Genomic DNA, 72,089 nt, shown 5'->3' on the forward strand with positions numbered 1-72,089 from the left:
TAAATTAGTGCATCTTCTCACACACTAATATAACCTTTGATACACCGACTCAAAATTTCAGACGGCCATTTTGAAATTCATAGATACTCCAATACCAATAACTACATACCCACTCATTAACTCTTAGGTCTACATACACCTCCACTCACTCACCTGTACAGTCACTCATACTTACAGTCACTCCGTACAAGACTATCATATGCATTTATACACCTAGATAGACACTCACACACCGCCAATCATCCATTGAGGTACTGACACACCTAGTCAGTCGTGCAAGTAATTAAACACAGTCCAATTTACTCACCTATGCAGTTAAACACACTCAAGTTCACTTACTCATAAAAATAGTACCACATTCTTACGCTCTAATAGAATCATTGATACAAGCACACACTCATCCATACAGCCACTCTCACAATCACACACTCTCACATATACCCACTTATATACTCTTACACACATATATACTGCCTTTCACATATGTAGTTAGTCACACATGTACCACTGAGATATACATTCAATCCCTAACACACCCATACATACACTCACCCAACCATACAGTCCATCACAGATGCACTCTTAAAACCACGCACCCATAGAATCACCCACTCACATATCTATGCATAGAGTCACACACACCCTACCCACACAAACACTCAGGCACCCATACAGATACTCAGACAACCAATCAATAACCCATATAGACACTCATATAGCTATTCACAAAACCATGCAGCCACTTATACACCTACACACAGACACATACAGACATTCACACAGTTTAGTAACTAGTCTGCAGTAAGATACATTTAATGACTCGCTTAAAGAGTCAGTTACGCACCTACAAAATCATCCATTCACACTCTTGTACACCCACTCATTCTTCAACAGACCTTTCCCTATATATATTAAACATATTAAAACTGTACAGAAACACATACCTACTGGATGAAGTCATCAGTGATGTCATCAGTGATGTCATTTGAGATGTCATCAGTGATGTCACTGACCATGTCATGAGTGATGTAATATGTGACGTCATCAGCAGTGCATTGCGGGGGCGCGAGTTATAGTTAGCTGAACTAACTATAACAGGGGAATTTCTAGGGTTTTGTACGAGGGAAATGTCCAGCTAACTATAACGCCCCTGAAACCTTTGGTTTTTTCAGTGAATATATATATCTATATATATACATATATATATATATATATATATATATATATATATATATATATATATATATATATATATATATATATTACCTACTGGCGGTTGCCAGTAGGTAGTTATAGTTAGGACCACGTTTCCATAGGAAATCCGCAACATTCTATTTTGAATAACTTTGGCGCCGGTCGACGAATCCTCGCGAATTTTTCAAAATAGGTGGGGCGCTACGCTCCGCTCCTACCCTGAAAGTCTCGGGGGGATTCGTCAAGCGGGGGCTGAGATAAAAGGGGGGTCCCAAAACGCGTTTTTCCCATGCATTTTTCCATAGGACCTTTAGACACAGCTACAGCCCGAACGGCTGAACAGAATTACTTGAAATTTGGCAGAGAGGTAGTCCTCAGGTCAAGGAAGTGCCTTTTGTAGGTTTGGTGTAAATCTGTTCAGTAGATTCTGAGAAAATAGCCTTTAAATCAATATATATATCTGAGCCAGCTTACCGTGCGCTTACGGTGCGCTTACCGTACGCGTACGGTGGCGTGCGCGAGCGCGATTCTGATTGGCTCTTAGATCTTAGTAAACATTCGAATCGGTCGAAACCAGGAAGCGGCGGCCGCCATTTCGTGTGTTTCACTCAGAAAAAAAAGGGTGATATCTTGAAAAGGGGGCAAGGGAGAGAGTTACAGACCCCCTAACATTTGTAAGGGGGTCAAAGAAGGACAGAAAAGTACAAAGAAAACATTTATTGATTTTAAAAAAAATCGCGGGGTACGCGTACGTAAGCTCAACGTACGCGTACGGTAGAAAAAAAATTTAAAAAAAGAAATGAAATGCAGATTTAAGAGTTTAGATATTAGGGGGCTGTAAAAAGAGCCGTTGTGTTTATGAAGTGATTTTTTAGTGGTACCTACAAGTAAGTACCGATGCAGAGTCTAAGGTTCAAGAGGAAGACTCTGTTCCCTTCATCAGTGAAGTGTACACCATCTCCTCTATAAATGTCTTGCATGTCGTAACGCAAGTTGTTGTGGTAAATGGAACCCATACCATAGTCACGGAGGAAAGCAGAAACAGATTTGTTGACGTGCTTTCTTGCTTTGTCAATCTGCGGACAGAAATGATTGGACCAGTTCCATTTTTGCCTTTGGCATATGTTAGAAAACACAAAGGCAGTTTTAGGGAAAAGTGAAAACAGTTGTGCAAAGGTGTCCTTCATAAGCATTTCCAGACCTACCCCAGTCAAAGTGCCTAGGTCATTGCCACCACAGTGCACTATTATGAGGTCAGGGTGTTGGATTTGCATGAAGGATTTCACCAATGGCATCAATTGGTGCCACTTTAACCCTCTCTGACCAATCCATTTAATGTCTACATTTGGCAAAGCAAGGTCTCTCACCATATCTGTTTTCTCTGCATACTTTTCACTCCAGAAGACATAGCTGTGCCCTACAATCCACACTGTGAACATCTTCAAAGGAGAACTGGATGCACTCAGGAGGTGTAATTCAGTAGAATGGTAAAAAGAAATGAAAGACAGTTTGGAAATGGAGGCATACATATTTTTTTTATAAAAAAAAGAACTGATTGGCTGTTTCATACCATTCTAGAATAAAAACTAGGCTGTATGTGTAAATTAATAGAAGCATGTTTTGTATTGGTACAGAAAAATGTGTTACCAAAGAACAGTACTATGGATTTGCTGTTAGGTTTGAAAAGTCAAGCACTCTTGCTCTGTGGAATTGAAACATTGTTTGGTGAACTTCTGACCTAACTCTACACAGAAGTGTTCCATGAGCTGTTGCTATGGTAGCAGGCAGAAGTCAAGTTGGGGGAAGGGTACTAGGCAGAAGTCAAGTTGGGAGAAGGGTACTTTTGGAAAAGGGTTGGTTTTCAACCAATAGAAATGTGTGATTACATTTGAAAAAAAGGGGGAAGCACTGAGATTTGAAATTAACATGTATATGTGTGGAAAAAGAGAGGGAAAGTTTGCCATTATCTGGTTCTGCTGAGAGGAGAGAGGTGTAAAGAACAGAGATCCTGGCTCTGATAATCTGCTGTTTGAGTGCCACATTTCTTTCACAACTAACTAATTTTAAAGGTGAGTTTAGAGTTTGAGAGGGGATGTATATGGTAAATTAAGAAATGAATAATAGAAATGGAATTCCTTTTGTTGAAGTTGTGTTTATTATTTTCTGTTTTGGGAGAAATTTAAATGTGAGGAACATGTAAAATAATATGGAATATGTTTTCAAGATAAATTAAGGTGTACTGGTAAAAATAAGGAATACTTTAAGGGTTTGAGGTTGCACTCAGTAATGCAAATACATTCAATCAATCAATCAATCAATATGAACTTTATTCGGATAAAAACAACATATCCATAAAAGTACAGCATAAAATAATATACAAAATTGCTAAAAATGCCAGAATATACACAAATTTAAAAAGGTCAATTAATCAGGGTGCATAGAGTTACGTATACGCATCACTGTTTTCAAAAATGATCCAACTCTAAAGCATAATTCATCATCAGAAATAGCTAGCACCTTTTCGTAAGCCACTTTGTAATCCGTGATGTGGCGAGACTTAAAATATGGGATCAATAATTTTTTAGTGGGGGCTGAATAATAACTACAAAAGAACAAGAAATGAAGCATTGACTGCTTATGGGTATTATTACAAGGACACAATAATGAGTTAAGATTATGTGTAAAGCCAATGGGGAATGACAGCAAATATTTCAAGGTGTCTGTCCTTAACCTAAAGAACAGGCCTCTTTCCCAACAACTGATTGGTTTAAGAAGATATATAGGCATAGCAGGGGATACATCTATCTGCATATATCTAGCAACTGAGGTTTTATTACACTCAGTTAATACTCGTGCTACTTTATAGGAATCATACAGAGTCTTTTCCACTTTTTTAGTATTAGCAGAATTGTGTTCAAGTGGAGTTAAAAAGAGATGTTCCATATTTAGGCTACATAGACTTTTCCAGACCCCTGCTAGCCACGGTATGTCCATCCCTTTATCACATTTTAGGCAGTCAGTGATTATTTCCCTAGTCAACTGCGCAGCCGGATTCTTCCAGATTCTTAACCAGAATAAAATAGGGCGAGCCTTGATAAAGTCCTCCACATATGGTAAATTAAGTTCTCTGTGGACTGCATATGTTGAGGAGGAAAAAGGTGCGCCTAGAATCTTACTGCAGAATCTATTCTCTTCACGTTGTATAGGTAAACTAACCGTATTCCCCCATACCTCCGCCCCATATGTTACTGTTGGTATGCATTGCAGTCTATACATTTTGATAATGGATGATACAACCTCTATATTCTTTGGCTTAGGTAACCTAAGTATGGTGTTAATAGAGTTAATAAACTTTCGTTTGCAATACGCTATATGATCATTCCATAGACCATTTGATGCAAAAGTCAGACCAAGGTATGGAAAGGTGCGAGTACTCAATAATTGATTAGAGTTTATTGCTATTGTAAGGTTGGAATATTTCTTAGACCCACATGACATTAAAAAGGATTTTTTTAAATTAGTGCACAGATCCAGGGATGCCATAAACTTAACAAAGTCTTGAACCAGGCTGCGTAGGGCTTTAGGGGTGCGCCCCATCAAGACTGCATCGTCAGCATATAACAATGCAGGGATTTTGTTACCACCAATTGTTGGGACGTCTTTTGTTGAGATCGACAGTGATTTAGTTAAGCCATTAATATATAAGATAAATAGGAGAGGGGCCAGTACACAGCCTTGTCTAACCCCTCTACCTACTTCAATAGCTTTGGAGATCTCACCAGCCATACTAATACGCACCCTGGCTTTTAGGTCTCTGTGCAGGTAAGCTAAAAAAGAAACTAAAGATTCATCCAGCCCGAGATCCGACAAAATTTGCCACAATCGCGATCTGTTTACAAAATCAAAGGCCGAGGTAAGGTCCATAAATGCCAGATACATAGGGACTTTTTGGGCTACATTGTATTTACCAATAATTAAATTAAGGTTAAGGCACTGTTCCACAGTGCCAACCTTGCTCCTGAATCCCAGCTGGCATGGATGGAGTACCTTAGAGTCCTCAGCCCATAAACTGATCTTGTTAAACAGCACCCTTCCCAAAATTTTAAGGGTGTTGTCAATCAGCGATATTGGCCTGTAGCAACTCGGGTTTGAACGGTCGCCCTTCTTAAAAATTGGGACAATAGTGCTACAGGACCAAGTTTCGGGGATGGATGAATTGGTTAAATTGTTAAAAACATTCGTAAGTAATGGCGCCCAAAATTCAGGGTGACTCTTAATGAGGTCGATAGGAAGACCGTCTGGGCCGGGGGCTTTTCCTCCCAGACTTTGTCTAATTGCTTCTTCGACTTCAGAGAGGTCAAACAAGATGTTAGCAGTGTATGTGAGCTCCCTAGGTTCCCAGATAATGGGGGCGGCATAGATTTTACTAAAGTGAGCCTCCCAAGCCTCACTGGAAATGTTGCAGCTAATTGGTGTGGATGTGTTTCCCACAAGTTTCATATCTTTGACAGTTTTCCAGAAGTTCTTACCATTTTTTAGCTCATTTGCACGCACAAGTTGAGTCCAATGATCATTAGTGATCTCCTCCTTCCTACGTGTAGTAGCCTTCTTGTAATTATTTCTCAGTGTTGACACAAGAAGACTATCTCTAGGTTTAGTTTGGAGAGCCTTTCTTAACGCTCTGTTAGCCGCAGAACACTCTGCATCAAACCACCTAGGATCTAAGTTTATATTCTTAATTGGCTTGGACAATATTTTTCTAATACCGAGGCAGAGCTCAGAAAACGCGTGGACTACCTCAGTATTATTTTCACTATATGTCAGGCATACATTAATTAGATTATGGTGCGATTTAACCATTGTTTGGAATAATACATTATTATCAATGCCACGCCACACAAGTCGGAGGTTATCAGTTGATATCGTTAGGTCCCTTGCTCCATGCGTGTATTTATACATTGGACGGCGTGTGAAACTTAAAATAGTACTAATGGGATTATGATCACCATGTATTGTCGGAATTACTTCTGTCTTTAGCGAGGGGTGCTGTCACAAAGATGTAATCAATGGTGGAAGTTGAGCCCCGACTTCTATAGGTTGGTACAGTACATCCATCAATAGTTGCTATTTCCATAACATCTGAAAAATTCAGCGAGGTTAGGTGGTTCATTAACTGCTCACCTCTCTTACATAACGTGCTTATAGTATTAGACCGAATATCAGAGTTAATGGCTCTAGGGAGCCTGACATTAAAGTCTCCACCTAGACATATGCCTTTATTTAGGGCGCCATATTCTCTTTCTAATTTTGAGATAAAATCAAACAACTTAGAAAAGTTCATATTGGGAACATTTTTAAAACCATTGTTATAGAAGTTAATTATATATAGAGAGGCCCCCCGGGTATAAAGGGAAGCTTGGAATGTGTCGCTGTTTGTGGGCACTACCCTAGTGCGACCACCTGCCTTGATGTTTATCCAAGTAGAGAGGCCACCAACGGGCCTTCCTGCAATGGGAATGGGGGATAGAATGTTAAAACACTCAAAACCCTCCATAAACAGCTCCTGGGTTGCCCAGGTCTCTTGAAACATTACGATATCCTGACCACTTATTAGCTCCCTCCAATCTCGTAGGTTTAACTTGGATGCCAAGCCGGCGACGTTCCAACTCAGAATCTTGAGTGTCGAGTCAGCTACCGTTATGACCGGGACATCCTGTGAACTAGCCTGAGTATATGTATCAGTCGATGCTGATGATAATGCATCACTTAACACTTCCCTTGTTGACAGGGATGGCAGTCAATCTTGACAATCCAGACCTGACAACGGTGTGAATCTATTATTAGTTGGGATAGTGTTACGCGGGTTGGGAGCGAATGCTTCAAAAGTCGGTTTATAAAAATAGCCTAAAGGTAGTGCCCATATACCAGTGCTGTAACTGGCCTCTTCTCTCTGTGGCGATAGGATAGCTTTTGCCACTGATTGTCTGCGGAAATTAATAATTATACAATCCCCTTTAATAGATTTGGGGGATGTTCCAAGCCATCCTACCCGCCGGACCATAATAATGTTTTCAATTAGAGATGGCCTAAACCGCTTGTGCTTAGATAGCCAGTCAACGCATTTACAGCGTAGTTGCTCCCAAGATTCTTTCTGATCCTGTCTTAGAAAGGGGACGCCAGCCAGGACCACAACGTATGGACAGGCCTCCGGGGGTAAATCAAGTAACTCATTGTTTCCCTCAGTAGGGATACTAGGATTTAAGTCAGTGCCTACATTATACTGAGTATTGTGTTGCGTATTGACTAGACCATCACCACGGTGTAAGGGGATGGAAGCATTAATAGGAATTTGCGAGTTAATTGGTGGATTGGCAATGTTAGTCCCAATTATACTTTTCAGGGGGATTTGGCCCTCTGTAATTCCCGTAATTCCCTTTTTGTCTAGACAGGAACGAATTTTATTACATGTCATGCAATCACTAATTCTCAGATTTGTAGTGGAGGGAACAAGAGTATTTTGGCATTCTGTGGGGATATTAGCAGTGGATTCATTTTGGGCCAAGTGTCTAGTGTTTGCCAAAATAGGTGACTTATCTACAACGGGGGGAGCAATATCCGTTGATTGAACTATCGACCGTGGTTTTGGGACGGACTGAGCAACTGAAGTACATTCTTTCACTACAGCTAGGAGGTTATCAAATAGGGGTTTAACACAATCAGTAATCAAACCAACCAAAATGTTAATATCAATAGCCCTAGTATGATTTCCATTGTCCGTGATGATTGGGAGCAAAAAATCAGTCTCAGTCTGAGTTCCAATTGAGTGAGAGCAGGATTTGGACAGTGCGGCATGCATGGTTGGTGGGTCATGCATTAGAGCCTCCACAGATGTTTGATTTGCGGATGAGCGAATCCACGAGTTTAAAGTTGTGCGAGTGGAACATGGGCGTATTGGTTGTTTTCTTTTTACACAAGTGGGCTTCCCAGCTTTCCTTTTACGTTTTGCCCCTAAAGGTGGGACATTAGATGATACATGATTTAGTTCTGGCGAGTCCACTGTAGTAATTTCGCATGCCTCTTCGCAAGCCACAATAGGAACAGGAACATTAGTATTACTTGTGGTGATATCAATAGTGTCAATAGGCAAACCTGAAGATAAAATTGATTGTCCTAAACCAAGGGACAGGCGCCTCTCAGTAAGTTCGATCTCATTGCTTACGATACTAACAGCTCTTTCCAGCATGTTCTCAATGCTCGTTGTGGCAGATTTCATAACAGGTGGGATGGTTCGCTTCCCCATTTGTAAATCTATTCAGACTCTCACAATTAAGCAGCTGCACAAGTGTGATGTATTAGGGTCGGTGTATTTCGCTCACCTGATTGTAGACATGAGGATTACTGGGATGAAAGAGGGGTGGCCCAGCCCAGTCTCCTCCGGGCGATGACGGGCAGGACGGGCCCGCCCTTGGCCCGGGCTTTGCCCGTGTGCCGGCCGCGTGCGTCCCGCGCTGCGGTGTCTTGCTGGCGCTTTAGAGCGCTCGTGCAGGTGTGGCTCCGCCCTCACTTGGCAGGGTGTCAGCAAAGGTCACTGGGACAGGTAGTCCCCCTCCTGCAATGTCGGCGTTTCTCCTCTCTTTTGGTCGGCGCTTCCCGCGCTGCGGTGTCTTGCTGGCGCTTTAGAGCGCTCGTGCAGGTGTGGCTCCGCCCTCACTTGGCAGGGTATCAGCAAAGGTCACTGGGACAGGTAGTCCCCCTCCTGCAATGTCGGCGTTTCTCCTCTCTTTTGGTCGGCGCTTCAGCATCAGTAAGGCTGGTTGCCCTTGCTGGAGTGTAGGCAGTCACCCAGGTTACAAATGGTGCTGGTTTGAAAAAGCAGTTTGGACATGTGCTGTTTTCAGAATCTGAAAAGTGGATTCAAGATGTGTCAGTCTGTAAAAGTGTTTATCACTTGCCAAAAAAAAGAAAAGTAAGTGTGCTTTCAAATTGGCAAAGAAATTTCGTTTTGTGACTAATGTGAAAACATGACTCTGTGTGCAAATAGGAATTACAGGCAGAGATTTATTGCGTATTGCTCTGGAGATTTCACATTTGCATTAGATGGAAAGGGGGAACCATTTTTTTTGTGTAGAAGCAGACTCTTAGCACACACCCAGCTGCTTATCCTGTGGAATCATGCATAGTATTCACAACCGAGTGGGGTTTGAGGTTTCAGTCAGTAATGCAAATACATTCAGCATCACTAAGGCTGGTTGCCCTTGCTGGAGTGTAGTCAGTCACCCAGGTTACACATGGTGCTGGTCTGAAAAAGCAGTTTGGACATGTGCTTTTTTAAGAATCTGAAAAGTGGATTCAAAATGTGTCAGTCTGTAAAAGTACTTATCACTTGCCTAAAAAGTAGTAGAAAGTATGCTTTGCAATTGGCAAAGAAATTTCGTTTTCTGCCTAATTTCAAAGCATGACTTTGTGTGCACACAGGAATTATTTTTAGATATTTAATTTGTGAAGGTGTTATTGTGATTTTCATTTATAGGAAAGGGGTTTATAGTATTTTAAGATTTCTAAAGAACATAAAAAATGTAGTAATATATTTAAATAAAATAAAGGAATTTTTTTTAGTTTTTTTCAGGTATTGCTGAAGAGCAGTGAACAAAATTTAAGATGCCTACAAAATCCAGACTAAAGAAAGACCACAAAAAAAACCGATATTTGAAGACAACTGGAGGACCGAAGTTAGTTGGAGATGCTTATGTTGGGAAAAAGAAAAAATCTTCTGGTAAGCAGACAAAAGATTTTTTAAAGAACATATTCAAAAAAAGGAAAAATGTACAAAATGTCTGTACTGGAAAGAATGTTTTCAATAGAAAAGGACAGGAAAAAATTGAGAATTTAGTTAATGCAAATATACCTTCTGCAACTATAAAGATTAACTTAAACAGAAAAACAGCGTTTAAAGAGATACGTAGAAAAATGTTTCAGAGAAGAGTTATGTCCAATTTGATAAAGGATGTGAAGAAATATAAGCAAAAGGCAAAATTTTACAAGAGAAAAAAAGAAATTGAAGCCATTGCAGCAAAGGCATTAGAATTAAAAAGGAAACTATTCATTGTAATTTTGAATAGGATGCGTACATTAGATAAAATGGTTAATGTACTGAAATCACAAAGCAAAAGGAAAAGAGTAGTGAACAGAACAAACTTTTGTAAAGTGTTTTTAGGAAAATGGATGCATAGTTCAAGTAGTGAACCTTTTTTTAATGAAGAGAGCTATTTTCAAAGTAATAGTTTGCTGCATGCAGTTGACACCAGAGGTCGTGCTTATGAAGTGAAAAATGGTTGCATAATGGAGAAGGAGATAATGGTTCCAAGAGATGAGGTACAAGTGATGGCGGATGAGGCTATGGGGAGACGTCCTAAAGCCCCAGTGTACACTTGGAATTGTAGTAGTATTTGCACTGAGCGTCAGGAATCTATTGATAAATTTCGTGAGTTTCTAAGAGAATATATTAAAAAAAGTGTAAAACAGAAGATTAAGGTGCTTCAAAGTCTAGATCCATGCAGAGTGAGAGAGAATACTGGTTTGCAGGGTCATTCTCTGGCTTGTCTATCTAGAAAAGTGTGTAATAGTGTTTTCCATCATTTTAGGATGCTGGCTGTTCATCATACTGAAATGAGAAAGTTTGTGAGACGGTTGTATTTTGCTAAAAGTCCAGCAATAAAGTTAGATGAATTGAATAAGGCTCTGTTCCGTGGATCGGTATCAGATGTAGAGAAGGTTGTTGATGAAATTCAGTTTTGTTACTTTGGTCCTGAACAAAACAGTGCAGAAAAGGACACAGTAAATGAGGAAGAAGTGGAAGAGAATGTAGAACCCTCTGTAAGTAAGACATTTAATGATCACATAACAAAATTTGCAATAATCTCTAATGAAAGACCAAATATTACTTGTATTTGTTGCTGCAGAACTCATTATAGAAAACAAACTAGGAATGTTGATCTCTACAGAAAGAGTGAAAATGAAGATAATTATAAGTGGAAGGATTTTGCCACATATATATTTCTTGAAAATTGTTTTGAATTGGGTGAAGATCAGCGTATTTGTAAATACTGTTACAACAAGTTAGAGGAAAATAGAATGCCGACCAGAGCTGTACATAATAATTTAGAATTGGATGCTATTCCTGCTGAACTTTCTGAATTAAATACATATGAGTCTATACTCATTCAATGTGTTCATCCGTTCCAGACCATAGTACGTATGGAGCCCAAAACTGGTAAATTACCTCCTTCAGATTTACTGAGAGGTTTAAACGGTAGAGTGGTGTATTTGCCCTTGGATTTGAAAAAAAATATGGAAACTATTGATGCGGATACTTTGGAAACTGAACCATTAATTATTCTGGTTAATGGTGTACCTACAAAGAATAAGAAGATTTGGCAGGAGCTGGTAGATGTACGGAAAGTACAAAGAGCAAATTGTATTTGAAAAGGAATAACAAATGGTATGAATCAATTTATATAGAAGAAGAAGAAGAAGATTTACAAGAAGACACAGAAACACCAACTGGACAAATTGAAAAAGTGGACAAGTCAAAGGAAGAAGAAATTTATGAACATTTTAGCATACATCCTCTTCATTCAAAAGAAGTTATGGGAGACAATATTGATCTGTTTCAGATGAAGAAAGCAAAAGGAACTCCCGTGAGTGTATGGGAGGAGAGCTTGGAAGCTCGATGTTTTCCCCAGCTGTTTCCTAAAGGAAAAGGAGGACGATACGATGAACGTCCAGAACAGATTCCAGCTTCTGAGTATCGGACTACAAGACTATATGCTGAAGATCCCAGATTTCGACAAAGTATTCCTTATTTATTCCATCTTTTATTTGAAAGCGACTTGTCTGCATTATCATATGCAGTAAATCACATTTTAAAAAGTGGAGTACATTTACAAAATGTGTCTGCTAAGGATTTTATGGAGAAAGTGCAGCACCGAGATGATCATTTGGAAACACAACTGATCAATCTGATGGCTTGTCAGCGTGGGACAAATGAATATTGGTACCGACGCCATGGTGAATCATAGATTTGAGGCTATGATGTCCTTCATCTGCAATAAAAACAATCCACCTCTAGGAGAAGTAGTGGATTTCTTTTGGAGAAAAGAGTACCAGGCAAGAGGTGCTCCTCATATTCATATGCTGTTGTGGATCAAGGATGCCCCAAAGTTTGGAACAGATACTGATGAAGCAGTGTTATCTTACATTGAAGAATATGCAACATGTGCTATACCAAAAAGCACAGAAGAGAAAAAGTTAAAGGAGCAAGTTTTACGTTTCCAAAGTCATCGGTGTGGAAAATACTGTCGACGGAAATACAAGAGCAAAGATAAATACTACACTAAATGTCGATTTGGATTTCCTAGACCTGTTCTTTCAAATGGAAGAGTAAACAGTTTTATGTCATCTGTGAGACATACTATCACAAGAAAATCACCTAAGAATACCTACAACCTAAAAAGAAAAGAAGAATCAAAAAATATAAATGACTACAACCCAGTCATTTTATCCATGTGGAATGCTAACATGGATATACAGTATGTAGCTGACAATTCCATTGCTGTTGCTCGATATGTAACGTCTTACATTACTAAATCAGAAAAAACTGAATTGAAAGAAATGTGGGAAGAGATTTCTCACGAGAAGACTGTCAGTAAGAAGCTGTACAGTTTCAGTTTAAAGATGTTATCGCATCGAGAAATTGGATCCTACGAATGTTCAGATAGGTTATCTTCTGCAAGTCTCTACTCGAAATCAAGAAGAATAATTTGGGCAAGTTTAGGCCTTGCAGCAATGAGAAATCGGGTACTGAAATCTGTTGGAGAAATTGAATATTTGGCCGAGAATGACCCAGAAAGTACAGATATTTTGAAATCAAACATGTTGGACACATATTATCCCAAGAGAAGTCAACATCTGGAGAACATGTGTCTCTATGAAGTGCTGCAGAACTACAGTTATTCACGGAAAGCTGCAGAAGACATCAAAAATGGAAAATATAAAGTCATTGGTGAGGAAGGATGTTTGGTGAAGCAAACAAAAGGAAGTTTGATAAATCACCGGAAGCTGAGTTGCGACACTACTGACAAAAAGGAATTTTACTACTTGGCTCTTTTACAGCTGTTTAAACCATGGCGTTCAGAGGATGAACTACTGGGAGAATTTCAAAGCTATGAAGATTCATTTAATGCTTGCAAAGACAGCATACAATGCAGTACATTCACAACTTATCTGCAAATGTTAAATGAAGAAATTGAACAGGAAACTACAATTGCAGCAGAAGTAGCTAGAGACAGTTCTCAGGACAGCCAAAGTTCAGGAACACTCAGTCAAGATCCCCTAGGACAACCAATCGTTGAAAATGAAGCATCAATAGCCATGAATGAAGTGGAAACGGCTATGAATCAAGCTCAAGAAGAATTTATAGACTTACAAAATTTGGAAAGACAACTGAACGAAGAGCAGCAACAAATTTATGAAGAGATCAGAAACAAAATTGATCACGGATTTCTACATGAAAAAAAGAGTGCTCATGCACATCATTTCAACCAATCAGGATGTATGTAAGTGGACAAGCTGGAACTGGAAAAAGTTTCTTAATAAAAGTCATCAGAAGCTACCTACAGCAAAAAACGGATTCTACTTTGTCTTGTGTGGTTACTGCTCCAACTGGGTTAGCAGCCTATAACATAAAAGGAATCACCTTACATCGTTTGCTAATGTTACCAGTGGAGCATGAGAACAAAATACAATACAACAAGCTAACTGGAGAAGCATGCTTGGAAGTTTCAAGAGTATTGAAGAAGATGCAAGTTCTCATTATTGATGAGGTGAGCATGGTATCAAACTTAATGCTTGCCTTTGTGCATTTAAGAATGCAGCAAATTCTAAGGACAGACTATGACGTGTTATTTGGTGGAAAACATGTCATAGTTTTTGGGGATCTTCTACAGCTTACTCCAGTTAAAGGACAACCAGTGTTTAATACTGTGACACATGAAGACACAAAGAAGTCATTGGGAAGCATTGGTAATGCAAATATTTGGTCCTTCTTTGAGTACAAGGAACTTACTACTAATATGAGGCAAGCAAACGATGAAGAATATGGAAGTATTCTGAAAGATATCAGGATTGGACTACTCACTGAAGCAGGCACAAAAGCATTACAGACTCGGTTGCTACATAATTTATTTCCAAAGGAAGAAATAGTTGCAGAGAAGATATACAAGAACATTGCAGAAAAGAAAAGTGTCATCTGCTTAATGCCAACTCTACGTGAATGCTCAATATTCAATGAGGAGCTTTTGAAATTGGAAAAGGAAGATATCAGGAAATTGGAAGCAGTGGACAAAATTGAGGATGGAAGAATTACTATCACATTAACAGGCACACTGAAAAATAAATTGGATTCACTAGAGAAGAACATTTCCAAAACAGCTGGATTAGAAAGAAATCTATATGTTTGCATGAACTGTAGAGTATTTTTAAGGAGAAATTTGGATGTTGAAAAAGGTTTAGTTAATGGAGCTATGGGACGAGTTGTGGGTTTTATTAATTACCAGAAAAAAGATGGAATTGAATGTTTAAAAATAAAATTTGATCAGATAGAAGAAGTTAAAGACATTTGTCGTTGTTCAGTTCGTTTCATGCTTGTGAAAGACTTATATGTACGTAGGAAGCAGTTTCCGTTTTCGCTAGCATATGCTGTAACTATTCACAAGTCTCAAGGATTGACTGTAGATTGTGCTTTTGTGAACATTGGTTCAACTGTGTTCAAAGAAGGTATGGCTTATGTAGCTTTGTCACGAGTGAAAACATTATCTGGTTTATTCATGATAGACTTTGATGACTCAAAAGTTAGTGCTGATACAAATTGTGTAAAGGAGTATAATAGATTAAGAAGAACCTATGCTCCTCATTTAGGTCAGTATCCTGTGTTGGAGAAACGTGTAGTTTCTCGTAAAAGGAGAAATGAGAATATCTGTAATGAAGATGTAGAGAGGAGGAAAAAAAAGAGGAGTGATGTAATTGCAAGCAAAAAGAAAAAGGAAAATGAAGAAGAGGTTGTAGGATGTCATTTTGAAAATAGCTCTGGTGTCAACTGCTACGCTAATGTAGTGCTGAATGTTGCATTTTATCTGGAAAGTGTGCAAGAGCAGATAATAGTAAATCAGGGAAAAAGATTCTGTTCTGAGTTGAGTCTCCTTTTTCAAAAGCTGAGTAATGATAAAACTCAAATAGAAAGTGCTACTGAAATTAGAAAACTTTTAGATGTATGTTCAGGACGAACACAGTTTTCTCAAAATGTACAGCAAGACGCACAGGAATTCTTGATGTTTTTTCTTCAGGTACTGGAAGAAGAAGGGGTTCCCATTAAAAATTTGTTTGGTCTCTCTTATAAATGGGAACATAGTTGTGAAAACTGTTTCAATACATGTGGCTCTAATGTTGATTCTGAAAGGTTTATTTATTTAACATTGCCAGAAAGTAAAACAATCACTTTTGCTAAATTAGTTAAAGATGCTAATCATAACATGGAATGCAGTGAGTGTCAATCTGAAATGTTTTCAACGTTACTTTTAAAGGAATACGGACAATATGTAATTTTAATGATGCAACGATGTAAAGCTGATGGTTCAAAATTGGATACTTTAATAAAGAAGTTTACAGGACAGCAATTATCAATTTCAGGAAAAACTTTTGTAACAGTTGCAATAATTTTCCATGAAGGACCTACTGTTAGTTCTGGACATTACACAGTTTATCTTAAATGTGAAAAAGGCTGGACACTGTGTAATGATTCCCAATTGATTTTCAAGCAACGTTTGCCTTTTGATTTAGCAAATTCCTATCTAATCTTCCTGAAACCTAAATTTTAGAGAGACTTGGCAAGATGTGTACAAAACAATTTTACCATTGTATTGGATTACCATTGGAATTTAAAAAAAAAATGATTTTTCAAATTATCATTTGGCCTAATGGAAAGGTAACCAATTGTAATGTGGACTTTTTAAATTTTTAATGAAACTTTGGAAAACCAAAAATTTAGAAAAAATCGGTAACATCTGCACAATTTAAATTTTGGAATGTTATTGGATTGCCATTGGAAATTTATTCAAAAAAGATTTTTAAAATTACTATTTGGCCATGAGGAAAGGTAACCAGTTGTATTGTGGACTTATTTAATTATTAATTAATCGTTCGGAAACCAAAATGTTACAGAGAATCGGTAAGATCTGTACAATTTAAACTTTAGAATTTTATTGGATTACCATTGGAAATTTAATCAAAAAAGAATTTTAAAATTACTATTTGGCCTAAAGGAAATGGAACCAGATGTATTGTGGAGTTATTTGAGATATATTTTTGTGATTATACTTCTGAAACAAAAATGTCAGACGATATTTTAAAGAAATAAGTATTGATATTAGTTGATATTTTTTTAGAATATTATGCATTTCTATAATGTTATGTTTAAGTTAAAAGAGATTCTGGGCTTTTTTTATACAATCTTTGAGATTGTTATTTTTTTTTTGCCCGCTGTTAAATGATGAATGCATTGCTTTCACAATTTATAGTGAAATGCAATATATTCTGAAAACAGCAAAAAAAAGGCAAAACATTTTTTGGGAAAAACATGTAAATTCGTGTACTGTGTAATATATTGATTTATAAAATATTAATACTTTTTTCTTTTTTTTCAGATTGTGAAAGAAAATTTTCAAAAAAAAACAACCATTTTTTCAAGTAATTTCAATTACATTTTAATTAAAAATTAAAATGTTGGGTGGGACAGGTAACTGAGAAATTAGAAGGTCTCTTTCTTCCACTTTATCTCAAAAAGATTTTTAGTATTTAGTTATTAATTCCTCAAGGATCTTGAGATGTGGTAATTGAGTTTTAGTGTTTTAAAAAAAAAAAAAAAAAATACACTTACTGTACGCGTACGGTAAAAAAAAAAAAAAGTTTTAAAGAAAAAATAAAAAAAAGTTGAGAGGTGAGGTTGGCTCTTAAAAGAGCCGTTGTGTTCATGCAGGGACAGAGGAAAGGAAGTATGGGAACATTAGCTGGTTGGACATTTGTGCTGATCTATTCTGTTGTTAATGAGGGAAACACTGGTCTCCCTGTGAACAATTAGATCATGGCAAAATGAACACCGCATAGTAACCCTACCAAACCGAGGGTTCATTTCCAGAGGTTCAGAAAAAGGTGATTGTGCCCCCACAGATGAAGGGCTCTGCTGAGCTTCCGAAGAAGGACTCGGCTGAGCTGCTGTGGATGTGCTCGCTCGACTTACTGAAGGGTTGCCCCTAGTAGGTCGTGCATGTGTCCTAGGATGCACATCCTTAAGGTGTCTCAACATAGTGTGATTCCCAAAGGAATACTTCTTGTTGGGATTACCTCGCGAAAGTACACGCTGGCACAGCTTGCAAGTCACCAGTGCAGCATTGACTTTTTTCTCACCCTCTGGAAAACTGAAATACTCCCATATGAAAGAGCTCTTCTGTTTCCTCCTTCTCTGCCTGATGGTGGTGCTGCTAGCCTCACTCTCAGCAGAAGAGTGCTGGTCTGCCATCGTATCCCAAAGACAACTCAGCTCCTTCTCCTAAGGGATCACAAGCAGAAATGAGGGGAATGGGTGTGGTGTAGGAGAGTTCTAGAACTGAAAGTAGTTTCAACCAATCAAAAGTTGTGTTTCATGATCACATGACCCACCGTGCGCGTACGTTACGCTTACGTTATGCTTACGGTGCGCTTACGGTAAAAGTGCGCATGCGCGTAAAAAAGACACGCGCTTGCGCGCATGCGCAAAAGAGTCACTCTACAACATTTCCGCGTAACGTGCGCGTGTAGCGTACACGCCTACGCGCCCCATGCACAGTACGTGCGGCTACGCAAATTGCGTAACTATACGCAAACAGAGTAGATAAATTACGGACATTGCGTAAACCGTAAGCTTACCGTACGCTTACCGTGCGCGCACTAAAAAAAAATATATATATATATTTTCTATGTTATACTAATATATGTTACCTGTTTAGTAAAAAAAAAAGAGAAAACTTGATATATTGCATATTTTTTATTAAAAAAACATAGTGTTTTAAGAGAATAAAAAGTTAAAAAAAAAACTTTTTTTTAAAAAAAAACACATTTAAGATAAGAATTTATAATAAAAAAATCATACAAAATCAAAAAAAAAAAAATATGGGAATCACATATGTTTTAGGTAAGAATTAGCATTTAAAAAACCATACAAATTCACTGAAAAAACCATGGGTTTCACATACGTTATAGTTAGAAATTAGCATTTAAAAAACCTTGCAAATTCACTGAAAAAACCATAGGTTTCACACATGTTATAGTTAGGAATTAGCTTTTAAAAAACCTTGCAAATTCAGTGAAAAAACCATAGGTTTCACACACGTTATAGTTAGCTGGAAATTTCACTCGTAAAAAACCAATGAAATTTTCCCGTTATAGTTAGTTAAGCTAACTATAACTCGCGCGCCCGCAATGCACTGCTGATGACGTCACATATTACATCACTCATGACATGGTCAGTGACATCACTCATGACATCACTGATGACATCTCAAATGACATCACTGATGACATCACTGATGACATCATCCATGTGATGGAGTGGCAGATCTCCTCTCACCCTAATATAACCTTTGATACACACATTCAAAAAGAGAGACTGACATTTTAAAAAAAATGGACATACCGATACCAATTACAACAACCTCTTCAATAATTCTAAGAACCACATAAACATCCACTCATTCACCAACAGTCCTGTACAGTCAGTCATTCGTGTACTCACACATCATATGTACACATACACCAATACATCCTGTTACACAATGCCACTCATCCACAGAGTTACTGACACACATAATCACTCATGCTAATAAAGAATCAAACATACATTTACTTGCATATACAGTTATACACACACCACCACACTTACTTCTGACAGAAACTTACACATACTTAGTCTTTTAAACAATCACTTATAGAAACACATACTTATTCATACGGGAACTCTTTCAATCTCTCACTCTCACATATACTCACTTATATACACCAATAGTCACATATACTAGTTTAAAACATATGTAGTTACTCATAAAGACACTATTGAGACAGCCATTCACTCACTAACACACCCATGCACACACTCATCCACCCATACAGTCCTGCACACATGCTGTCTTCAACACATACAAACAGTGAGTCACTCATTCATGCACCTATGCACTACGTAATACCCCCCACCGAACCATATAGACACTGATACTCAAAAAACCAACTAATAACCTATATAGACACTCATGTAGCTACTCACCAACCCATGCAGCCACTTATACACAAAGTGAGAGACTGATACAGATATTTACATATTTAAACATTACTCACTAAGCCATGTATTCACTAAGATACACTTAATCAGTCAGTTACACAATCAATTTTTAAAAAACAAATCATCCATTTAGACACTTATATACCCATTTATTCTTCCATCGACCTTGAGATATACATATATAAAACATATTTAATTTTCAGAAAAACACACATTCACTGGATGATGTCATCAGTGATGTCATCAGTGATGTCATTTGAGATGTCATCAGTGATGTCATGAGTGATGTCACTGACCATGTCATGAGTGATGTAATATGTGACGTCATCAGCAGTGCATTGCGGGCGCGCGAGTTATAGTTAGCTTAACTAACTATAACGGGAAAATTTCATTGGTTTTTTACGAGTGAAATTTCCAGCTAACTATAACGTGTGTGAAACCTATGGTTTTTTCACTGAATTTGCAAGGTTTTTTAAAAGCGAATTCCTAACTATAACATGTGTGAAACCTATGGTTTTTTCAGTGAATATAGATATAGATATAGATATATACATAGATATATATATATATATATATATTTTATCCCTTTACGTTACATATTTTCTGCTTGCCCTTTGCAATTTACGGCGAGCGCTTGGCCTGAGAATATAACCTTTCACCTAGTCTATGTTCCGCAGTTAGCAGAATAAGCGCGACGATGTCTGATAAATGTGCGAACCATGCTATAAGTGACGTATGTAGGGCTGGCGTGAAATGACGTTGCTGTAGGTGCTTCTCACTGCCTTAAAGAGTATAAAAGGGAGGCCCACAGGTTTCTCGTCGGACTACCCCACCCATCTGTTAGTAGATGGCAGGCGGGCGTGGGTGTTCCCCAAGAGCGCTTGTTTTTATGTTTTTAAGATACAATTTAACTTGCCAATATATTTGCTGTATATGCTATTTATGCTATTTTGTCTCTAAATTTGTGTTTTCCTATTGACAATTTAAAGCTTATATTACACTTGCAAGACTGCTTTTTTTTAGGTTTTGGTTAGGTACGTGAGTATTCTCAATATATTAGATCAGATGGGTTGTGCATTCTGAGAACATTTTCCTTGAGTTACACTGTTTTTATAGTGCGTTTGTAAATGTGTTCTTGAGGTTTAGTATCTCTCTCTCCAAACGAGTTCAGTGCGTCCATGTAGAAATGCCTTCTCATTCATATGACTCTCTCTGAATGCGAGGTCACTATATTTGTATTTTGTATTTGTATGCCTTATTCTTGAAGTTCCTTGAAGTTGCACCTTCTAAATAAATCTGTTAAACCTTTTGGCTTAGTTTCCATGACTCACATATCTGTATCCTTCATTTGTAGTGCGTGCGTTCCCAGGCACCCCGCCTCAAGTTAAGGTGCCCCTTTTGCCCCTAAATCACTCCTTCGATCATTCGGTGAAGGTCCCCTGTGTCCCCGTGCTCCCTATAATGCTCCCTGTAACAGAACTACACCGAAACCGTACTGGCTATTGGTATCAATGGTGACTCGGATTTGCTCAGAAACTAGGCATGGACGTGTCAAAGCAATGATTTCAGCCACTTGTGCAGAGTGTACTCTCTGTTAACAAGCAGCTTCCACAACTCCAGAAATAGTACAGACAGCAAAAGCTGCTCTCATATAACCCTCACTGTCTCTTAAGCATGAACCATCAACAAAAAGGTCTGATTCGGGTAGAGGTTCATCAACAATGTCGGGTCTCGGTTTGGTACCGAGTTCAGTCAGATCAAGACAGATATGGTCCTCACAATCTTCTCCCTCAACATTAGAAATAGGCATCAAAATAGCAGGATTTAACAAAGAGCATCTCTTCAATTTAACATTTTCAGAGGCCAACAAAATCTGCTCATATCTGGTGAGCCTATTTTTGGTCTGGGGCTGCATTTTGGTTCTCGTCATCAGGAGCTCAACTGAATGTGGAACATAAACTGTAAGAGGATGACCCACCACAATACTTTCACATCTCTCAATGCTGACACCAGCTGCAGCAACGGATTTGAGACATACGGTCAATACTGAAGCTTTGGATCTAATGTAGCTGAAAAGTAGGGCACTGGTCTACGTACACTCCCATGAACCTGGGTAAATACAGATAGAGCACAATCCTCCGACTCGCAACAAAATAATGAAAATGCTTTGTTGTGATCAGGCATTCCTAGAGCTGGAGCGTGACACAGGCAACCAAGCAGTCATTATCCCATGGTACCAGATCGCTCACATCCTTGTGTGTCAACCTCCGTAAGGGCTTCATCTTCAGTGAAAAGTTTGGGATCCATTGTCGGCAGTAGCCAACCATTCCCAGAAACATCTTGACTTCTTTTTGCGTGGTAGGTAGATTCATTTTCATAATCGCCTCAATGCGATCTTGCGTCACCTTTCTCTTACCTTTCTCAATGCGATGATCCAAATTCTGGACTTCAGGCAAACAGTACTGGAGTTTGCTCGGGGACACCTTGTGTCCATTTTCTGCCAAGTGAGTCAATAGAGCAATGATATCCTCCCTACAAGCGTCCTCTGTCTCTTTTTCAAGATCTGGTTAAAGATGGATGGACTCTCAGTATTCCCTTGTGGAATACAACACCATGTTCTTCAGCCGTAAAGCAAGTACAAATTGGCTTTCCTCATGTAAGGGTATCGAATAGAACGCTTGGCATAAATCAATCACAGTGAACCATTCAGCCTCACAAGGAATGTGGAATAGGATCACAGATGGATTAGGTACCACAGGACAACATGGAATCACAATCTAATTTACCTTCCTTAAATCTTGGACAATGCAATATTTGCCGCTCGGTTTCTGCAATCCCATTATGGGTGAATTGCACAGACTTGCTATTATCTCTTTCAGGATGCCCTGCGCGATCATGGACTCAATTACATGTGTAATCCCTGCCACCGTTTCCAGGGTCAGGTTGTACTGAGGCGTTCTTGGAAATTCGGCATTTGGCTTGATCTGTATGCGGATTGGCTCAACTCCTCAAATCAGTCCTATTTCTTCTCATGTGAAGTCCTATACCACAGGTGACACGGTGTCTCTCAAGTCACTTGGCATGTCTTCCACTGTTAGCATGGGAAACATGTCTACACAGTGATTCTGGTTCGACAGTTTGAATGCAATGTCATCATCATTAGTCTGCAGTTCTACTCTCCTAGGCGTACAATAGATGGTACAATTCAGTTTGAACAAGAGATCTCGGGCCAGATGTACGACCCACCAATTAGCGAGTCTCAAATTACGTCACATTTGCAACTCGCAATTTGTGACTTGCTAATTGGGATGCACAACAGTGTCTGAGACACTGTTTGCGATTCCCAATGGGGTCACAAATTGCATGCCTCATGCATATTAATGAGGCTGTCACAATTTGGGACCCCACTGGGAATGGCTGGCACTCCCTGGGATGGTGGCCTGCTGGGGTCAGCAGAACTCCGTGTCTGGAACTGCTTTTAAATAAAGCATTTATTTTTTATTTTTTAAAATGCAGCCTGTTTTTCTTAAAGGAAAACGGGATGCATTTAAAAAATAAAAATGATACTTTTCAGTTTAATTTTATTAGGGCAGGCAGTTGTTTCTGGGACCACTGCCTGCCCTTAAAAAATATTTGCGCACGCTGCTTGCGAGTGCTTTACCACCCTTTTGAGAAGGGTGGTAAACTGCGAGTGTTTTGCAACTGCAATTGCGGTCGCAAAACATTCTTACATAGCTTAAGGAGTCGCTCTTAGGAAGGAACGCCCTTGGAACGCCCCTTCCTAATAGCGAGTCGCTAATCCTATTTTGCAAGTCGCAAATTGATTTGCGACTCGCAAAATAGGATTAGTACATGGGCCACTGGTCTAAAACCCATTTGCGCCTGCAAAAATCCTTCGTACATCTGGCCCCTGATCCTAGCAAACAGACTGGGCTCGAATCGCACACCACAAACTGATATTGATCCTGGAATGTTCCTATTTTCACAGGTATTTCTTCTGTCAACTGATTTTTCATTCTCCTATTGGCAACTCCTACAACCTGGATCGACTGTCTCGAGAGGGGTGGATTTGGGACTACTGCAGATTTCACAGTAGAATGGGTAGTACCAGTATCAATCAAGAATGTAATAGGATGACCGTCTACATCTGCCTCCACATGCGGTCCACTCTGGTCTACCTCTAAGACTGCTCCAAAGGTACAGTCTTCCTCCACACTCAGGCATCGTCATTGTGACAGATCCAGATCAAATCTGTCTAGAGTTTCCATAAAGGGCATTTGGTGATATGCTCAGTTACCCTGTGAGATTCTCTGAAGTTGGAGTACTTGTACTAATTGATTCGCACCCCCTCCATTAAAGTATCTAGGTCTTGTCACAGTGTTTATGACATCAGGTACTGGTACAATCTCTTCTTCCTGTACCTGACTTGCTAGATTTGCTCGACACTCGTGCTTCCAATGCCTGAATTTGTGACAATAATGACAAGCAGTGGTTTATTTTAATGCACTGATGTCTGCACCTAACTTGGGAAATGTCCCTGTTCCCTTTTCCTGCCCTATATTGTTCGAGGTATTCTGAACTCCTCCTTGGTTGTTCCCATGATTCTGACCTAAAGTTCCCCCATTTATCCGTGCGTGTTCTACTCTGTTCGCATGTCTCATCTGAACCAACATCAACTTGTCCTTCATTCTCCTGTGCTTGGAATCCATTTCATCACTACAATATCTGGCATACCGTAGGATCTCATCCACTGACTTGATTTGCCAGCAGATTAAATGCTACTTAATCATCATGCTAATCTTTGGTATCAATCCTAGCATAAATTTTGAAACAAACTGTCCCATATCTTTATGGTCTGGAGTATCTAACCCGCTGTACTGCTTGAAGGCTTGCAAAAGCTGTTCATAGTAGGCATGCACTGATTCCTTAGGCTCTTGAGTGGTTCCATCTATCTTGACTCAATAGATATCTTGTGGGGCAATTTTAGACTGTAACCATGTAATTACCTGTTAAAATTTTTTCAAGACTAAAGGTGAAGGACCATGAGTTACAGGATCTCTGGTTCAGTAGAAGGCCAATCGATAGCAATTTTACAAGCATACCATAAGTCACTAGGAGCCACAAAGTCAAATAATGTTTTCAAATCAATCCACAGCACTTTTGAAATCTTTACAAAGCGCTTGACTTGCTTATACCATTCAGCAGGTTTCTCCCTCAGCTGAGGAAAATCATTTGTGAACGCTGCCAAGTCACCCCTGCTCCAAGGCACATGCATATACCCTCCGCTTGGTACCTCTTGCAATGGGTAAGCCTCAACTCCTGGTATGCCCCCTCCTGGAGGCAGTGTTTTCCCCGTCTCCTTCCTAATGCTCTTCTTTTGTGACCACCTTTCCTCCCATTTGTCAAGCATGCTCCATGCGCGTATCCCTATGGCCAGCTCCCGAATGTGCATTTACAAACCTGTGACTCTTTTTTCTTCTAGTTCTTGATCACTGTAATTTAACTTGTGATTTCCCTGTAGCATTTTAGTTTTGGACAAATCTACATCATATTTTTGGGCCAATTATGTCAGTTCCTCATGTGCTCTCCTTGCTTTACGAGTAGCATTCTTTGCCACAAACAATAACTCATCCTGTTCGTACAGTTCTATCCTTTCCAAAGGCAAACTCCCACTGACAATTTCATCCACTTCTGCTTTCAATCTCACTACGTCTAACAAATTCGCCTTTACTGCAGCCTTGATTGTGCCCTGACTTGACATGCTACTCTGTCCTTCTCCTTCACCGCTCCGAATCCTTTGTTGATTTTCTGATGCTGGGGACTGGAAGACATGCTGATTTTCAGGAGTTCCCTGATTTGCCCCTATCTGTGGTATCCTTCCCATGGGTCCTCTAACTGGAGCTTCCCACATTCTCAAATCTGAATTTGAATTCACCAATGACACAGATCATATAGTACTAGATCCCATACGTACTCTTGACAGGTCTGATGTCGCTGGCAATGAGGTACTAGCTTCTACAGGCACCAAAAATTGACCATTTCCATTCATCGTCACATTCCCCCCAAAGTTGACCCTTTCTTCCAACCCTGTCTGCTGTTGGCTAGCATTTTCCTCTAAATTCGAATCATACACATAGACTACAGGTCCGATGGTGACCGGTACCGTAAGGGCTTCTGGTAACCGTTTAGCAGCACTGACTCCACTTGATTCCGCACCTCCAAATGCTGTTATCCCTGTCCCTTCTGCTCTTGCTGAAATCTTCCCCACTACCCCTGGGCTAGAGCCTGTCTGTGGCGTTACCAATCCCATTGTGCATCCTGATAGGCCTCATTGCCTTCCTTATCTTCCCCTGACACCATTCCCTGTTCTTTGCCTGAGCTGCTCACATCCAAGCGTCTAATGCTACAAACTGTGTTGGTCTAGGTGGAGGCCGTAATGAAGACATCATTCCCCTCAACTGATATAACACCTCCAATCAAAATGACCCATAACGTAGAAAAGCCAAATCCCCCTCTTTTTCAGTGATTTTGTGCCATTTATGGAGCCAAACTATAGTATGGAGTCCTATGTTTGTTGCCATGTAATGTGCTGGGGTATCCTCGGGCAGTGTTTCCTCATCTACTCAAGTTACTACTTCCCTGTCTCCCCCCTGCAGAGATCACGTAATACCTTAAAACATCTGGTAGTTAAATCAAATTTTCCCTTCAGTCAACAAGAATTCTTCACTTCAACTTCCTGATGATCATCAACCAATCCTAGGGCCACGTTACACCAACCGACCTATCGCAGCACGGCACACTCTGACGTCACCTTTTCCTCCTCGCAGCGGTTCACCCCCTTCATGATTTCTTCGTATGCTTTTGCTCACACAATCATCAAAAACAGGGATTGTCTGTCTTTTTAAAAAATCGATAGAGTTCAATCACTCAAGAACATTCACAGAGAGCGAAACTCGACCTGCGCTGGTCACCTAAATTGATATAGTCCACCCCTGTACTCAAGGTTTCCCACACGATCCTCACACAAAGTTCCCTGTCTCAGGTTGCCAATAGCGTCTCACGACATCCCTTCAAACCAACAGTCAGACAATTACAACAAATCGGTGTTTTCTACACCACAAATAAATCCTGGGATCTTAGGCTACTTTGTAGCCTGATAATCAAAACAAAACTCTTGGACCACGTCCAGCTCGAAACCACATTCACTTAACATTCACACAAATTCTGCCAGACATCATACAATCAACACTCTCCCACTATCTAACACACAACGCATCCCTATTGATACTCAGTCCTCTGTTCACTGCTGTTCTCGCTGCACCATCAATTTCCGCCAGTCTCTGCCAAAGTCCGTCGTTCACCACTCGTCCATTGGGCTCTATTTTGGGGCTCTCGGGGTCTAAGTATTTTCTGGAGTTTTCTAGATTCTCCCCTCACTTCATGAGACAACCATCCTCTGCTACCAACTGAAGGAGCCGGGTACCACGTTCCTCATTTACTCATTCACCTGGGCCAATGTCTCTTTTTGTTTGCATGTAAGTGTGGAGGGGAGGAAAATCGTTAGCCAATCAATCATTACTGTTCCAATGAACTATGACTCTGAAGAATCACAGAATCCCAATCAAGTTGTTAGTTTATTACAAAGCCAAGAACAATTGGACTTACAAGCACCTCAAAATGAGGGTGTAGAAATGCATCAGAACTAATACAAAGCCAAACCTACGAGTGAAGTTAAGGCGGTGCAACATGCACAGAATAATCAGCTTGATAATCAGTATACAGAAGATGATGGCTCGAACGTCCAAGTTTCCCTTCATTGGGGGTTCGTAAGTGAAAAGCATTAGTCTGTCCCTACTCTAGCACTAACATGACATGCCTACTTATCATTCTCCAGGCAAGTTCGGTAAAGGCGTCAGCATGTGAAGGCTTCCTAAGAGGTCCTTTCACGTTGGAATGGGTCAAGTGGCATACAGCTACAGAGCTCGTTCTAAGATGCTCCCTCTATTAAGGCAAAGCAAAAGTCCCCCCAGACTCTGTCCCTAACTTCAATACAACAGCTACAAATAGCGTCCCAGAATACATTTTGGCATCACCCCATCCAAGCAAGCCTCCTCCTCATAGGTAATTTTCCATGTACAGCAATGCTCCCAGGCCTCAGCTCGATGACCTTGATTCCCAGGCTCTATCCTATGAGAAAGAACAGTGTCCCCCATTATCAGTATTACCGTTCAATGTATCTTCTCCTCCCTAAGCCCAACTCCTAAAACAAAGACATTATTCTAACTAACAAGGATGAATTTCTCCCCTGCAACAGAAAAGTGAGAAAGAACAAATTCCACATGCACATGAAATTCACGAGCAAGTCTAATACGAGAGCTTTCAGGGAGAAATACAATTCAGGCCTACAGAATCGGCCAACGTAAGAAATGGCACATAATTCTGTAAAGCATACATATAAATAAACGTTATTACTGAACACAATCAAATCAATACAATGCATAAGCAACATTAATTGCAAAAATATTTGTTAGCTACATATATGAACCCTAGACTCTAAGGTTTTCGTCTAGCCACATATAATTGCAACGTTGATTTCTTCACATTATACTGAAATATACCCAGCACTTCACTCTTCATGTTATTACAGTACATGATCTAATGGCCCAATGTAAGCACAATAAAGGATTAGATGCGGACGCAAACTACCCATGATTATAATGCAGCCCTAAGGATGAAAAAGCAATATTGTGCTCTAACAGTCTTTAATCTTGAGGTAGTTGGAGGGAACAGCATTGGTGATTTCAGGGTCCGGCCCTGGCTGTAACTATGACTCTGTTTGAAAAAGTAGATCCAGTGGTTCATTCATAATACACTCCCATACTTCCAAACAGCGGTGTAGCGTGGGTTGCCAGTACCTAATGCAAGGGAAATATTGCACCCCCTAGCCCATAGACCATTAGCACTTCCTGCTGCATCATTGTAAAAGAAAGAAAATGAGTAGTACGAAAAAAAAATATTTGAAACCTTTTTGCCCCTAAGAATATTGCACCCGCCCCTGTGCCTCCCCCCCCCCCCCCCCCCCATGCTACGCCACTGCTTCCAAATGATGCTTAGGACGTGAACAAGTATTTATCATAAAACAGTGAGACACTTTTTAGAAAAGAGGGTATCTGAGCATACGTTGCAACTAGCAGATATGACATCATGTTGATGTAAGCCTACCTCACGATTATACGTTCCAAACAATAAGGATTTACAGGAACTACATGAGAAACTGCCAGCTTTCATCAGAGACCCCGCCCCCTAGGGCAGCACTTACCCTGAAGGCCAATCCGTAGTGCAGTTTATGTGCTGGGGGAGGGGCAGGATCAATGCACTAGGCATATACCTTTGGCACGTCTTCTGTGAAGACTCGCAACCAGTCCTCCTAAATAGAGGGCAGCCCATCTTCACATCACCACCCGAAAGAGAAACATTAGATTGCAAACTTAAAATCCTTCCAAAATTGCGACCATCGCTAAAATGAAAGGTGGAGAGCAGAACGAATCCACTTCTAACACCCACTGAACAGGAAAACTGCAGCATGCAAAAGTCACAATTTAAAAACGTATCTTTTAAAAATGTCAGCAATGGTCTCAGAAAATTATCCCAGCGTTACAGCCTCAGGTGCATCGAAACAGACAGTTTGTTAAAGACCATATTAACAATAACTGAACAGTGCACACATACAGTGCTTTCTGTATGTGTGCACTATTGAGTTGAGTATGGAGCCTTCTTCCCTGAAACTGGAACACTGATTGAACTCCTTCCCTATTGGCAAGATAATGACCACTAACTTTATACGGATTTGCTTAGTTCCTGATGTGTCCTTTGGGCAACTGAAAAGTAATGACAATTCATAAGTAATCTGTAATTCCCAATCTTAATAACACATGTATCACATACTAAACATCTCTTGTACCTTTGACCCATTATATACACATATCATAAGTAAGTGTGCTTTGATGATACAATCCTTTCACCAAAAAGGAATTCAAGTTCAAAAAGACTGAAAATAGTCCCCAAAGTCTTTGGCTATAAAACTCTAGCTCAAGAAACAGTTCAAATTTCATGTTTCCAATTAACTTGGTTTCCAGAAAGATTCTCTGTAATATGGTTGTCTAAAGCAAACACATTACTAAGATATTGTTACTCCAACACAAATCACAAACTCACAAAGGAAAGGTCTTGGCTACAACAACATGGTAACTCAGTTGCCTAGCGAGGACACGGGCAAGGGCCAGGGAAGTTATATCCAGAAATCCAAGGTGGCAACTACTATTGCTGAACCTTTTTTAGAGTATGGGGACTTCTCAATCTATCAATCAATCAGTCATTTGTTAAGCGCACTACATACCCGCGAGGGTCTCAAGGCGCTGGGGGGGGGGGAGGTGGGGCCGCTACTGATCGAACAGCCAGGTCTTCAGTATCCTCCTGAAGTTCAGCAGGTCTTGGGTCTGTCGTAGGCTCAGTGGGAGGGTGTTCCATGTCTTGGTGGCGAGGTGGGAGAAGGATCTCCCGCCGGTGGTTGTTTTTTGGATGCGCGGGATGATGGAGAGTGAGAGGTCGGCGGAGCGTAGCTGGCGGTTGGGGGTGTTGAAGAAGAGCTGTCTGTTGAGGTAGGCTGGGCCGGTCTTGTGGAGTGCCTTGTGTGCATGGATGAGGAGCTTGAAGGATATCCTCTCGTTGACGGGGAGCCAGTGCAGGTTTATCAGGTGGGGGGTGATGTGGCCGTGTCGTGGTACATCGAGGATCAGTCGTGCCGAAGCGTTTTGGAAGCGTTGTAGTCGATTGATGAGCTTGGTCGGGAAACTAGTTCCTGTTCATGCAGCATCGCATAGCACAGCCTCAACAGGTGCAAAGACTTTCACTAGGCCACACACCAGGCCACACAAAGACTTGATATGCACCGCTAGCCTCTGTGGCACTGAGAAGCACTCAGTGCAGATGGGCCTACACACAGCATCCCACTTTCTCCAAAAGCCCATGGGTACGCCCTGACATCTGACAATGGCATTGTGGGTTCTTTGTACTAAAAAAAACATCACCTCACTATGAAACACGGGCCGGGGAGGTGCAGCTACACCCAATAGGGGCCCGGGTCGAACGCCGCCCGGAGGCTGGGGCCCACCCCCGCCGCAGCAAAGCCAGCGAAAGAGGGGGCACACCGGATTGGTCACCCCCTGGGTAGCCACTGGCCCCCCCAATCAGGGGACAAGGCGGCAAGCGGCCAGGGGGTGTTACGAAGGGGCACAGGGCTTCAGTTGGCATACAAACCCCCCCTGCCAAAGACAGAATCTTCTAATGAGTTCCCTAATTCTATGTGCCAGGGGATCTTAGGTAGTCTTAAGTATAATTGTTTTCACCTTTGTTTTTAGGTCGAGCCTAGCAGCAGTGTGCATGCGCTGTTCGCTCTGCAAGACTGCTGTAGTTGAGTATGCCACTCTCCTCCCATATTTTTCATTGGCTTGTGTCATTGTCTTTCGTAAATGCTGCCTTTGGATTCCTTAATAGGCTTGTTAGTCCCTCCTTAGTACAGCCTTGTCTTCATTTGTACCCTCCCATGGCGACTGGCCCTTTTACTTCAGCTGCTACACAGGACCTGTTATTAAGTTTGTAAGCACTATTTACTTTATTGAGTTTCTCTTACTGCTGGCCGGACATGTGTTGCTTCAGCTGAAAAAGCTTGGTTGTTTTTTAAGCAGCACAACTGCCCGTAACACCCTTCTTTCAATCTCTTTAACCTGGCATTATTTTGTGTCTGTTTCAACCCCCCAAGAAAAATGATTTTAGAAATTATTAGCGAATTAAATCATGTGAATTCCAGGTAGCACATAATCCGGTGGTAATGGGCTGAAGCTGACAACAGCACATCTGTGCTACATGTCATCTGTACTAAAGCCACCTGACAGGTTGTTTTTAAAAGCCTGTTTTATTAACAACACCACCACCACCACCAATACCACCACCCTCAATACCACCACCTCCATCAAAACCACCACCATTACCCCCACCACCAATACCACCACCAACCCCACCAATACCACAACCACCACCAATACCACCACCAATACCACCACCACCACCACCAATACCACCACCACCAATACCACCACCACCACCAATACCATCACCATCAATACTACCACCAATACCACCACCACCAACACCACCGCCACCAACACCACCAATACCACCACCACCAATACCACCAGTACCACCACCAATACCACCACCAACCCCACCAATACCACAACCACCACCAATACCACCACTAATATCACCAATACCACCACCACCAATACCATCAATACCGCCACCCCCACCAATACCACCACCAATATCACCACAACCACCAATACCACCACCACCACAAATACCACCACCACCAAACCACTATTACCACCACCAATACCTCCAATACCACCACCAATCCAATACCACCACCACCAATCCAATGCCACCACCACCACCACCACCAATACCACCACCAATACCACAACCACCACCACTACCACCACCAATACCACTACCACCACCACCCATACCACCACCAATACCACCTCCACCAATACCACCACCAATACCACTACCACCAATACTACCACCACCACCAATATCACCACCACCACCAATACCACCACCACCACCAATATCACCACCACCACCAATACCAACACCACCACCACCAATACCAATACCACCACCAACAATACCGCCACCACACCACCACCACCAATACCAGTACCACCACCATCAATACCACCACCACCACCAATACCACCATCACCAATACCACCACCACCAATACCAATACCACCACCTCAGCGCCTCTCGCTTACTAGTAATAGCAGGGGCACTGTACGAGGCCAGAGCTGCAGCCGAGACCATCCCTCACTCCATGCCTGAACATAAAGCACAGCCCACCCTGCACCAGAAGGTGAAGGCAGGGTCCTACTACAGCTGGAGTGTTTTTTATTAGGCCAAATATAGAAACAACATTACGCAATGCCACACTGCACACTCAAATCACGGAGAGGGCAGGAAATATCCCCCCCCAACGCTCTTCCTCCTGACCCGCAACAGTGTAGTCACAGAGCAAAAGGTGTTGGAGTGCTTTGTTAGTGTTTTTAGCTTGGATTATATGTAACTCTCACTTCACACTTTGGGTGTGTGTGTAATTCACAACACTTACACATCTTCTTCACTGAACTATTTATCACTACTTTGAAGACGTCGCAAGCCGGTCTCTTCCTCTGATATTTACAATCTAACAAGCGGTCGAGTAGTCCCTTTATTGCAATGCAATAGGTCTCGCATTTGCATGAGTTTAAGCTATTAGTATTCTAAATGACAATGCCTTTTATTTATGTTTTCAAACCCAAAACTTAAGTAAATGCATTGTCATTTACAATGCCAATAGCTCAAACTCACGTGAATGTGAGACCTATTGCATTGCAAATGTTTGTTTTTTTGGTTTACAAAAAGGCTTCACAAGGGCAATTAAGGAGACACTTAAAGGTATTTCTTATTGCCTTCCATGGGAATGCCCTATCATTTAGTTTCCTTTCCATGGTAGTCATTTGTTTAAAGAGCTCACAGACATCACTGCGATTTTATTCACATCAGAAGAATAGCCTTACTGATAAGTGGTTTCTTAGGGCTGGGATTGTTAACAAAGTAGTACATTCCAATCTATGGGGTTTATGTTCATGTTAGTAGTGAGTAGCCTATTCATGGGAGTAAATACCAGGTCCAAATGAGTTATTGCGTCTTTACTGTACATCCATGTAAAATGTACATTTTGATGCTATGAGCATAGCAAGTTTAAAAAGTCTAGCAGGCCATTTTGGATTCTCTCTCAAATGCTTAGTGCATCATCTATAGAATGACATCACACTGATATTTTTCTCTTATAGGCGACCTTTTTAAATTGTCTGATATAGTCCTTCACTAGTCTGGAGGCAAAGGTAGCCCCAGTGGAAAGTACCAGATACCTGTCCATAAAGCTTTTGTTCAGTTTCAAACATTGTGACACAAATGTTTATTGTATATTGTGGAACCAGTCACTCTTTGTGAACGTACAGTCCACTGCCCTTAAAATTGCAATCTCCGGGAAGTTTGTGTGGAGAGATTCTATAGCAAGTGTTACCATAAATTGTTTAGAAGGATCAAATTGTTTCTCTGGCGAGGTATTAAGTATGTCTGTGCTGTCCTTCACCTATGATTTCTGTTAGAGGGCTAGTTATCTCAAGGAGAAAGCTGTGCATAGGGGGAGAGTCTCTAAAACTGAACCTATTCACGAGACAAAAGGGCCACACTCTGATGGAAGGCAGTCGATTCTTGAGAATTTTTTGGCATTATCTAAAATGCAAGAAACTTTGGGTTCATTTCCGATGGGAAATTCCCATCCTAGATTGCAATCCATCCCTTAGAAACTGCATGTGCTAGCACACATTGAATCTTCTGTTATACACCTTGGTGGGCTCTTGTGTAAATGCAACTTGACCTTGTCACTGAGGAGTCTATGGGCATACCCGCGATACCGATCTGTGACCAGAAGCACTATTGCTCCTCCCCAATAACAACGAGAATCTTAAATTATAGAGAGAGGGAAACCATACTCTAGGCAGTGAGACTGAAGGGACTGATAGAGATGGACAATGCAAAAATATTGCTTTCTCCAGATTTCACACACGCTGAACAGAGGCGCCCGTTTCATATAGTAAAGAGACAACTGCAGAAGCATGAAATTAAGTACATGATGCTCTTTTTAGCACGGCATGAGATAATCCCTGAGGGAAAACCAATCATATTTTTCCCCTGATAAAATGTGGGAATGGCTAGAGGGATGGTGCTCTCCGCAGAATAACAGAGGAGCAGAATGCCCTAAGGACATCAGGCAACCTTGAAAGTCTCGATCTCGCGATTAAGCCGAAACTATTCAGATAATCCGAATGAAAGGCTGAATGGAAGTCCAGTGCAATAAGAGAGAGAAGACTTAATGGACATGAACTGGAATGTGGAAGGGACTACCAGCGGGGCAACTGGTGAGACTGGGATGGAAGGGTGGAGGACTAGGATCCTACTCAGACCTCTAGGAGTTGTGATAGAACCACGCAATGGATGATGGTCCTCGCATCTACAGCAAGCTAAGCAATATAGGAGGAGAGGATTAATTACAGTCATTTTTAATAACTGTCTGGCTTCTAGCCCCTGCTACTGAGTGGTGATATATACATTGTGTACAAGGGCATGATTTAAAACTGATGAGATCCAAGGGGGTGTTGTAATGGAGAAGCACAGTGTGGATACTGCCTTCTCCTCTCCATGAGGGTAGGTGCCTTACTGTGTAGTTATAATATCAAGTCAAACAGGGGCTCTAGTTTAAACACTGTTGACGATATGTTAGAGCGACAGAGGCCGCAGGCACTGGGGAGATGGAAGATTGAAAGCCCTCCATGCAAATGATTGTAGTAGGTTGGGAGGTAGTTAATGTTGTTCCATGGGCAAACCAGATTGATGGGGTTCAGTGTGCACCTTGCCAGACAGAAGTTGTTAATTCATGCAAATGAGCTAAAATAACAGTCTGAGGAGGGAGGGAGGGTGGTAAGTCGACTGAAATTTATCACGTTGAAATTTAACAGCCTGGGTAAGAAGGATATCGTAGTGTGGTACTGCATATGCTCCAGAGACATAATCATACTACTGTAAGAAAGCCACTTAGTGGAGAATGCTTGCTCCTTGATTGGTCAGACTAGATACAAATTGATACCACATGTAAGATGAACAAGTGGATCTGTGGATGCTTCGGGCTGCTGTGCAGCAGAGACTGGGAAATGGAACGGTGAAAAGTAAATAATAATATCAGTCCAGACGCAATGACAGAAAATTTTATTGGAGCAAATTGACTCATTACCATTACAAACCTCAGGGGATATACAAATAATAGGTGGTGATTCAGGCTGGTGGTCAATAATGACTCTGACAGGTCATCAAAATGTAAGGGTATTTATGGAACCATTAGCAAGCTAAAAGGGATCATAGACTCAATGGGATTGCTTGATATAAGATACAATACTGCTTTTTCATTTTATTTGAAGCCCATGCCTCCCATTTGAGGATTGGTTACTTTCTTCTCGCTCAATGGACAGCATCTATAGTAAGACATGTAAAGTTCTTGATAAAGAGCATCAGACTAATGGCTATGCTGTTCACCTCGCAGGATGAGAGGCATGGCTTAGTAGATGAGATGATTCCAGTAATTGAATCCCAAATGTCCAGCAAGGTAGTTTGCTAGAGGGTGACAAATAAATAGCAGCACTGCTTAATTTTTAAAAGAATAAGTACTGGGGCAAAGGTTTTGGTCAGAAACTGGCGGACGGTGCTAGTGAATGGCTGGGCTTCGCAATACCAAGGCAGCTGAATTGTGATTCCACATATGTCTCTATAATCCACCACCAGACACTCCCTGACTCTTGCAGGTTCTTTAAATCTTTCTTTCTTTCCTTCTTTGTCACTGGTTTTCTGTCTTTTTCTTGTTCAAGCTTTCCCTCTTTTGTTCTTTTAAGTTTTTCCCTCTCTCTTGCTGTAGGACATAGTCTGAGGAGGCAAAATAAGTGCCAGTCCACGAAAATAAGTGCCGGTGGGCCTCACTTGCAACCACCTGCTCAAATTAAGCTCTGAATAGCAGAGAAGGTTGCAGGTTAGTTCAAGGACGTTTACAAATCCAGGTTCCAGGAATGGAAATACAAATTACAGAGTTCATAAATGAACCACCGAATCCTAGGGTTGATGAAGAAGGTTGAGAAATACTAGATACTGGGTAACAGAAGAAGACGATGCAGATGCAGTGACCCAGTTACAATCAGGCAAAGCTTCTGGGCCAAATGGTTTCTTGATTGAGCTTTTGAAAAAGTTGGTGACACTGACTGTGGGATATGCCCAGAATATGTTTCAAGCAGCATTACAGGAGGCAATCTCTCCACAGGGCACAGCACCAAGAGGATGCTTCACTTCACATCTTGGTATGAAAATGTTTATTGACAAAAGAAAAATCAGTAGTCTGTGAATCAAAGAATGAGCTGACAAGGGGATCCCTTGAAATCATTGGTGGAGACCAGCTCCCCAAGAACAGGCAGGACTTACATTTATACTCTACTGCACACATGTTTCTAGCATTGATCACATGACATAATACTCACCATGAATACAAACCGGGGCCTTAGCCAAGCTCATAAGACCTAGAAATTGTTCTCTATTAAACAAAACTGCTAGTCTTCCCATGAGCAATCTATTTCACAACTTCTTATCTCAAGTAATAAAATGCAGCAAAATATGTCAGAGATGGGCCCATACTGTAGGCTCTGTTAGCATGAGCAACAAAACATGCCAGTAGCAGGTTGCAATTATGCTACAAAAGACCACATTTTAAAATGTTCACAAATTCTCTCTCTTGCACTAATTTATTGTTCAACTAAGTCAACTTAACATTCATTCATTAATAGTTACACTTGCTTCTCCAAAGTTCCTTCGGTGAATCGCTCATCATAATAATAATGTTTGTCACCATCATAGACTGTCAACAGGTGACAGTGGGGAGCATGCTTGCCTCTGATCATGCCTGTGATAGAGGTAATACAGACTCGGTCGAGAACATAGGGGCTGATTAGGATGGCGATTTTTGGCACACCCGCGGTGCTGGTGGAAAAACCAGCCACTCGGAGACGGTGGCAGCACAACTGTGGAGATAGGAGCTCGAATCCGGGGCACCTTCAATTGTTCCTGACCGACATGGATCCAACTCTTCAAGCCCTTCCACTGTTGAACCTGATCCACTACCAGCAGATAAGACGACGCCGCAGTCAACACCGCAGGTAAGTAAATAACACATCTCCGCATACAACCACAACACACAACTGTTGTGCTGAAATACATTTCCTGTCTACATCAGACACCCTGGTGGAGACAGGAATATATCCCCTAGTGTTCTTACACATGTCCTGCTTGTTAGAAATTGCCACCTCTGCATCGGGGTCACCCATCAACATAGAAATCACTGCAAGGTCCCAGTCATGTCACCGCAGCGGTGAAGACCCGGAAAAACATGCCCACATTGTAGTAGGCAGGGCCTGCGCCAGGCATGGGCAGTGTGCGCAGCTGCCCAGGGCCCCACCTTCACCCTACCCACATGGTGCCCCACATCAGTTGGTCACAGCCCACAGCACGCTTACCACATCTATTCCTGCCCACGCTGTTTGCTCCTCTTGTACCCCCATCCATGCACTATTTCGCAGACAACCCTCCTCCTCACACCTGCCTTCCACTCATGTGAATCAAAGTGAGTAAATTAAGAAATGAAGAGTCACTCTGCATATTAACAACCATGGAACTGTTCACACTGCATGTCAAGTCCCTCAGACAGATCACACACTGAAACTCTGCCACATACACACACCATAAGTCAGCAGCAATGTATGACAATAAATAGACTAGCCCAAAGCAGAGTGCACAGTGTAGAAAAACCATGGAGCAAGCCACTTAGTATTTGTACATGACATGCAAGAGGAGGAACATAATACACTACACTTAGGCCATCAAATCAGACATGGATGGCACAGTGATTGAAATTAAACTAAAGTAACATCTGTGCAATATCTCTGGAATACAGCAATACAAGCTATGGCTAGGCCCAGGAATGATAGGAAGTTTCAGAAGCCATACAGTGACCAGCCCCACATCTGTGTCAACTACCTTGATGTGTATGCCCCCAGCACAACACACATGGCTCATTGTCACACTCCCTAACTCTCAAACCCAAGTATGACCTTCACACATACCCCTCGCCTACCCATCTCACACCTGCACTACTCAACACCTGTGAGAAACACAGATAAAGGTGCAAATAAGGTCCTGCGAGTTTCCTGATAACCAATCACACACCCTGGTGTGTATCTACAAATGTCAGAATCCCACTCAGGGATGTCTGAACCAATGCTGATCAAAAAACAATAGCCAAACACAAATCTCACAAACAACATCCAAAGAAGTCCAACAAGCTCAGCCATGTGCAGGCAAACAGTGGATAGGCAATGTGACCCTAGACAGAAGAGGAATACACAATATTTTCACTCTGGACAAATGCACAGACAACATACCCCAACCCAATTAAAAATTGCATTATCAAATGCCAATCATGAACATTAACTGTGATCAATAGGACTAATCTGCTAACACACACATACACACTACACCAATTATTAAGGGAGCATGGTGTCAATGTGTAGCACAAGCATGCACATGCACACCCCTGACAAGTGACAGGTCCAATATAGGAGGACATAGCACAAACGTGCACTCAAAAGAAGCTCATGAACAAGATTCCACATTGCTGCATGTGAAATTCACACATGAAATGCACACTACAAATTCAACACCCACCTGAATGTATTACAATGCACAAACTACTCACACAGAATGTTATGTAAATAGAACTTCACACACTCATACACCTGTCAGTAGAAAAGAGCCAACACAGGCCAAATACTGCATCCATCAACAACAAAAACACAACATATGCACATACCAATTCATCACATACCAAACTCAGCTGGACATCAGGGGGATGCACACCAGGCAAGTACAAGACAACATAAACTGACAGTAGTACATGCACAGTAAGCAGTGTGTGAAAACCAACACAACCAGTATTACACATGTCTGAGTGCTCCACCATGAACTTCTACACCACAAATCATCACAGGGCACAGATCACATCACACTCAGGAAGGGTTGCAGTACCTCAGCAAACAGAAATACACCTTAGCCATCACCCACAGCTGCAAAAATCAGTAAAACCCAGATGCATCCAACATGACTAGAGGACTGTGCTGGTCAAACATATGCACTGCACATGAGCAACCATGACTGCAATCAATTATAAGAAAATACCGCATAACAAATTGTGATAATGTCCTGAGTGGCACATTGGTCATGTACACAGAAGGGCAGATCTATGTTGGAGTTGCGTCACTTTTACGCCGCCGTTGCGTCACTTTTATGACGCAGCGGCGGCGTAAACCCTGCGCCACGTTGCGCCCTATTTACATCGTGACACATCTATGGAGATGCGTCACGGTGTAAAGCCCTGCGCCACATGAAACCTGCGTCAGGTTTCATGTGGGCGTTTCCACGCAGGGGGGGGGCGTTCCGTCGCAGGAACGCCCCTGAAATGTGACTCAGTGAAATCTATAAGATTTCACTGAGTCACTTTCCCAACGCTGATGCGTCAAAACCCTGCGCCTGTTTGAAGCAGGCGTAAGGCTTGACGCACCATGTTAGGTATGGGGTAGATTGGAACAGTGCTGAAGTTGCGTCGTGCTTGCGACACAACTTCAGCACTGCGCCAACCTTACGCCGGCAGATACGTCACGCATCTGCTTGTCCTTGCGCCACGATGCACCGCATTGTAAATGCGGCGCATCTGCGGTGGCGCAAGGGCAAACTTGCATGATACATCTTCCCTGGAACATCCATGCTGATTTGCAGGGATGCGCCAGGGATCATAAATCTGCCCCAGAATATCTTCCCACAGTATAGTGTCACACTATGAAGTGGTGGGGAGGGTCAAACACTGGCAAGGCATGGGGTGGAAGACATGAGACTGAAGTGGTGTGTACATCAGTATTGGACAGGTGAGGAGTGTCCAGTGCAAAAACACATAACTCACAATTTGCAGGCATCAAAAGCACCTATAGGGGATGGTATGACTCTTTATAACACATACTATACTTGTCCCAAAAATGTGTCAAGTGACAGCAATGTATGAGAAAAGTCACATATAATGTCAGTGTGGCTGAGCAGGTCAGCACAGTGAGCACAAACGTAAACAAGACCCATGGCTAATCAACAAACACAACACAGACATTGCAGTGACACACTCTGCATACTCACAACTGACAGCGACAACAAGTAGGTGTACCCCAGGATTGTAAGGTCACACCGACATACTGCACATTGCTCAAACTACAACTCCTACATGTGCCCACAATCCGAAGCACAAGTCTGATAACATAAACAAACAGGCACTCATTACCTGGATCATACATGTGTGTAGGTGTCATGTGCAGGGGTACATACACCTCAACACATCTGACAATGACAGGCCAATCACACTGTATGACTACTCAAGTGCACACATTCTAATGTACCCCTGTGACTATGAAAACAGGCTTACACAAAATGACTACACATCTACACTGCTGTTCACACATCAAGAAATATTCCACAGATATGATGGACCCTGGCCACCCCGAAAGTTATCCTGTGGATAGAATTTACTTCTGCTGTGGTACTACATCCTAATATGACATGTCTATCATTGTGCAAACCTGACAATAGAATGATTAGGATATGAGTAGATCATCACAAACAACTATCATTGCACTCTCAAGCCTCAGAGTCAAGAAGCACAAAAGTGCCTGTAACCTCTGGCAACCTGAGAAAAATTCAATCAAGTAATTGCCAATGTGAATGTGGCATACAGAGCATGGGTCACATGAACATACACCCATACATTAAACTTATTATTTAGCAAGGGCATTGACAAAGCAGACAACATGAGTAACAGTCTTTATTACATAATCTCCGGATAGGCATCAAAAATGCAAAACATCAAGGCTATTGGCCAGTCCAAATTTCTAGTCAGCACATATGTGCATTAGAACTTGCACAGGAAATGGGCATCAAAAGTGCAAAACATCAAGGCCATTGGCCAGTCCAAATTTCTAGTCCGCACATGTATGCATGAGAACTTGCACAGGAAATGGGCATCAAAAGTGCAAAACAGCAAGGCCATTGGCAAGTACAACTTTCTAGACCACACATGAGTGCGTGAGAACCCAAAACTGAAATGGGTAACACAGTCCACTGCCATGGGAATCACCACAGGTCAGGGGCTTCGAATGGGCAGTCCAGACACCGCAGTGGTGTGGGGAGGGGGACTTGGCTTCAACTTTTGCTTGAAGTTGAACTGGGGGGTGGCTGATTGTCAGGGCCAGTTGGAGGACTGGACCTGGGAGGGAGAGAACTGGCTGAGGTAGAGGGATCTGTGGATGTGAGAGCCTGAGGGCTGCTCGGACTGGGTGGAGTGGTGGCACGTGGAGATGGTGAAATTCTGTGTGGAGGCTCACTGGCTGAGGGGGAATGTTGAGGAATGGGTCTCAACTGTTTACGGATCCTATATCCCACAAGTGTCTTGGCCGGAGTGGGAAGAGAGGTTGGCACAACAGCCTCATCCTTCCGTAAAGGTGTAGCAGGTGCAGGTGCCTCTCCACATATGGATTTGCTGGACCTGGTGGTACACTGGGTGTTGCTTTGCTTTTTCCCCTGTTTCTGAGCTAAAGCCCCCACTTTGCTCTCTTGTCCCTGCTTCACAGGGGTGTGGGTGGGAGTTGAAGTTTTGGGTGGATCTGCCTTCTGAATGTCTTTCAACTTAGTTGTGGCAGGCACGAGGTTCACAAAAGACAGGGCAAGTGTTTGTGTGTCTTTGGGATCAGGTGTGGGGATGGGAGTGCCCTTGGATGGTGAGGATTTTGATGCAGGTAATGTGGATGCATGCTTCTTTGCCCTATGTCCCTGAGTGTCATGTGATGGACTTTTTGTTTTGCACTCATGTGTGCCCGTTTTGTGTTGTGGTGATGGTGTCTGTGCTCTGGTATGCTTAGACTGCTGCTGTTGTGTGCTACGTGTGGATGACTGGGTGCCTGATGGCTCTGGCATGTGTGCACTCTCGTCAGGTGGTGCCACTGGCAGGGTGGTTGCTGAAGGGACAGGAGCTTGACTGGGAACTTGGGACTGCTGAATGGCTGCCGTCACTGTGGATGAAAAAGACTGGACACTTCGGTGTAGACCACCCACGTCCGAATGAATGCCGTCCATGAACGCAACAACACACAGCTGGTGCAAAATGTCTACCGCCTCCACACTGAGGGCAGCAGGGGAGACAGGGGCAGGGGCAGCAGTGCCTGGGGAGAAGGAGGCTCCACCCTTCTTATGGCTGCATGCACAGACAGCACTTGGGGGAGCATCTGGGTGGGTGGGCACTGGACGAGGTGAGGCAGAAGATGCAGATTTTGAACTTCCTGTGCCCGCCAACACCGAGGAGTCACCCCTGGAGTTTGAAGATGTGGAGGTTGGTGTTTCGGGGTGGGAATCATCAAGGATACTCCTGTCCCCCTCTGAGACGCTGGTCCCCTCAGTGTCCCTGAACTCCTGTGTAGCAGTCATGCCAATGGCTTCCACACTGGTGTCGGTCCCCCGTCCTTCCCTGCCCTTGGTAGATGCTAAAAGAGACAGACACATAGGTTCAGTGCAGTGCCATACTCACAAACATCATATGCCAGCAAAGCACCCAACTTTAAAATGGCACTCCCATGTTGAACTCCTCTATGTACATTCAGTATATGCTACATTTATGTAATCATCAGATGATACATGGAAACATGCATAGTTGATAGTAATGCTCCATGTGGTGTTTACACACAGCCAAAAAGCTGGGCCTGTGCCTCCCTATAACCACACATACTATTGTCTGTAAGGATACCTACGTGCCTGTAGGTGAGATAGCTATACATCAAGCCATATTGTCTCTGTCACATATGGAGTCTCCTTAAGGGAACACCACAGATACAAACTCCAATATGTCCTTTTGCAAGGGCTACAAGCTCCTGATAGCCACCACGTTGGGCTTAGAAGTTAAACTACAGTTGTACATTGGTGTCAGCTGTGTAGATGTTACAATTTATCTGGTGTGCACAGCACACATCTATGAATACACACCAACATGATGCTCACTGCTGTTCACTGCCAGTCGATGTCTATGACACTCATACTGCAGCATATGTCACAAGGCCACATCTTATCTGTCAATGAAGTGCCAATGAGCACCATTGCACAATGTAGTCACAGACACAAAGCACTTAAGCATGATAATGTGAAGTGAATGCAAGGCCTTCATAGGTTGTGACATGTCACATACCAACAGGTCCACAAGGCCCTAACAGTCCCTCATTGATCCAAGGTAGGATTGTGTCTGCTGTTGATGATGAAGTTGGTGGACTCCATAAGGACAGCTAATGTGTGACAATACCTAGAGTCTGGCATATGACATCCATATGTTGTGCTGACTGATGACATTGAGGACACATCAATGTGCCAATAAATCACACACTGATTAAAAGCATTAGCCACAACTTAACCATGCACTGATGTACAAAGACCCCCTCCACATTGCACATGAACTGAGGACTGACACTCCATAGTGCCTAAACTATTTCGCATAGCCGGGTTCTGCTACATTGCATTTGAAACACAGCGTCTAACCATCCCAGTCATGTTGTCATGTGCCCAAAAGGCAAAGGTACATTAGCCAATAATCAATGCAATCATCACCATCTACCCTTTAAGCACCTGTGTGCACATGCTTTCACTATGGCAGGTAAGTACACCATGTAATGCCATGCTGCTGATATTGGGCTAGCATACTTCACAATAGGGCTGTCCTCTATATGATTGTGAAAAAAGGGACCCGTGGAACAGGTGTGACCCTTATCAACTCACTGCTCCCTGAGTCCACATCCCTGCATGTCTGTAGCCACTGACACATCATCACATGAGCACACTATTGAGCTAGTCACACAGCGCACACAAGTCTCACAAGTGTACTGGGTTAACCACTTCACACAATGGATTATCCTGTGTAGGAAGGTCTCAGTTCAGACAACATTAATGCAATGTGACTTTTGAATATTACAAGATGATTAAATGTGACAAGGTTCATGGGTTGTTGACACATGTGAAACAAAATGTTGTACAAATGCAGAACAGCTGCCCTCAACACAGAGGCCACTTAGAAGCCATTGCATCATACTAGAGACATTACAAAGCTCCGCACTGGCTCAGAGTTGGTATTCATGCAGTCACTCAAACTCATAGTCACTCTTTGCACAATACTCACCGCCAACTTGATGCTGATGGGCCCACAAGCGCCAATACAGCTCTGGCCTTGTCACTGCCAAGATGCGGGCCATTAGTGGTGTCATGCTCCTACGCGCCAACCTGCCACTCCGAGGGAGCACCCCCAGCGTCATGTCTGCCAAGATTTTGCTCAGCCAGCAGATGTCATCCCACCTCTTGTGGCAGTGTGTATGCCATCGGTTGGAGACACCCAGAGCCCGCACCTTGCGTGCAATGGCCCTCTATATCGCCTTACACTGATGGACCTTAAGCTGTAGGCATGGGAGACAAGAAGAGGAACTTTCAGTGACACTGTGTTGTGTACCACTGTGTGTCAGTACAGGAGCATGAAAATACATAGCACACTAATACATAAATGTTGAGCAGATGCCATACAGCATGCCACTTTGTACACTTGCATCAAATAATCTCATAGACATGTATACATGTATGATGATGGACACAGTACATGGCCATCTCATAAACATGCAGAGTGCCAGCACAGCAACCAATGTGAAAATGGCCCTCATCTGTGAAGCAGTATGTGAGTGAGCATGACATACAATACATAGGAAATGATGTGTCGTGGCAGACTCACTGTGTCCAACACTACACACCCCTTAATGTCCTTTACCAGTGCATGGCTACATGTGTCATGGTGGTCTCATTTAGGGACATGATCTTACATTCTCACACTCTTCTCACAATGTGTAGTCCTGTCTTGTGCAATCCTCAGGCCTAAGATAGCTCATTGAGAAATAGGGTGGTGGACAACACATATGTTTAACTCAGTCCTGTTAGTGATGGGTCCTTGTAACATTGGGCAGTTTCTGTGCATGCCAGAGGGCCTCACACTGAGGTTACATGAGAAATCACATGCATGTACAATATGAGAGGATAAACAGTGCCTACACATGCGAGACTGAACACATCATAGAATCAATAGAAGGATGACATCTCCACCTCACATTTATCTGATGTGTCTGGTAAATTACCACCAAGAGTGTTACATTCAGGCATTTTACTCCTGTGCAGAATGGACACATCACCATAGGGTCAATTTGAAAACTGTACACACATTATTCAGTACCCTCTGGCCAAAATACATTTGTAATGTCACAAATGAGCATATGGAGACTATGGACTATGACATCACATAGCACAGGCAATGTTTATTCAGACTTCGAGTGTCTCAAACCAGCAGTGTAACTGTATGACTGCCAAAGCACAGTTTGCTCCCATCCTTCAATGCAGTCATGGATCTGTGGAAATAAGGCTACACACCCCATTGACATGAAGTCAGCATGCTACGTAGAGTATCACGCATTTACATTACCCAGTCTCAAACCAATGTGTGTTTGTTTTGGCTTAAGAAGAGCTATAACAGTGTCCATGTTGCCATTCTCTCCACATACTCAAATGCAATTCTAATTAGGCCATGTATGGAGCATGCTATAGACAAAATATTTATGCATGCATATCTTGCACTCACAGGCACATACTACTGCACAGTAACATCATGTGAGCATTCTGAGCACTCTCAAACGTTTACTCAGACACTTACCAGTACATCTGGGGCACCATATAGCCTCCCATACTGTGCAAGGCCTTCGTTCACCAGGACCTCCAGCTCCTCTGTGGTGAAGGGACAGGCCCTGATGTTCTCAGTTCTCGCTTCACTGGGTCCAGTATACAGGAACAGCAGCAGTTGGTGGTGATGAATGGCAGGCAGCAGTGTCTGAAGGCAATTGACATGTGAGGCTCTCTCAAAGACATTTATAGGCCCCTGGGGTTGTTTCAATGGTACTCTGCTGCTGCAATAGGTCTGCCTGGTTTACATTTTTCAATTGTATCCAATAACCGGGACCGCGGCAGTGGAGCACGCCTACCACGAGTTTCAAAATTGTATTGCACTACCGTGATCGCAGTTCCCATTGGCTGCAATGGCATTGTCATTTGCAGTGTCACACACGGGGGCAGGTGGTTTCTACCGCAATTTGGCATTTTTCAATAGTGGCCAATGACCGTGATCGCGGTGGCGGAGCACACCTACCGCTGTCGTGTAGTTCCTATATTACCCATACTGGACCTGCGTGTTCCGGATAACATAAACTGGGGGTTTGGTGGCAGACTAATTCTAAGCACCCCCCACCGAGAAATGTTAGCCTGTTTGCATTAGCTAGCTCACAGTGCCACTAGTGTCTCCTCTTATCGGAAAGAGAATAGTTTCTGGCAACCTTAGAACATGACAACCCTGATCCCTCAGGATCGTGGAAGCAATGTCCTACTTATCGCTCAGTCACTTATGCTCACATATTTGGTCTCAGAGAGTTATACAGAAGAAACAGTTGGGCGTGTTCCATTAAGTATTTATTGCAGTTGTTCTTCTAGTGTAAAATAGATGTGCTGCAACAACCGTTAGACAGTAGCAGATATATATGATTAGCAGTACAGTGAATATAAAAGGATAGTACAGTTCTACCATCTTGAAATAAGCATGAATAAATACATGAATATATAATGCAGGATAAAAGTGTTTGTAGTCCTACGATGCCTGTCTAGATGTACCTAAGCATGTGAGTAGGTGTGAAGCCAAGAATCCCTCTAGGATTTAGTCGAACCCCATTACCTGAAGTGTGAGAATGTAGGAGCCCATCCTGGTCTCAAGTTGGACACCCCACGAGGGATGTTTAGACCACTGTCAGCTGGAGCATCTGCATGCAGGAGCCTCAGCATCTCTGGTCAGTGTGTTGGCCTGGAAGTCTTGGTTCCCTCTACCAACCCTAGCAAGACGTGCTGTATTTATACAAGAAGTATCTAGGGTTTCTTTGTCCCTTGTCTCATGTATTAGCCAATGTTGATTTTGAGAATGACGTATGGGATGAACCTTGTGCACCCAGGACTAGAACTATGTGAAGGTTCAATCCTAAAGGCTCATTACTGTGTAGTATAAGGAAGGTGATGTAGGTGAAGGTGTATGATGTTACCCGGGCCTATATTTGGATACCTATATGAAACATAACACCCACTCCTCTTCCGAACAGGCAACAATGATAAAAATGCTAGTTAACCACTCGTTTTACTTGGTAGTAGCACATAAAAATATCAGTGATTTTCATAAAAACATTGTCTTTTAAAAACCCATTTAAAATTAGTCTAATTGGGTGGAAAAAAGAAAAAATAATTTCGAAAGTTCCAAATTGGAAAAGTCACTCCAAGCCAAAGTCCTAATCGAGTTCGTTTATATAAGCCAAATCACTATAAGCGATAGAAGGGCATGTTTTCTCAGTGAAAGTGTCAATTTGAGGAAATGTTCCAAATTTAGATGACTTTTGAAAAAAGGAAAATGTCGAATTCTTTCCCAGCACACAATGAGCCAATTATAGATTAAGTGTCCTGGCTGGGAGATGCAACATCGCTGTCGATCGCCGCTGCAGAGGACGGTCCCTGTAACATATCGCAGAGTACGTCAATGGAGCACAGATGATATTCAGAAGTGCCAATAGCTGGTATAGAGGCAGCCGGTGCTGTTGTTGAAACCTGAGTGCTAGTGGAAGAGCTGATGCTCAACCCAGTTGTAAAAGGCACCTGCGGATTCTCGAGGAATGCAGCCATCAATATGGGAATACACTGGGGACATTGCCGAGCATGGGCCCTCAGGGGTTCCAGCCTGGTATTCAAGTCTGCAGGCATGTCCGATGCAAGTGTCAGACAGAGATCCAACACTCATTCTTCACAGCAAAACAGGCATCGAATAACAGGTAAGATGCAGTCCATCCAGACTGGTCTAAATGATAGGAACCAAGAGGCACTCAGTTCCCGTAGGCAAGGTGTGCTCAGATATTGTACCATGAACTCACTGTATTTGCGCTCCAGGAGTGCTTTTGCCATCTTGTTGGTGATTGGGCCGTCCATTGCGAAGCAGAAAAATTACAATCAGGATTCCTGCTATAGAGAACAGGATCAGTGGAAGGCCTCCAAAGATGCTTCCCAATACGTTGTGTATAACATTTGGAATAACTCAGAGGATTGTCTGAAAGGTGATTAGAAATCCTGACCCTAGGGTCTTAAATAGGTGTACAATACCACACGTATCAGACATATTAAAGATACGAACCACCATTTCTGTGAAATGAATGGGGCAGCTTGTACGTATAAGCGTCTGTATCTCAGTCGAGGTCCTTGAAATTTGAAGATCGAAGATCTCCAAGCGGATGTTAAGGATACGGTTCGCTGTAAAAGCATGGTTTTCAGTCTGCTCAAAGTATCAAACTGTATAAAGGAAACATTCAACGAAGGCCATAACGGCGCCTCCCTGACTGTATTTGTCAAGGGAAACAATACTTGCATTCAGAATGTAACCCTGGAGTTCACAGTGACCAGATAGGCAATGCCCGGAAGCATCCCACAGCAACCTTGATCGTTCAGCATTAAGTAACTCCCATTCAAGAGCATCAAGAGTAATCACAGCTGCTGGAGTCCATTTCATGTGGCAGGTCAAGTTTGCTATTGAACCATTGCAAGCTCCGTGCAGTGAAATGTCCTGGCACATGAGAGAACCGCATAAAGTGCTCTTGCAGTTTGTACCGCTTAGAAACACTTCTCGATCTCCACTCCTGCATCGAAATCTGTATGGTAACTCCCAAGATTCCTTAATGCAGTCCTTACCCATCTTTCCATATCTGCCAGCGTGCCTTTGCTCAAGGCAATTTTGAAACTGAGAAGTAGTGATCGGTAGAGTTATGTGGCCATGGATGAGCCATTCCGTAGACGGAGAATCCGCTACCGTAAACGGTAGTCTGTCCAGTTTTTCAAAATGCAGCATTGTATATTTTGTTCCCCTTTATGCCATTTCCATCTGTTTATCTGTTACATTGTATTTAGAAAACATAGAAGTACTGTTTATATAACGCCAATGCACAATGCCTGCACGCAAAGATTGTAGCATCCAGCTCAATAAGATAACAGAACGTAGCTGAGATTGCCCGTGTTGTAATATGGCTAAATCCTGTTCCAGTATGTCTATCACAGAAGATACAATGTTGCCTAAGGAATATATCCTGGAGGACAAAGTTGTTAACCCATTGTCTACCACTGCGAGAGATTTCTCTAAATGAATACGTCTATTTCCCGTATTTTCTCTGCGGCCTCTTGTTGGGATATTTTCCAAATTTCATTATAGGCAGTATAAATGCCAGCATATATGAAGCGTTTCTGACGGTGTTTCCTGGGACCTTGTAAAAAAATCCCTAAGATCTATGTCTTGCGTGAGTAAGGACAAGTGTTGCTTCATTTCTGTGAGTGTTGAGGTCTCTAGCCAATCAAGGCACAACTTCCCAACACTGTAGGATGTCACTAATCCTGGGTGTTCTCTTTGTAGGTAACGTGGGTCTGGCCTAATGATACTGAACCCTTCGGTGGAATCCCAGAATCTCCTCTGACATCTGTTTGTGTCTAAGGGCCAAACCAACCATTCTTTCCAATTAGGGTCGGATCTATTGTACTGTATAATGTCATTTATTGTTTCCCCTTCTTGTGAAGTCGAATTTTGCCACCCCTCTCTTTGTGATGGTGTTGGAAACCAAGGTGTGTTCAGGTCCTTGTTCTGTTGTACAGTGTCATTTAGAAATATCATCTGCTATGAAATGAAGCATGCTCTAAATAGCGCTTCTGTTCCCTGGACTTGCCAGTCTCTTGAACCCCAGCCTGATTTTAAGTCTATTGTGTCCTTTTATAGGTCAAAACCCTGTTCAGACAATTGGGCAATAAAGGAAGCAGAGTAAATCTGTTTGGTGTTTGTCAGCATAATTTTCTGGGCTGATTTGGATGTCACTTTGTAATAAAATGACATGGGGTCAGTGATATTAAACCCTGAAAAATATAAGAATTTCTGTGCAAATGTTTGTGAATTACCTTTTGGTGGTGTAGGGCAATGTTCCCGCTGATGGTACTCAAATACATTTCTAGGTGAAATAGATTTGTACAAGAAATGATGACCATAATGTTGGTAACAGTACAACGTGTCATAGTCTGAATTACCTTCTAACATTTTAGAGTTCGGAAATGCAGCAGTTTTTAAAATCAGACAACATGTTATTAACAGTTTCAGAGTCCCAATCATCAGACAATGTACTGGAGGTAATGATATCACTTAATGACATTTTAAACACATGAGAAAGTTTTAAAAGTTCAGTTGGAGCGAATATGTCAAAATCAACCTTGCCTCAAACTATACCGTCCAGTATAGGGACGCCTGTGATGTTCACTGATGACAAGACTCTCTGTTCATGATAAGAAGATTGATGTGGTTTTAAAATCAAATTAACTGTTTGGGCTGTAGAGCTTTGTTGAAGGTAACGTCCATTAACAAGCATGCTAAAAGTTATAACTAAGCCTAGCCAGAAAAGACAAAATAGTATCTCAGTAATTATCCAGAGTTCTAGCCAAGGTGATACCAGGTAAGTCTTTTTGAGAAAGTTCAGAAAGTCTTTAAGTTGCTGCTTGCGTGATTTTTGGGCTGGCGTCGTTTCCGGTTCACTGAGATCCAAGGAGAACGTATCAAAGTTAATGAAGAATCCAGAAGCAGTTCGATCAATTGTAGGAATTGCATCGGGATTTGTTGAAACCGTAGTTTGCTCTTGTCGAGGCATGTTGATATAAACATCTGTATTTGGTCTTATTGCCACTTGTGTGTTACTTTGAGTTTGATTTTGAAGTTGAACTTCTGGTTCAAGGGACCGAGTTCCATGGCATTGTTGCATAGTCCTTCATTCCATACAGGAGCCTCTTAGAATGTGATGAGTCTCTCTGTTTGGATTTCTTGGATTGTAGATAGAGGATGGCGTCTGCTACTGTGGAGTCCACGAGGCCTACTGGTCAGTATCGGCCACATAGTGTGGTTTGATTAAGTTGATTGAGACAAATCTTTTCTCCATTTTTCCCGGCATGAGGAGGCAAAAGTACAGTTCTTGTTCCTTGAATTGCTAGGATAGGTACAGGCTTTCTGTATGATGGTCCGAATTCTTTTTTGTCCGCTATTTTTTCCTCTGACCAGATCCCTGACTTTTGGGATCCAGACACGTCTTGCCTTAACTGCCTTGACTTCCCCAGTGGCAGTCTGTTTCTGGAGTACTTTACTTTGCTGTGTCCTGGATTCATTTAGATTTATTTAGATCCTGCAAAACAGCCAAACGATCATGGATATCAAATGGTTTCTCATCCGTCACTGCGCCTTCACAATCAAGATCAGGTACCCACATTCTTGTCCCAAATAGGTCCTCATATGGAGTGACACCCATAGAGAACTTCTTGGCTGGTTATTGAGTGCTCGCTGTACCCCGTAGAGATGATTGACCCAACTACCGCCCTTGCCTAAACCCTAGCTGTTAAAGATTGCTTTAAGTCACGGTTTTTTCTCTGCACAACCGAATTTCCCCCAAGATGATACGGAGAGGAGTACCGCAATGCTATGCCCATACTTTCCATGACCTCTTTGTAAACCCAAGAGCTAAATGCCGGGCCACAGTCAGAATGTAACGTGCCAACTGCGTATGTCCCTATAAAGACTCGCAAATCTGTGATAACAATTCGAGCGTCAGCCGAGCACTGAGGCCAAACCCATAGGAATCATGAGTATGAATCCACTGCAACCATGATAATCTTGTAAGCCCTATCAGATTGTAAGGGGCCGCAGTAGTCCAGATTCACATATGCAAGAGGTTTCTCAGATATTGGTAACGGTATCTGCACCGGGCGTGTTATGGTGGAGCCTTTCATTTGTTGGCAGATGTCACATTTCAAGACATAGTCTTTAGTTTGTTCTGTTAGACCTGGCCACCAGTTTCAGCAACAAAATAGTCGCTGTAACACCTGTATGTGAAGAGCCCAAATCCTCGTGTGCAGCAATAATTAAACCTTGCTTACGATCCATATTTGGTATCCCCCACTCCAGGAATCTGAGCATATGGAATGTTGTTTGCATCTAACTTGTAAGAGTACTTGAGTGGAATTTTTTTTTGCACTGCTGAGCTGTCATCGCGCAAAGCAATGACAGCCACCATAATTTCACCATCTATTCTCATTTTTGAACGAGTGATTGCAGCTACAGAAACTGTGCGTACAGCCCCCTTCGCAGCTTCATCCGCCAATGACTTCCCTTCAACATGAACGCCATAATGTTGATGACTCAGTGTGTGTTTCACGTGAGCCCACTGTAGTTCGATTTTCAACTCAACTACCTGTTCCCATAGCATTTTATGCTTAATTGTGCCACCTTTAAACCCACTTTGTTCCCAATGATGTAAATTTTAATTATATGACTGCACACAGAAAAGGGAATCACACACAATAAGTGTGGGGAATTCGTGATCCGTATTTATAAGTGCAAGTATCAGTGCTTTTAAATCTGCCAACTGAGCCGTACAGTCTCCTAGAAATTGCGTTTTGGCGCAACTTGGATGGAATTTACAATCCCGCATGCAACCTTTTTTTTTTCTTTTTAAACTTTTCTTTTTATATTTCTTTTCTCCTGATGAACAAAAGGGAACCAAGGTCCACATTGGCACAGCGTTAAGCCTACAACCCATTTAGGGCCGGCCGCGTTTCAACCTCAAGAAAACTATATGGAGGCATTATAAGGCAGTTTAAAACACAGCATGCCGCCTACAACCCCTGTGGGGCCGGCCGCGTAGGAAAACACATATGGCAATATGAGGGCATTATGTGTGGTGTCGGGACCTTTTTCAATGCAAGAACAAAACCAATAGGAACTCGGGCGAAGGGCCCGTCGAAAGAGGATAGAGGAAACTAGACAGAGAGAGGCCAGAAGAAAAGAGGGGAAAAGAGAGAAGAGAAGGACAGTATCAGAAGTGGCTAGGCAGACGGACGGGAGTATGTACGCAACAGCGCAGGACGTTAGGTGTACTTGTCTTGGGGCTTACCATATGGGATGCCTCCAAAGACTGACCTGATCATGCAAGGAGCCTATTGGGATCTGACGGAAGTATGGCATCCTCTAAAAGTCGTAACGCTCTAAGCTTGGAGGGTAAGTAACGCGCATGTTCTGTTTTACAAAGGTTCTGGACTAGGGGTCGCCAAACAGCAGTAAAGCGTGTGTCACGCGATTGCAATCGCGCTGTAAAAAAGTTCCATAGTTAGCACATGCCATAAGCGCGTGTACCAAGCGGCTATTGGGGGAGATTCAATTTTTTTCCAGTACAAGGCTATAGTCTGTTTAGCCGCCCCTAGCATATGAAGTGCTATAGTCCAATCGCTGCGGGTGAGTGCTTTCAAATTGACAGACTTAAGGCCCAAAAGAATCACGGTAGCGGATTCAGGCAGCGGAAAACCCAGCACCCCCTTAATATGGCTAAGGACCTCCTTCCAGAACAGGGTCGGGAGCGGATACTCCCACCAGATGTGCATGAAATCTCCAGGAGCCTCCAAACATCTCCAACACAATGGGGACACACTAGGGAACATTTTGTGCAGGCGAGTAGGCATATAGTACCATTGCGTCATGATTTTATATGCATTTTCCCTCTGCGGGATACTGCGATAGACCCCAGGAATATCTCGCCAAAGGCGATGCCACTGCGCTGAGGTGATTTCCGTGGTTGATGTTGTTTGCCATTGGCGCTGGTATGGGTGCGGAGATAGGATCGGAGGGTGTTGTAGAATCTGGTATGTGCGAGAGATAAGGCCCATTGATTCATCAAAGGAACGGACCAGCCGTTCAAACGGGGTGAATGGACGGGTAGCGGCCCTGTGCATCTCAGGTGAGAACACCCAGTTACGCAACTGCACGTACTGTAATCCCTTGTTCATCGGGAGTCCAAAATCCTCCCAACACCGAGCAAACGTCTTAAGCGTTCCCCCCTCGTACAGATCGCCAATCACCCTACATCCCACCTGTAACCAATTAGCAAAGGTTTGCGGATGAAGGGCCGCGGGAAAGGCTGGATTGCCCGAAATAGGAGTGTGGGGGGAGGGAAAGGTCATTAATCCCTTACGTTCTGCAACCGTGTCCCATATATCCAGAACCGTTTTGGTAGGGACTGCAATATATGCACTGCGCGAGCGTGGCGTGCGATAATGCCAGGCAAGGTCCCAAATAGAACGTCCAGTTACCATCCTGTCCATATGGAACCACACCTTTTCGCTCTCAATTGCTATAAATTTCGACACAAAGCGAAGATGCGAGGCCCAATAATAGTCCAAGAGGTTAGGACACGCTAGACCCCCTCTGTCGCGCGGCGACATGAGGGTCCTGTGGGAGAATCGCAGCCTGCGTCCACCCGAGATAAAGCGAATGAGATCGCGCTGGAGGCCCTGTATTTGGTGTTGCGGTATAGGGGTGGGGAGACATTGAAATAAGTATAAGATTTTAGGGAGTATTGGCATTTTTACAGCATTAAGCCTACCCAACCAGGAGATCGTTAGGTTTTCCCAGCCCCGCAGATCTTCCAAAACAGTCCTCCGGCATTCTCGCCAATTTACCTGGGTCCATGTGTCCAAGGTGGCGGTCAATTGGAGGCCAAGGTACCGGATATGCTCCGTGGCCCATTGATAAGGAGCGAGCGTTTTCAGGATTGGCACCTCTTCTGGCGGGATCGTGAGATTCAGAGCCCAGGATTTGCCATGATTAATTTTGAGGCCCGAAGCTTGCTCAAAAGACTGCAGTAGAGTATGGAGCGTCGGAAGGGATGTATGCGGGCGCGACAAGGTAAGGATAAGATCATCCGCGAAGAGCGCTACCTTGTTTTGCCGGCCACCGAGGGAAATCCCATGTATGTCCGGGTGCTGCCTAATTATCTCCGCTAAGGGCTCTACCACCAGGGCAAACAGAAGAGGTGACAGAGGACAGCCCTGCTGTGTACCTCTAGAGATTGAAAAAAGGTCTGTAAGCTGCCCATTAACTCGAACTCGGGCTTGCGGAGAAAGATAAGGGGCCATGATCATAGAGATCATATTCCAGCCCAGTCTGACCTTTTGTAGCACCGCTCGGAGAAAGCCCCAATCCACTCGATCAAACGCCTTTGCTGCTTCCAGCGAGAGAAGGCAGGCTGGTATTTTCCAGTGCTGGGCTTTCCCCACCAGGTGCGCAATTCTACGCACATTGTCAGCCCCTTGCCTTCTGCGGATGAAGCCAACATGATCCGGTTCCACAAGCCCAGGCATGTGGGGATCCAAGCGTCTAGCGAGCATTTTGGTGTAAATTTTAAGAACCGTGTTCAGCAAAGTAATGGGGCGATATGACGCACATAGCGTGGGATCTTTACCCGGTTTAGGGATAAGGGCATACCCATAGAAGGCGATGGCCCCTCCGCGCCCGAGAAGGAGTTATACAGCCACAGAAGATCTTGTTGGAGTTGCGGCAGAAACATACGGTAAAAAATCAATGGCAATCCATCTGGACCCGGCGTCTTGCCGAGAGGCAGATCCTTCAACGCTGCCCGCAACTCCTCCGCAGCGAGAGGGTCTTCTAATTGTTGGGCATGCTGTGGGTGAATTGGAGTTTAGGGGCACTGGGCTAAGATATAATCTATACAGGCTGGCGAGGGGTTGTCCGCCTTAAAGAGGGCAGCGTAATAAGCCCTAAAGGCTTCACATTTAGCTCATTCCGTGGTAGCCCAGACCCCATCCAGTGTTTGGATATTCACTATGTGGGCCTTCGCCACACGGGCCCGCAAGCGCTGCACCAGTACTCTGCCCACCTTGTCTCCCCACTCAAAATATCGTAGTTTTAGGGTTAGCAGGGACCGTTTTGCCTTATTAGTGCATAGCGTGCGGAGCTGGCCCCGGAAGTTAGCAAACCGTCGTCGACTCGTGACCGAGGAATGACCCTAATCTTGTTGCTCTAGCGCCTTAATGTCCTTAGAAAGGCTGTCCTCTAGGCGGCGGGCCTCCCGTGCCCGTGTAATCGCTAAGGATGTGATATGGCTGCGGATGGTAGCCTTAAACGCATCCCACACCACTGGAAAGGGAGTCTCAGGAAGGTCATTGTTCACAAAGTAGGAATCAATGGCGGACCGTATGTTTTCCACATCTGCCGGGTCGCGCAAGACATGCAATGGCAAACGCCACCGCAGAGGGTGGGCAGGAGAGGGGGCCAGGTCCTGCAGTAGTAGCTCCACATGGGCATGGTCAGATATCAATATGTCAGACATAGACGCCCCCACCGCGTCCCTAACGGTATCATGTGAGATGAATAAATAATCAATACGCGAGTACGAACGTGAACATGGGAGTAGTACGAGTAATCCCGCACCTCTGGAGAATGATATCGCCAAACATCCAGCAAACCAAGATCTGTTATCTGTTTCCGTAGTGTGGAGGACATGGCTCCCGCCCCATTGGAAGAAGCTTCACTACGGTCCATCGCAGGGTCCCACACAAGGTTAAAGTCTCCCCCCAAAATAAAGGAGGGCTCGTCATGTGGCACATGTTCCCGCAGCAATGTTCGGAGATAGGAATCTTGCATCTGGTTTGGTGCATAGACATTGCACAGTATAAGTAGGCGTCCCCCCACCCGCACCTCTGCCCTTATGAAGCATCCATTTGGACTGCGAAAGACTTTGGAGCGCCCCAGCCTGATTCCAGGCCTACAGAGAATAGCCACTCCGGCCATTTTGGTATCCGCCGAGGCCCAGAATTGGAGGGGATAGCTTGGGTGTGCCACTCGGGGAGTATCTATGCGCAGCAGGTGGGTTTCTTGCAGAAATAGAATGTCCGGGCTATGTTGTCGCAAATAGCACCACACCTGTTGCCACTTGTTGGGGGAATTAAGGCCCTTAACATTAAGTGTTAGTATCTTTAATGGGCCATTAACAGCCATAAGGAGATCAAGTCCCAAGTTAGTCCATCATGCCACCGAAGAAAGCGCTTCCGGGGGGTGGGAAGGGAGTGCAGGAACGTGCCTATTCTAGCAATAAGTGTGCGTCGTGATTGTGTGATCAACTGCCCGCCATACCTAGCGCCCACAGAAAAGAAAGAGAAAAGGTACAGATAAGTAGGAGGGCAGAAAGTGAAAAGAGATGGCCAACTGGGCCACATTTCCCTGTTCCAATCACCGGCCAGCCTACACCCGAGGGTTCGGACAAGCCTAGAGACGTCACTCTCCGAGGAACAGAGGGGGGTACGTCGTCTGCTGCTCTCAAAGTCGACCAGATAGAGGGCTCCGGCTCTAGCCACCCCGCGGGGAAAAAGAATAAGGGCTAGGAGCTGGGGAGCTGCAACCCCCCCCCCCCCCACCATATACCAAGTTCAACTAGAAAGCCCTAGGCCATAAGGAGCAGTGATCGCAGAGAAGGGTTCCAGGAGCCACCACAGACACTTAAGCCGTTGATCACGAAGTTGGAGAGTCTGGACCAGGTTCGGAGTTGTCGCCTTCTAAGGACCTAATGTGTTCTATAATGTCCCGCTTAGCCTGTAAGGAGTCTTATTAATTGAAGGGAGGGGAACGCCTGTACTGGCGCACGGTCGGCCAGGCTGGTTTAGCAGGCACCTGTGTAGAGGATGTAGGACGAGTGGGGCTGGCGGGCCGTGAGGTGGAGAGTCGAAGCAGCTGCGCCGCATCCCTGTAGGACCGGATCACCCTTCGCCCGGACTCCCAAGTAAATATAAGAGCAAAGGGATGACCCCTCTGATAGGAGATATTCAAGCTCCGCAACTTATCAGTCATAGGTTTGAAGTCACGGCGGCTTCTCAGGGTAGTGAGGGCCAGGTCCTGAAAAATCTGGATCCTATGTCCCTCATACATGAGGTCTTGCTTGGCCCGTGCCACCCGTAGAATAGCTTATTTTTCTGTTAAAAAATGGACCCTGGTTAAAATATCAGGAAGAAGGCCCAATCTGCCTGCAGGCCCAGAGACCAAGTGAGCCCAATCCAGGGCCGGGGGAGAGGCGTCTTCATCACCCCACACTTCATGCAGCAGCTGCGCCACATACGTCATGATGTCTTTCCCTTCCACACTGAGAGGAACCCCCCCAGATGCGGAGGTTGTTCCGGCGACTTCGATTCTCCAAATCCTCCTGCTTCAGCTGTAATTCTATGTGTTGGTCCTCAAGGACAGCCAGGCGCTGCCAAAGCTGCTCCTGGTCTTCCGTCCGGGCATCCACCGTCTTCTCCAGCCCATGTACCCGTCCTCCAAGATCCGCAACCTCTTTCCGGAGCTCTCTGACACAGGAGTGCACTTTAGTACGCAGGGAGCTAATCTCGGATTTCAATTCAGACATGAAGGAGGTCATAAAGGCCTATGTCACCGGGGGCGAGTACCCCCCAGCTGACAACTGCCCCTCAGCGGGTGCAGACGGGCCCATCTTGCCCCACAGGGTCGCCACCGAGTTGTCCTTAGGGGCTGGCCCCGGGGCATCTTTGCCTCTATTAGTGCGTGTCATACTGGTGGCACGCTGGAACAGCCGATGTTAAGTCCTAACTGGTAGCGGAGATCCCCCCGCTGCTTCTGCAAAGCACCGGCCGCACCGGAGGCCCCGCTCCCCGCTACAGACTCCGCCAGAGGTGCTAAGCCCCACCGCAGGCCCAGTAAGCCCAAACAGTGCCAAGTAGGTGATCCTAGTATTCAGGCCGCCACCACAGCTCCGCAGTATTGAGTCACTCTAAATGCCGGTATTATTATTATTATTATTATATGAATTTATAATGCGCATGGCTGCCACAGCAACGAGGCGTCCCAGCGCAGCACAAGAACCAGAAACGAGAGCTAGAGCAAGTCACAGCAGTTAAATGGTAGAGAGGGGGAAAAGCCAAGTCTTCAAAGCCTTACGGAAAACCAGGTGGTTAGAAATAGTTCTAGTAGATGTCGGAAGTGAGTTCCACAGTTTGGCTGCCAAGTATCGAAACAAACGATCCCCTGCCCTGGCCCTCCACACTCGAGGAGCGCAGACCAAAGTTTGTTCAGCAGATCGCAGTGAGCGCTCAGGTACATAAGCCTCCAGCAAATGTAGAAGGCCCGGCGGAGCCTGTTTTGCTAGAATCTTATGTGAGATACACAATGCTTTAAACTGTATCCGCTTATCCACTGGCAGACAGTGAAGTTTGGGAAGCACCTGAGCGACTGAACAATGCTTGGGTAGTGAGACCAGGATCCGTGCTGCTGCGTTCTGGACCCTCTGGAGGCGGTTTACGCTAGCTCTAGTTGCTCCCAAATATAGGCAATTGCCATAATCTAATCTAGAGAGAACAGATGCCTGGAAGATAGTCTGCCGCACCAGGGAGGGGGGAAGCCCCTGGCAACTCCTCCACAGCCCTTTAAAGCACATGAGCGCCCTGCAAGAACATGTAGCCAGACCCCAAGGGTACAACACACCGCCCCAGCCGGGTCGTCCAGCCAGATCACCTAGCCGCCCCGCCACCCCCCTGGCAGGGTTAGCCCCAGCTTTCACCTCTCCAGAGTGAGAGTCATCAGCCCAGGCTCAGGCCAGACAAATGACGCCCAGGGCGCCGCAGCCCAACACCACCAGCATCAGGCAAAGGGTCATAGATGAGCCCCCATGCAGGAGAGTTTGCGGATCAATGTATAGAAGCAGTCCAGCAAAGTGAGCGGCACCGGCTGAAGACAACACACAGTTGCAGGAGCAGACCCCACCCCACCGGCAAGGAAGCGCTCCCCCAATGACAGGGGCAGGTGCCGGCCAGCGGGAAGGGCAGGCCAGGCAAGCGGGCCAAATGGGCGTCAGGTGACTCATGGGAGCGACCCAGTGGGGGACAGGCAACATCCAAGAAAGTCTCCAGGAACCCCCCCGGTAGGAGGAATCCCAGGCTGCTGGTACACAAGAGTCTCGCACAAAGGCAGCCGGGGCCCCAGGCAATCCCAGGCACAGGTCCCCCTCACATCACAAGAGCGGGGCACTGAGAGCAAGATCTCGCCAGGTTCCCCTCATTCAAGGTCCGCCCCACGTCCGGCTCAGCTGCCTCCCTTTATATAAGGTTGTCACTCACCGCCAGGCCACCCAGCCACCAGGGGCCACCCAGCCACCAGGGGCTCTCCTTATTTCAGCGATGGCCAGCCCTCCTCACCAGCCTCCGTAGTCCGGACCTCACCGCTTCACAAAATGGCAGGCAACAGGCGCGGTCGTTGGGCCACCAGGCGACCCACGATGCCTCCCGCCGCCACCTCTGGGGACAGTGCGGCACGAGTGTGGCAGGCAGAGTGTCGACGCGGCCCAAGGAGGATCTACGCGGGCCCAACCTATCCCACGATGCGGTCCCGGTCCGCAACCCCCAAAATGGCGGCCATAAGCGCTCTCAAGGGCATCTCCCGCCCCGCGTCGGCGGCAGAGGAAAAGGTGAGATGTATGACGACATCCAGGCCGCGCTGGGGGCGAAGGTACTGCGCTGGTCAGGATGGCTGTCCATCCCCAATGGCCCCACAGGGGCCACAGCGAAGAGTCAGGGTTGCGCGCCCCAGTCAGCACCAGCTACTCACAGATCCAAGTGGCCCATGCAGGCAAGATGGCGGTCTCCGCTGCAGCAAACACCCGGGGTCCGAGAATCCCCCGCATTGCCGCGGCGGTCCCTGCTGTCCTCCACCAAGGCCACTGCGCCAGCACTCACTGTCAAAGCAGGGAGAGGCCCCACCGGGCCAGGAGAGTCAGCTAGCAGGGTCCCGGGGTCAGAGGCGCCTCACCGGTGCCGCGCGGAATATGGCGGCCCCGGGTCTGCTACAGGTCCGCCACCCATCCGGCAGCGTGTGTGCCCCAAATCAGCAGCCTGCACCTCTTGGTCCCGGGGCGATCACTCCCGCTGCTGCGCCCTCACCTCCAGAGGCGGAAAGCGTCAGGCATCCCCGAGGCACATAGGGTCCACCCGTACCTCGAGACTGGAGGCCATCGATCCGGGCGCCGTAAAATGGCAGGCGCACCAACTGCTGGGCCAAGGTACCGAAACGGAGCACCGCCGCCACCGCTCCCATGCAGTCCTCTGCTTACCAAAGGGTGCCCCGCACCATCCGCACCTAGGGCACCCCCAGTTTCAGCGACAGAAGGCCCCTAGCTCCGCTTAATGGCTTTAGTGAGCGGCGGCCTGCCAGAGCTCCTCCAGCGTGCTCTTACTGCATTGCCAGCGAGACCACGCCCCCCGCATACAACCTTTAACTATAGCACATGCTGTGCTGTATTGTTGCTTACTCCCTATGGCCATTTGCGCAGATCCGTCAGTGTAAATAATATATTCATACTGCTCTAGAGGCAAAATTTCGTTTAGGAGAGGATGTTCTTGTGCGTATTGCAGAAATGCTTGTGTTTTTAGACCTGGATTAAATCTGTATTCAACATCTGTTGCAGTAAGAAAATTGGCCCATTGTATCCATCTCAGATGTAAGGCTTTTGCATTCAGAATGCTAGCCTTTGTAACAGCCTCTAAGGCTGGTACCGGGGTGACGAGGATTATGCTTTTCCCTTGAGCCAGGGCTCTTTCTCTTGCTACAGCTGTCTGAACTGCTGTCAGGAGTTTTTCTGTTGAATTGAAACGCATTTCTGCGCTTGTGTACAGGTGTGATTTGTAAACCATTGGTACGGTTTCGCCTTTGTTGAAGGTTAAGTAAGTGTACACGCATTGACCCGCTATTACTCGGATCACTAAGTTGCGTACATTTATGCGTATCTGGAAGCTATCATGTCTTCTTGAAGGGAACGTAGGATGTTTGTGTATTCCTGTGCCCAATGTCTAACTGAAAAGTCTGGTTTTATTAAGTTGTAGAAAGGTTTTACTCTCAGTGTAATCCAAAATGTATGTTCAGCCGAAATTTAGGAATCCAAGTATTGATTGCAGATTTTTTAATGATTTTGGTGGTTGAAGCAGCGCACACCTTTCCAAAAAGTTAGCTGCCAGGTTTTTCCCTTCACTTGAAAAGTCATATTCTAAACTTGTAGCCCTCAGAGGCGAATCCCATAATTATGCTTACCCTGGTCAAGTGCATTTTTGAGTCATTGTTCATTAGATAAATATCATCCACATTGGACAATGCTCCCTCATTTTAGAGTAACTCAGTTACTCTCGCTGAAAATAACCCAGGGTTGTTCTTATACCCCTGGAGGAGGCAACAAAGTTGTCACTGGGACCCCAACGCTGAGAATGTGGTAAAATATCTGCTTTCAGGCGCTATATTGTGACCGAAAAATCAATTTGAGATATCAAGTGTGGTTTTGTATTTTTCCGCACAATGTTATTCATTAATGCAGTACTATGGGCATTTTGGACAGCGTATCTCAGTGTGCAAGTGTTTAGATGTCTGTAATCTAAAAGTAGACAATATGTATTGTCAGGTTTCATGACAGGAAACAAAGGATTGTTCATTAGTAAGGTGCATGTTTCAATCACCCCTTGGTATTCAAGTTGATCCAAGATCTCCATGACTTGTTTTTTAGCTTCTTGCTTAATTGGGTATTGCCTCTGTGCATTTGGTGAAACTTTTAATGGGAACACGTGGTGGGTTGAATCCTCATCCCACCCGGCATGATTTTTTTGTACAATGCTGGAGCTAGGGCAACTGCCCACTCCCATGCATATGCATGTTTAAGAGCTAGGGGAGCAAGGTCAGCGAATGCTGGAAAAATTACTGTTTCTCTCCTAGGGCACTCCATTCCAAATGCTGGCCGCCAATCTTGTTCTGCTAATAGGATGTCAAAACCAGTTGACAGATTTTCCCAAAAGAGACCTTTAACTTTCCTGGGCTTGTCCCCCGCCATTTCATGTAACTTATGTGGGACGCTCACCCTTGTATCTGGTGTTTCCACCGTGATGTTATCATTCAAGTCCGCTGACACCAGAAATTCCATCAGGTTCTGGCGAGCTATTGTTACTTCTGCCGCACTGTCTAGCATCGCGAGAGCCCATTCCCCATTCTGAAGCTCCATCCTCAGAATTCTGGACATGTCTGATCTTCAGACCTGCAACTTTTTTCTTCTTAAATTGAGGTTTTGATTTTGGCTTTTCTTATTTTTTGGAAGTATAGTCTTGAGAGTGCTGCTTGTCTCCGGACTTTGTACGCTCTTCTTTCTGTTCTGACCATCCTTCTCTCTCTGAGTTTTTCATCGAGCCCTGAAAGGAAAGAGACCAACATGTATCAGTATCCTGATACCTGTCAGGTTTCCTAATATTATCCCTATTCCAAAGGTTGTACTTCTTTTCAGAGGGCTCCTGTGGAGGAGATCTACCTTGGGATTCAGATGTTTCCCTTAAAATGTTGTTGTTTTTTATTATCCCACTTCTTTTATGAAGAAGCAGGTGTCTGCTTGGAAGTGCCCTTTTCGGGACTGCCCATCAGTTGTGGTTTTAAGGCTTTCCCACCCAAACTGTCTCTGCCTAATTCTGCATATGCAGTTTCAATTATTTTGGGTAGTTTGTGTTCTAACGGACTGAACTCCCTTATGCGTTGGCGGATTGCCATTGAAGCTACTTCCCCTTTATTATTAGCTAGTATTATGGCTGCTACCTGGTCATAGTTATTTAGTAACTTCATCCCCATGTTCAGAGTCGGCTCTGCTCCGTCATCGTTCGAGCGGAGTTATTTTCTGAGCTACCCAGAATGTCATTTGTTCACGTTTCGTGGGCATTTTGCCCATTACCGCGTGTAATGTTTGTGGTGTGATTTTAGTTGCTGTACCCTTAGATTGAGTTCCATTAGTTGCAACTTTCTTAAAGGGAAAATACCTCATCTAACAAACTCTTTACAATCATCTCATAGACTTGTTTCCACCCGCCACCTCGGAATTATCCACGGCCTCCATAGATGACACATCTTTCTGGACTCCTGGGCATCCCCCCATGAGCTGTGACTGCGCGCCTCTTGTACTTTATAACTACCTGCTCTAATTTTTTATCCCACATGTAGCTTCGACCTCAGCTATGGTGCACCTCGTGGATTGGAAACCTTTTCATTTTATCTGCATGCTTCAATTTTTCTCCCTCATGTAGCTTGGACTTTAAACTGCATGCTCCTCCTGTATCCCTTTCTCTCCCAATCTGATCCCTCCCATCCTTATGCTTTATTTCCCCCCCCCCTTCAATCCTGTAAAGTGCTCTGATACCCTCACGGGTCTGATCCATGCTCTATAAAACTATAAAATAATAAAAAAATAAATAGAAAGTCCTCATGACGAATTGCGTAAGGTTTCTGTACATTTTAATTAATTCTTTGTGTTGTATGAGTAAGTCTGCCTGTGGCATTGTTTCAATGTCAGGATGTGTTGTGTAGGCCGCTAATATTGGCCCTTGTTGCTCCCTCTCCTCCGAGCGGGCCTAATCTTACGTGGGGTAGGGTGCCTTTAAACCAGTATAGGTGTTCCTGGTACGTGAGTGGAACCTCTATGTCCTCGAACGGACCATATTACACTGGTGCATCTTCTGTATAGGAGTGAAATGTCTGTGTTCTCGCATCTGCTTCTGGGAATGTAACCCATGAATAGAATACCTCGATTTTGTTTGATTTGTGTGCCTCAATCACAAAAGCTACTAAGCCTCCCCTAGCTGATAAACCATTTTCTAATAGCTTCATGGTGATTGTATGCCTGAATTTAGGTGCAATTTAAATTGCATTTAAATCTTTTTCTCCTGTTGAGAGCTGCAGATTCCCTCCTGGGTTATCTTCGTCCTCAGTCATCTTTGTAACAAAGAAGTTTGTTCAACCGTATTAAGATAAGGTTTTATCGCACATTTTAGGAACACTGAGTCCCTCAAGCTTGATTAACCAGCAGCCAATAAATAGGATTTTTTTGCCTATACAGCTGTGGCGGAGTTTGTGCCCAGGTTAACACACAAAAAGTCTCCACTGGATCTGTGGAGGAGGGAACTAGAGGCACAGGGGTTCTAGGAGCTGGCAAACCTCCACTATAACTGTTTACCACAAGAAGCCGCTCCTAGTGTGATAACCCAAACGAGTTACAGGAACGTCGTAGGTGTGGGCATCTCACAAAAAGTTACGGACTGGTCTCACACACCACCTGGTGTCATGCTTCATCATTGACCAGTCCTTGCCCTCTAAAACCTTCGTTTGATAGAGGGCGGGCATACACTTGACGACAAGGATGCACTTTCTAAATGGTTAAGTGGGGGCCCGTGAGACTGTGAGTGGGGTTAAAAGTCATTATAGTGGTCAAAAGTGATTTTTAATGTGATTGACAATTATATGATATTAAAAATTATGTGTGACGGTGTATGGGGTATTTAGTGTCCCCTAACCGTCCTATGTGTGGTCAACATGTTTCTGCCATAATGGCCCTGTTGGGTCCGTGGCATTCATCAGGACCAAAGTATAAATGAGGGCTCCGTTCTTACCAGGTGTTGGTAAGATACTACCACTGTGTGAGTGTAGCATAGGCCACACTTCACTTCCTATGGTGCTTCCAATGGTGAAGCCTATGAGAAAAAGTGAGAAAACAGGATTCATTTAAACCTTGTTGAGTAGAACGTACCTGTAAACGAAAAGAGAAAAGGAATACAATGCATGCATTGAACTCTAAGAGTGAATAAAGTGTTTGTGACTTTGTGACACTCTATTTGTGTACACATTTGTGAGCAATTTCAGCCTGGGAGCAGTAAATGCTGCTACCAAACTTACCCTAATTGGTTGGACAACTTGTCCCAAGGGGGGAAGAGGGACGGGGGAAATCCACCGTTATGTTACTTCTGTTGAAAGAAAAGCACATAGCCTAGTTCTTAATCCAAACTTCAGGGAAAAATGACACACAGACAGAGAGAAGGTCTATCATTTGAGCGAATCCCCAACAGAATTGAAGGGAACATTGGAAGTAACTTGTTTGTATAGTGAAAGTTAATCATTACTACACACGCATACTTCTTAGTCATTCGCATCATCCACACTCTTACTGTAACACGGAGAAGAATATGCCTGTGTCCTATGCGTCCGCTCGAACCTCCCGAGTGTGAGGACCGGAGTTAGCGGGCGCCGCCTTAAATACGCGGTGTAATTGTATTAATTAGACTGGGAGCAGAAAACAGGTGCGGGGTTCCCGGTGTCAGTAGAGCACCGAGCCTGTAGTCAAGATGGCGGAGGTCGCGTAGAAGAGAGAAAGAGACTCATTGGTGGAGAGCCTGGGGGTGTGTGTAAGCCGTCCTATAGGAAACGAAGGATCGGAAAAGGACGCCGTTCTTAGGGCGCGCTAAAGCCTGTCTGGCGAGGTACATAAGATAGAGGCGATTTCATTGGAGATGAGGCTGGCTCGGCGAGGGGTGTCGTAACCTTGTGTTTAATTAAATGGGAATACTGAAAGTATATGAAAACGCGTCATATGTTGACATCGCGACGCCATTGATGCTTAAGCAACCTTGATTACTTGGTTGCCCTTATATTGAATACAGGTTAATAACAAATTATTAAAAGAGTGCATTCAATAGTGTCCCGGTTTGTAAGAAAAGGTGGTGGCACAAACGGATTAATACAGAGGTGTATGTTATAAACAGGGCTCAAGCACTGGAGAGTTCAAAAGTTTTTGAGACACGTTTTTCTTGCTACCTCAACGTGCAATAGAGCTATGCATAGTGTCTGTTGATTTCTAGATTGCTCGTGTATTGAATGCAGGTTGGTAATAGATTATTTAAAGAGTGCATACAATAGTGTCCTGATTTTTTAAAGGAATAGTTGGTGGCACATACGGATTAATACAGAGTGGTATGTTATTAAAAGGGGCTCAAGCACTGAAGAGTTCAAAAGTTTTATCTTTTCTGAGACACGTCTTGCTTTCTACTTCAACGTGTAATAAAACTATGTACAGTGTCTGTTAATGTAGCGGCAGCGTTGCTACATATGGCTATCACCAGCCGCTTTTAAACCTATGTATGGTGATGTATCGTGATACTACAAGGCTATAGTGTCGTGATAAACTTATATATCCAAATGTGCAGTTAGTATTGTATATTAAAACCGGGTCAAGAAAGGAAATGGAAAAGGGAACCATTGTGTATGGTTGTTCTACTGTCCGAATTATATCTCCTTTCATCAATTGGTTAACTGCAGCCATGGAATGTTATCATTGAGACCTTTTTCATGAGAGCGTAGGCGATACACCCAACGTTGTTCCCTCACATGGAGAGCCTTTGTGAGATCAAATTTCTTTTTCTTCATGACCTCCAGGATAGTCCACTGTAGGTCTGAGTCTGTGTGGTTTTTCTCAGTAAAATGTCGTGTTAACTTGGTGTTCGTTTTTTTGCACCTGATTGTGCTACGGTGCTCATTGATTCGAATTCTTACTTTCCTTGTAGTCATCCCCACGTATTGAAGTTGGCAAGGGCATGTTAGTAAATATATCACATTATCCGTGTTACAGTTGCTGAACGATTTGAGTTGCCAAGGTTTGTTTGTTCCAATGTCCACTGACTTAGTGTTCTTTGTAAGATTACATGATTGGCATCCGCCGCAGGAGAAATGGCCAACCACGGGTGGTTGATCCCAGAGTCTAAGTTGTTCTGTGTTCTCATTAGTGGTCATCTGGGCATGGACTAGTTCATCTCGGAGATTTTTATTCCGTTTGTACGCGAACAGTGGCGGTTCCCAATGTTTTCCAGTGCTGTTGAGTATGTGCCATCTTTTTTGAATGATTTTCTGAACTGAGTTTGAAATTGGGGTGAAAGTGGTGACGCAGACTGGTCTGTTGGTTTTGTCTTTTTCCACGTTTTCCAAAAGTGCCTCCCTTGGGTTGTTTCTGGCTCTTTTGTTAGCCTTCTTCACCAGTTTTCTTGGATAATGGCGTTCAATCAGTTTCTTCTCGAGTTGTTCTGCCTGCTCTGTGTAAGTTTCTTTCTCGGAACAGTTTCTCCTGATACGGAGGAACTGACCAACAGGTAAATTCTGTTTGAGGGCTTTAGGATGATAACTCTCATACAAGAGTAGGCTATTTCTGTCGGTGGGTTTGTTATGAACCTTAGTTGTTATCCCCTCACTTGTGAGTGTTATATCCAGGTCCAGAAAGATTGCGTGGTTTTTATTGATGGTATGAGTAAATTTAAGATGGCTATCTTGTAGGTTGACCCAGTGGACGAAGGCTGTAGCGTTCTCTTCTGTTCCATTCCATACAATCAAGACGTCATCTATGTAACGTTTCCAAATCTTTATGTGGTTTTGAAATGGGTTCACTGCATTGTTGATGAAATCATCTTCAAATTGCTGGACGTATAAACAGGCCAAGCTGGGAGCGAATGTGCTCCCCATCGAAGTGCCTGTTATTTGGTGGTAGATGACCTGTTCGAATTCAAAGAAGTTTTCTGTAAGGGCCAGTTCAGCGCATTCCATGATAAAGTGTTGGGGGGTAACAAAATCCCACTCCCTGCGCAAGATGATGTTTTCTACAACCTCCAATGTTCGTCGTTGCGGAATACTTGTGTACAGGGCTTCGATGTCCATCGTTATAAGCCAGTCATTTGTGGTATCAACCTCCAAATCTCTTAGGAGGCATAGGACATCTTTTGTGTCCTTAAGGTATGATTGTGTTTCCTTGACAATGGGCCGTAGGAACCAATCGCAAAATTGGGACAAAGGTTCTAGCACCGATCCGATGCCTGAGACGATTGGTCTGCCTGGCGGTGGCATGCGTCCCTTGTGGATCTTGGGTAGGATGTAGAAGCGCGGCATCCTAGGTTCCTCGTTAATTAAGAACTCAGCTTCTTGCTTCGTTATCCAGTTGTTACCTAGGGCTTCTTCCACCATGTTCTTGATTTTGATCTTGATTGGGCCCGTGGGGTCCGTTTGGTGTGTTGCATAGCTGTTCGTATCTGCTAGCAGTCTCATACACTCATCTCGGTACGTCGTGAGGTCCATCAGGACAATCGCGCCCCCCTTATCTGCTGGTTTAATAACGATATCCTGGTTGTTTTTAAGTGCTAGTAGGGCCGTCCGTTCCTTCCCTGAGAGGTTATTAAACCCTTTGGTGTTAAGGAAGTCAATATTTTCTATATCACTGAGCACTGCCTGTTCGAATGTCAGTATTTGGCACAAAATGTTCTGGTTTGGGGGTTGGAAGGTGGACTTTTTGCGCAACCCGGTAGATTTCCTCTTATCCTCATCAGTTTCTGTCGTGTCTCCGAAGAAGTCTCGAAGCTTAAGTTTTCGAAAAATCTGGGCCAATTCCATATTAAGAGTGAAGGGGTCATTTTTAGGAGTGGGGACGAAACCTAAACCTTTGTTAAGAATGGTTTCTTCATCAGGAGTTAGGATGTGTGTGCTGATGTTAACGATATTGGTTAATCCCTGCTTGTTGAGGGCATCTCCGTTCTCCCTCTGCTCCTGGTTGTTACTCCTTGCGGTGGTTGTTGGTCTGCCCACTGGACCCTTGTGTTTCTTCTTTTTTGTCTGCCCCGCCCTCTGCCTCTGCCCTGGAATAAAAAAGGCGGTGGGCCTGGATGATAACCAAAGCCCGGTGGAAAATAGGGCTGTTGCCAAAAGCCAAAGGGGGGAGGTTGGGGTGGTTGTTGTTGAGGTACCTGCATCAGGGGTTGGTACCCAGACGGTTTTCCATAATGTGGTCCCGAGTCTTCATCACTGCTGGTGTCACTTCTCTCTTCTCCAGAGCTGAATGTCCAGTTCTGGGGCGTCGGTCGGAAGCGTTGTTTCCTCCCTAATTGTTGTGGGATTGGTTTATTGTAATGTTCATCCGTCACGTATGGATAGACTGTTTCTATGCTGAATTTTTGTACATCTTTTTTCAGTTTCTCCGTGTTACAGTAAGAGTGTGGATGATGCGAATGACTAAGAAGTATGCGTGTGTAGTAATGATTAACTTTCACTATACAAGCAAGTTACTTCCAATGTTCCCTTCAATTCTGTTGGGGATTCGCTCAAATGATAGACCTTCTCTCTGTCTGTGTGTCATTTTTCCCTGAAGTTTGGATTAAGAACTAGGCTATGTGCTTTTCTTTCAACAGAAGTAACATAACGGTGGATTTCCCCCGTCCCTCTTCCCCCCTTGGGACAAGTTGTCCAACCAATTAGGGTAAGTTTGGTAGCAGCATTTACTGCTCCCAGGCTGAAATTGCTCACAAAAGTGTACACAAATAGAGTGTCACAAACACTTTATTCACTCTTAGAGTTCAATGCATGCATTGTATTCCTTTTCTCTTTTCGTTTCGTGTCTCCGAAGAAGTCTCGAAGCTTAAGTTTTCGAAAAAACTGGGCCAATTCCATATTAAGAGTGAAGGGGTCATTTTTAGGAGTGGGGACGAAACCTAAACCTTTGTTAAGAATGGTTTCTTCATCAGGAGTTAGGATGTGTGTGCTGATGTTAACGATATTGGTTAATCCCTGCTTGTTGAGGGCATCTCCGTTCTCCCTCTGCTCCTGGTTGTTACTCCTTGCGGTGGTTGTTGGTCTGCCCACTGGACCCTTGTGTTTCTTCTTTTTTGTCTGCCCCGCCCTCTGCCTCTGCCCTGGAATAAAAAAGGCGGTGGGCCTGGATGATAACCAAAGCCCGGTGGAAAATAGGGCTGTTGCCAAAAGCCAAAGGGGGGAGGTTGGGGTGGTTGTTGTTGAGGTACCTGCATCAGGGGTTGGTACCCAGACGGTTTTCCATAATGTGGTCCCGAGTCTTCATCACTGCTGGTGTCACTTCTCTCTTCTCCAGAGCTGAATGTCCAGTTCTGGGGCGTCGGTCGGAAGCGTTGTTTCCTCCCTAATTGTTGTGGGATTGGTTTATTGTAATGTTCATCCGTCACGTATGGATAGACTGTTTCTATGCTGAATTTTTGTACATCTTTTTTCAGTTTCTCCGTGTTACAGTAAGAGTGTGGATGATGCGAATGACTAAGAAGTATGCGTGTGTAGTAATGATTAACTTTCACTATACAAGCAAGTTACTTCCAATGTTCCCTTCAATTCTGTTGGGGATTCGCTCAAATGATAGACCTTCTCTCTGTCTGTGTGTCATTTTTCCCTGAAGTTTGGATTAAGAACTAGGCTATGTGCTTTTCTTTCAACAGAAGTAACATAACGGTGGATTTCCCCCGTCCCTCTTCCCCCCTTGGGACAAGTTGTCCAACCAATTAGGGTAAGTTTGGTAGCAGCATTTACTGCTCCCAGGCTGAAATTGCTCACAAAAGTGTACACAAATAGAGTGTCACAAACACTTTATTCACTCTTAGAGTTCAATGCATGCATTGTATTCCTTTTCTCTTTTCGTTTCGTGTCTCCGAAGAAGTCTCGAAGCTTAAGTTTTCGAAAAAACTGGGCCAATTCCATATTAAGAGTGAAGGGGTCATTTTTAGGAGTGGGGACGAAACCTAAACCTTTGTTAAGAATGGTTTCTTCATCAGGAGTTAGGATGTGTGTGCTGATGTTAACGATATTGGTTAATCCCTGCTTGTTGAGGGCATCTCCGTTCTCCCTCTGCTCCTGGTTGTTACTCCTTGCGGTGGTTGTTGGTCTGCCCACTGGACCCTTGTGTTTCTTCTTTTTTGTCTGCCC

Source organism: Triturus cristatus, chromosome 2_2 (genome assembly GCF_964204655.1).
Source record: "Triturus cristatus chromosome 2_2, aTriCri1.1, whole genome shotgun sequence".
NCBI lineage: Eukaryota > Metazoa > Chordata > Amphibia > Caudata > Salamandridae > Triturus > Triturus cristatus.